This window comes from Telmatherina bonti (assembly GCF_933228915.1).
Source record: "Telmatherina bonti genome assembly, chromosome: 19".
NCBI classification, from domain to species: domain Eukaryota; kingdom Metazoa; phylum Chordata; class Actinopteri; order Atheriniformes; family Telmatherinidae; genus Telmatherina; species Telmatherina bonti.
Genome location: NC_136617.1, coordinates 23,986,941 through 24,059,029, shown reverse-complemented (window position 1 = coordinate 24,059,029; position 72,089 = coordinate 23,986,941). Strand labels below are relative to the sequence as shown.

At 38.4% G+C, this 72,089-nt stretch overlaps 3 protein-coding genes across 3 annotated transcripts; all 3 read right to left on the bottom strand.

Annotated features, from left to right (window-relative positions):
- Positions 1–32,133: 32,133 nt before the first annotated feature.
- On the bottom strand, positions 32,134–33,281 carry snx10a (sorting nexin 10a; the record flags this gene model as incomplete). Its single annotated transcript, XM_079258755.1, has 6 exons — positions 32,134–32,227; positions 32,299–32,493; positions 32,608–32,706; positions 32,790–32,890; positions 32,985–33,071; positions 33,249–33,281. The coding sequence occupies 6 exons, from the start codon at positions 33,279–33,281 to the stop codon at positions 32,134–32,136; spliced, it is 609 nt and encodes a 202-aa protein (XP_079114881.1).
- A 2,366-nt stretch (positions 33,282–35,647) lies between these two features.
- On the bottom strand, positions 35,648–39,319 carry cbx3a (chromobox homolog 3a (HP1 gamma homolog, Drosophila)). The gene is made up of 5 exons (XM_079259329.1): positions 39,241–39,319; positions 38,509–38,660; positions 38,155–38,311; positions 37,796–37,890; positions 35,648–36,259 (listed from the first exon to the last, which is right to left on the bottom strand). The coding sequence occupies exons 2-5, from the start codon at positions 38,652–38,654 to the stop codon at positions 36,133–36,135; spliced, it is 525 nt and encodes a 174-aa protein (XP_079115455.1). The 5' UTR covers positions 38,655–38,660; positions 39,241–39,319; the 3' UTR covers positions 35,648–36,132.
- Positions 39,320–40,335: 1,016 nt separating this feature from the next.
- nfe2l3 (nfe2 like bZIP transcription factor 3) lies at positions 40,336–50,048 on the bottom strand. Its single transcript, XM_079259065.1, has 5 exons — positions 49,268–50,048; positions 47,659–47,739; positions 43,608–43,697; positions 42,906–43,383; positions 40,336–42,783 (listed from the first exon to the last, which is right to left on the bottom strand). The coding sequence occupies exons 1-5, from the start codon at positions 49,781–49,783 to the stop codon at positions 42,020–42,022; spliced, it is 1,929 nt and encodes a 642-aa protein (XP_079115191.1). The 5' UTR covers positions 49,784–50,048; the 3' UTR covers positions 40,336–42,019.
- Positions 50,049–72,089: the final 22,041 nt, after the last annotated feature.

Below are 72,089 nucleotides of genomic sequence, written 5' to 3'. Positions count from 1 at the left end.
CAAGCTGTTTTAGATAAGAAATATTATGATGCTGTGTTCTGAGTAGTTGTATGTGCTCGCTGATAGAATACTTCTATTGTTTTCTAGCTGAAAGTGCTGCGACTGTCGTCGTTTGATGTTAAGTTTTTTTTTTAACCCATATAAGTTCTTCACATAGCCCTACTTTCAACTTCAATTAAAAAAACATACAAATAAAATCCTTTATGATCACTGCTTTAGCTCTCTTTCTCCCAAGACCAGCTCTCAAGCTTTGAACATTTTTGTTTAAACTTCACTGAAAAACTTATATAATTGAATGAAAGGCCAATTTGGTATGCTGATTTTACTATTATTTTATCACTCATTAAAACAGTAACATAGAGTAGATAGACCCTCCAATGTGTTTAGCTATCATCTTCCATAGATATAGGACAATGAAATGATACAGTACCCACGAATCGGCATTTTTCAGCATCAAGTGTGAACAACTGCAAATGAATTATACTTCATGCACAGAGCAGACTCACAGATGAGTGAGAGTGCCTGTGAGGAGGAATGGAGAAATGAGGGGCCCCGTGGCAGGAAGGACACAGAGCCAAGCAAAGAGTTGGGACTTAAACCTGGTGAGAAAAGACCAAATAGGCTGCTACAGGGAGACAGAATTAGAGCAAAACTACAGAAGTGAGGGAAAGGTAGAAGTGTAGGACATCTGGCTGGCAACACTTTCACCTCAGTGATCAAAGCACACATCCTCTGCAGTTTCACTCACCGTTCACACTCGTGGTATGTCTCTGGCCAAGCCGTGTGTCTGTCTGTTGCCCTCTGCACCCATGCTATCTCTCCACACTTCCCTCCTCCATCCTTTCCCCCTGATTTCTCTACACACACTTACTGTATGGGCACACACACACAAGCTGTCTCAGACAGTCTTTGCCTTCCTCTCAGGAGGATGAGCAATACAGCTTAGGGCAAAGAGGTGCTGATAAGGCGACAGGGCTGTGACGTGAGCAGGGGCCGATGACCACAGATAAGACACTTACTTGAGAGTGTATCCACGTGTGTACGTGTGTGTGTGAGGCCTCTAGTCGTCAGGTTGTAAGTGGGAATGATGAGGGTAACCCCGCTATCAGCTCTGTCTGTGTCAGCACCTCCATCTGGTGTTGACTCCCTAACCAATGTGTCTGGATGTGTGTGTGTGTGTGTGTGTGTGTGTATGTATGTGTGTGAGTATGTGTCACTGGAGGGCGATAGTTGTCTGGTGAGCAGGAAGTGCAGTCTGGGTCACACTGGTGACACACGTAGCACAGCTTTTAGTGTCTGTCTTTTTCTCTTGTGCTCTCGCTTTGACATGCGAGACAAAAATCTGCAGATTTGGAACAAAGTGGAGCTTCTATTTAAACTTTTCAAGCTCTAGATATGTCTGCTGACAATACTTCTCAACACTCGTCTTTATATATATATATATATATATATATATATATATATATATATATATATATATATATATATATATATATATACATATATATATTTATTTATTTTTTTCAAATTTAAGAGTCGTCACTTTTTAAACAGATTAAAAAGTTCATATATATAAGATGTAATTTTAGCTGCAAAAAAATGCATGCAAGGTGGTTGCAAATTAATTGTGCACACATACAGGTGAAGATGCAGGTGACCGTAGCAGCAGAGGAGCTTTGAGTGAGCGTTGGAGCACAACCATGAGTCACAGCTTCAGTCCTCTGCTGCCAACTAATGGGCAAAAGTTGGAACTGCAGAAACATGTCCTGTTCTCGTGCTCTTCTCTCCACGAGGTCACTGTTAGTACAGATGATTCTGCAGTTAAAGAAACTTAAGAAGAAACGGCCTATTTCAAGTTTGACACTTATTGTTTTAGAAAAAGCTTTTGTTAATGTGAGTATATATCGAAATGCATATTTTAAATTAAATCAGTAAAGGATTTGTTGAGTTTTAGAGAAAAAAAATTTCCCCGGAAATCTAAAAGAAAAGCAAAAAGAACTCAGTATTCCTCCCTCATTATTCAACACATGATTAATAAGCAGAAAACTAAAGCTAAGCAATTACTCAATGTAAACGTCCTACTCTTTAATACGTTCACCTTCAGACTTTTTTTCTTATTAAAAGAGCTCGAAATGTCTTTTCTTTTGCGTAAGATTATGATGCCCCTTTTTAAGATTTTGCTTCATAAAACAAAACAAACCAACAAAAGATTACAAGGTCATAAAGGCCAGAGTAGCTTTTTTAAATGCATCCAGAAAATCAAAATAAATAACAATTCAAGTAGATTCTGCTAAATGCACTACTAACACCTTTGATAGGCACAGGGGGGTTACTTCATCTTTTAAAATATGTGTAGATGATGCAGCAACATGATTCATATGGGCAAATCTTGATATCAGTCATTGGAGAGACGTCATTATGATTACACAGAGTGCTCTCTACTGGCCATTATCATTCAAGTGCATCTTTTCTTTTCAGTGAAGGACACAACAAAGCCTATTCAGACAGTGTGGAGCAATTTGTGACTCAATACACACACGCAAATGTGTGTGTTTCTGTGTGTTGGGGGGAAGTGTGTGCAAAATGGAGACATATTCTGACATTTTATTTTGGAGACATGGAGAACAGGTGCACTGGATTTGGCAGAGTAGATTTTTTTTTCTTAACTGTGCACACTGTCATCAACAATGGGAATAAGTCAGTGTTGTGTTCATATGTGTGTGCACTTGTGCACTCATCAGAGCAGGGTAGGGCTATTTCATCAAAAGTTGCAGTGGACAGTAAGGAATGCAAATAGGCTCAATAAAATATCTGTTATTCCTAAAATCTAATATTGATGATTCAGTATCTAGCTTCTCAATAAAATGCCGCAGTAAATTGCAGGTGGATTTATATATAACCATATTCCGACCATAAGGTTAAGTGTTCCTAATAGTTATAAATGAGAGGCAGGCCGTTACTTTTGTTTATTGGCATGCTTTCTTTGGGTCCCCTCGTTGATTCCAGTAATATAACATGTCGCTCTCAAAATGAGATTAGACTGTGACATGGGCCCCGCATCATCCCACCGACAAGTCCGCACCATGAACTCTTCACCCGGGCACGACACGGCTGGGAGAAGATGCACACAGGCAGGATATAAGCGAGCAAAAAAGGAAGGAGGGCGTGCAGGCGACTGCGCGCGCCTCCGCTTCTGGAAGAATTCTATATTCAAGCCTGCCATCTACCGACGGAAACACGCAACTACACCCCAAAAAGGTTAGTTTTTCATGCAGATTTTTCTCAGTCAAAAATACTATGCAGGAACATCCCCATGCTGACTTATTAGAACAAACATTTAAAAAGAACGAGGAAAAAACAACTTCATGAGAAGAGAAAAAAAAATATTTGCAGGCCAGTATTGTAGGATAACATACTGTTTCTTGCGCATTTTCATGTATAGTTTGTATTTCTTGTATTTTTAATTTGCCCAGAATGTAAATAAACTGAACAAGAAATCTGTGTGGGTAATTACAGTTAAATGTAGCTAGCCATTTACTGATTTACTGATAGATAGATAGATAGATAGATAGATAGATAGATAGATAGATAGATAGATAGATAGATAGATAGATAGATAGATAGATAGATAGATAACAAGGAGCATGTGTAAAGACTGAGTACTTAAAGGCTGTTTTATTGAACTAATTTTATTGCTCTCAAGTAAGTCTCTTATCTTGAGTTTAACAGGGTGAGAGGCAAAAGGTTTTATGTGAGTGACTGTTTATGTGTGTGTGTGTGTGTGTGTGTGTGTGTGTGTGAGAGAGAGAGAGAGAGAGAGAGAGAGAAAGAGAAAGAGAAAGAGGAAAAAGCAGAAATGGTGGGGGGTGCTTGCTATTATTGTTGGTTGCACATGTAGGCCAAGGCCGCGTTGTGTTGAACTAAGCTGCACTGTAACTATGGGCAAGAATTGAGTTTCTGTCTGCTAGGCCTACTTCAGAATAATTCATGCTTGTATTTCATCTTTTGTTGAAATACAGTTTTAAATTTTTTCCATCCTGCTACAAAGACAGTCAGGATTGAAACACAAACAAACAGTTCAATAAGTTCTCATCCTCTTCAACTCTAAATATGTTATACATGCCTTTTTTCAACTGACTCCAATATCACAGTATTTACTTGCTTTGTTAATAATGTGTGTGAAAATATTTCCCTGGGTGGCCTAAAAGGCATCTTGTGGTGGATCCTTTTTCCAATATGTTTATAATTCAAGTAAACAAACACTTTCTTCTGGTTATTCATTCCATTTGTTTGTATTACTTTGAAGAGCAATCTTTGCATTGCTTCTACTTGCTGTCTATGTGCAGTAAAGATGGTTGTGTGAGCACAGAACGTTGCAGTGTTCGTGTTTTGTGTGGCCATTGGGGACTCCTGTGTGACAATGAGCTATGGTTTGATCGTGTTTGAAGCTCATGTGTAATGTTTTACCTCACATTTTAGAGATTGCCAACTCTTCGTGGTTTGGAAAATTTACATTTTGGCTAAGCAGGTCAATCCTTTGCTGTATTTTCTCCTCTTTTTGCTGCCTTCATGAGGTCAATGCGCACACAGAAAAAACATTTTCCCAGAGCCTAGTGCAGAGCAAGCTTGTAAATCAATACTGAAAAAAAATAATTCATTTTAGCAGTTAGTCCTTTATCATGTCTGTTCCCAGAACTGCAATAATTCTCATAAATAACATTTTTAATGCAAAATAATGGTTGTAGCATGTTGATTATTCCTGTTAGCAGATGCCTTTTACTGTTGGTAAAGCCATTGTGGTACTGTATGATATTTTACATCTACCCCCTAAGCCCTTATGACTGTGATTTATATATAAAAAAATCTTTCGTGGGAAGGGGTGTAAAATTTCTTTTCCAGTTTTTTTATCTGTGGGATTTTCACAATTTTTTAAAACTGAGGTGCAGGAAATGGTCTATTTGTAATGCATGGTTCTACCTTTTATTATAATTCATATTTATTATTTTAATATTTATGCTAATAGATGTAGTAGTTTAATCAAAATTATAGCCAAATTACTACAACTTTTCAAGACAGACACAAGGCAAAAACTGAAGTAAAATGAATCATGAATTCATAGACATAGTTGTGGTAAATACATTAATGAAGTTGTCATTTAACCAGGACAATAGTAAAAAAAATAAAATAAAATAAAAATTTTTTTAAAAAGTTTTCTTTTAGATTCTATTAAAAAGTAAAGGAGCAGGAGTGTAAAGGCATTGTGGTAAACTTTTGCACCATAATTTCACAGATACCATCCTGAAAACAAATACAAAAGCATTGAAATGAATGACGGTTCGTTTCATGTGGGGCTATGCAACAAATAAGCCTCTAGGTGGCAGTAAAAGACTAACAATAGCTGCTGGGTTCAACCATCTGTCAGGCCACCAAGTAGCCATTGCATACATATCTCACTGCCACAGCTTTATGTCCAAGACTTTACCAAGCTGGTCACCTTTAGGAAGGTTCCAGTCTAAATTAACATGCTACTGTTTGGTTTGATGGCTAAGATAAGAAGCTGTTAAATGTGCATCAGTATAGTAATAAGCGTCCATAAGTACTCACTAAAACATACCATTTCTGAGGAGCTTTTCAGGTGTTTACTTGGATTAAAAGTATTTTACCTTACCAGCTTTTAATAAAATTACTTGGACATGCTTGTATCATTTCATGTCCGTCTTGCATTGTGTTTCAAATTGATTCAATCTAATTCTATTACAAGCTGCAAAACCTGCATCTACGATCATGTGCACATAAAACTGTAATTGACAATCTTCTTGGCTGTCGTCATATTAGGGCGGATTAAATGCCACGCGGAGGCGCGTATCGGGCAGACTATAATTAATATGAACTGTTTACAGCGTCGAAGGGGCCACATTGGTTAATGGTGTTGTTTATTGTGTTGCAGGAGCCCTGCGTTTCCGTTGCATCAATCCTCGTGTCAGTGCCTGGGCCCCGGTGTCGCCCAGGAGTGATGGCCGCGCAGTGATTATAACGGAATAAAGGGACGTAATGAAGTGCTTTCCGCCCCGTTATTCTCGTATGCCCGATTGCTGTCAACCACATCCACGCTGCTTTGAATCCACACACACACACACACACACACACACACACACACACACACACCCAATGGTCCCGGTCCCTCCATCCCATCAACACTGTTTTCGCCTTATTATCTATTTATTCTTCATAAACTAATGTTCACATAAAGTTTAGTAACTTAGATATTGACTGAGCCACTCTGTTTCTGCTCTGGTGTTTACACTAACTCCCTCCCTGTGGTTTCTGTTAATATGAAGATGTTGGTGTGTTTTCTGTTTTTCAGTATTTTATTTGCTCACATGGCGGTACAGCCTTTGTGATATGTGTACACAGGAGAGTAAAGGGGAGACTAATGGAACAGGTTGGTGGTGATTAATTGTAGAAATAGAGAGTTGATTGTTGTAATTAAACAAAACAAGGTAAAGCAAACGACTGGGCCCGCAGGCTGAGAGCACATGCATTTACCCACTGCCAAGCACGCCATTTATTTACTCTTATAAAGATGCTAAGGGACTGGCTGAGGCTTTCTGGCTTACTTGTATAAGGGTGTGTATTTGTGTATGAGCATTTTTGCCATAGAGAAGGAGAATTTTATTCATTTTGTAGCTATGTGGATGTCATAATGTTCTGTTTTGGTCTCTATATGCCAACACAAATTGTTTGTGTGCTGCTTGACTGATATTTGCATCTGTGATGTGTTTTTAAAGACATCTATCTCACATCAAACTGCTGATCATCTTTTCAGCTTTGGTGGATAAACATTACAATCAAGCCATGCAGCGTTTGAGAGTGAATGTGCAGAGGTGCATAACAGAGACACTGATGGGGTGAAATGAATGAAGACATATACATTCATATATCTACATACTCACACACACACACACACACACACTATTTTAAATGGTTTAATATTGCCATGCAAGTGGACATTCACCCACATACACTCACATGCTGTTATTTTTTAAGTCAGTCAACCATCACTTAAATCTGGTCTCTTCATTTTGCCGAGCTCTTTGGAGAGAAAGCTGTGAGGACTGGCGTGCGCATATGAAATTGCTTACATTATATGCTGCAATGTTTTTCCAATGGGCTGGAACATATTAAGCTGAAAATGAATAGCAGGTCTTCTCGACACCATGTTGCGTGGTGGCTAAGCCTTCACTTCCTCTTCTCTGAGTGCTCCATCATGACGACAGCTGTCACTTTTATAGCCTCTGTATGTCTGCCTGTGTGCATATACTGTGTTTGTACCATATGTTTGAATATGTCTGCATTTATGTGAGTGTGCATGCCTGCAATTGCACAACCATGTGCAGTGGCCCCCATAACAGGTCATGTAATGAGACAAAGGATCACATCTGCCTGACTCCGGTTGGAAGAGAAGTCATGCACATCTATTTGTTCTAGCGCTGGTTATACAAATCAGGAGGATGTTCAGATGATGGTCATACAACTAAATATCATTCATATGAAATCCTTTTTATACCACAGAAGGTATAGTGTGAGTCCAAGTAAACGTGTGCATGCATTGGTGTTAATATATTTGTGTTCGGTCTGTGTACATATAAACATATTTATGTCCTTGTATGCTTGCATGCATGCCCGTATGTGTGTGTGTGTGTGTGTGTGTGTGTGTGTGTGTGTGTGTGTGTGTGTGTGTGTGTGTGTGTGTGTGTGTGTGTGTGTGCGTGAGTGTGTGTGTTTGTCACACAGTGGCTCATTGGTATGCTGAGTGTCTCTGGTTCCCCTGTGGTGCTGGGTGGGATAGGAAGCATCTGTCACCTCTGCAGAGATCCAGCATGCTGCCGCTTTAACCCTCGATGTGCTGCATCACCTGAGGGCTTCGATCAGAGAGAAAGCGTGAGAGGGAGACAGAGAGAGAAAGCATTGTAGAGAGAGGCACATTTCTATTGGCGGAGCCACCCAGGGGGGTGGGTTTCTTGTCAGGATTTTTCCTTGATTGATACATTCAAGGGAGGAGCAAATGGAGACAGGGATGGCCTATCCCAACAGAAGGTGGAGCCTAATTGCTGCAGCAACCTAACACCATGACAAGCTATTGAACAACCAAGAAAATTGCTGACATATAGCTCTCTCTCTTCTACTCTTTCTTTTATTTTTCTCTGTCTCTCTTTTGTGGAGATGTGCAGGTGGTCTCAATGTTAAGAGAACTCAGAAAAGAACAGGTGGCATTAATGAAACTTTTACAAACACCTGTGCTCCAGTGCTTGAAGTAGTGAGTTTAAGTGTGCATGTTTTTTGAAAGATATTTTACATGGCAAACATTTGACATCAGCACTGGTTGAAATCCATTAAGGTGAAACTATTGTGGATTTTTAAATTTCTTTTTTATTATGCATCACATTTCTTATTACAAATCATGAAACGGAGACTTTAAAATATTAATGATTTCAAAGTGTATTAGGTTTTGTGCACCTTTTAGACACTGGCAGGACTAGCTAATGACTTGTGATTTGCCACTCTGATTGCCAAATCAGTTGGAAATAAAGCAACTATCAAATCATAATACACTGATTTTTTTTATTTTGACACATTTTCTTTCATGGAACTGAAAAAATGCAAAAACATTGCTTGTTTTTGCATGTCATTTTGAAATAAACTTCTTCTCTCCACTTCAATAACTGTAATGGAAAGTACAATAAAACTAATTGTTTTAGGTGATGAATAAACACCAGCAGTCTTTGTACGATTTGTGTTATATTCTACCTCAGACTGATTTAGTGTTTGAACAGAGATTAGATTTTAATGTAAAATGGACTGAAAATGTGCTAAATAGTACACTTTGCATTACCAATGATGTTCTTGGATTATGAGAAAATGTTTATACCCAAGTTCTTTGTGGGGTGAAATAATACTTTTATGCCTAACTGAGACCCTTGTCTAAGCAGGGGCAACACAACAAATACCTGCAAAGATTCCTTCTCTATAAACTGCTGAGATGTGTCCAAGAACATTTTTTTTCCCAGTGTATTCACATTAATTCCAATAATTAAAATTTAAATCATTTGGCTACATCATTATAAATATAGATTCAATTAAGTTAAATGACATTAAATTAGGGCTGCGTGGTGGCATGGTAGTTAGCACTGTGGCCTCCCACAGTGACAAGAAGGTTGCTGGTTCAATCCTCGGCTGGGACGGGGTTTGGACATTTGCCTTTCTGTGTGGAGTTTGCATGTTCTCCCTGTGTATGCATGGGTTCTCTCCAGGTACTCCAGCTTCCTCCCACCATCCAAAGACATGCATGTTAGGTTAATTGGTTACTCTAAAATTGCCCCTAGGAGTGAGTGTTAGCTATGAGTGGTTGTTTGTCTCTGTGTGGACGCGATGGACTGGCAAGCTGTCCAGGGTGTACCCTGCCTTTCGCCCAAAGACAACTGGGATAGGCTCCAGCTTCCTTGCAACCTTTAATTGGACTAAGCGGTTAGGATAATGAATGGCATTAAATTAATGGAGGTATTTTCACTTCTTTGGAGGGGGAAGTAATTGATATCAGGTCTTTTCTAATTGTAAAAGCCAAGTAATATGTTTTGACCTTATTGTGCAGCTTATTTTATTCTAGCCTTTAGTTGTCATAACAACCTAATGTTGGCATTTACAGTATTTTTTTTTATTTAAGTTTATGTAACAATTTAGCTTACTAACATTTAATTTTGAGAACTTTTGAGTTTAAACAAAATTTTCAAAGAACATTTTTGTATCTGTAATGCTCCCAAAGTGTCTCTTTGAATTGTTTATCCTCAAAATGACCACAGTTAAATAAAAACATCATAGATGTGAAACAGAAATGTTTTCTGTTAACTAAAAAGTTAACAAGGTCATTTGGATAATTTTATGAGTCAGCAAGTTCTTTTGACTTTGGGTGCTATTGCTGTTTCATATTATGTCAAAAATTGCCCATAACTGACTTCCTGCAATAATGTTACTTATATTGTTATAAAACAATTAAACCGAAAAAAAAAAAAAAAAAGAATTTAATTGCATTCAATGCAATTGCATTTGTATGTGTGAGCATATAAGGGTGAATCTGTCCTCTGGGTGTCATTGAGCCCGAGTATAAATCAGATGGGTGTGTGAGTGTCGAGCCGCAGTAAATTAGCCAGGTTTTAATTGTGTCTATAATAGATGGCTATAATTAGTCAAGGCTCTTCCTCAGCCTCCACTTGCCTGACATAATCATCTTCCAGCCAAACTATGCATCCCTCTATATCGTCAACCCTTCATTCTTTATCCTCTTGTAGCCTGGGGAGACAAGAGGGATCTTCTCCTCCTCCAAGGATCCCCTTCTCTGCCAGTTTCTCAGACAAACCTCTCAGAGAAAGGTCCCTTCTCATCAATTTCAAGAGATTCTTATAATAAAAATGGGGACTCAAGCAATTCATGATCATTATGCATATCTTATGTGCTGCTTTATATATTTTTTCTTAAAGTAATTGTTACATCATCAAAGATAACAGAAATGGCTGCTCTATGGGCTTTTGAAAACTGTACACATACAGATATGAAATAGTAAATGTAGAGCAGAACTGTTCAATTCAGTCCCACGAGAGCTGCTGTACCACAGGTTTTCATTGTTTCTGTGCTTCAACAAACCTGACTTAAATGGATGCAACAACCTATGAAGTTCTGCACAATGAATGATTAAATGGAGTCAGGTGTGTTGGAGCAGGGGAACATCAAAAACCTGCAGGACTGCAGCCCTTGAAGGACCGAATTTAAAAGTCTTGCTGTTGAGGTTGGTTTTGATGGTATTCCTTAAAGGTACATCATGTGACTAACTTTGTTTTGTTTTGGGTTTTTTTTCATTAGCTAAACTCAAGTATTGCTTTCATAAATACATATTTTACTGAAGCCTGATCACAACTGCATCCAAATAAAAATGTTATGGTAGCTTGAGAATGAGTTATTTATGAATACATGGGTGGCTGCACATCCGACAGAAGATTGCCACATGGCATTGCCATATTTGATGGGTTGTAGCCAAGAAAAGAAAAAGAAATAGTAACCAGAAGAAAATGAGAGTCTTCACTGGTGTGGCGTTTACCAGATGGAGACAATTCATATGTCAGAGCAACTTAAAAATTGATGCTGAGATTGTAGCTTCCTGCTGGACATGTAAGTTAATTCAATCTAACAGTGAAGTTTATTTGCTAATAGCAGGGCAGGGAGTCCAGCAACTACTTTTACTTAGCCTATAACTGGAGCCCTAAAGAAAAGTAATTCAATCATTCATTCATCTAAATATATAGGATATTGACTATTTAAATAATTTAGTTATATATACATATATATATATATATATATATATATATATATATATATATATATATATATATATATATATATATATATATATATATATATATACATATATATATATATATATATATATATATATATATATATATATATACATATATATATATATATATATATATATATATATATATAAATAAATATATATATATATATATATATATATATATATATATATATATATATATATATATATATATATATATATATAACTAAATTATTTAAATAGTCAATATCCTATATATTTAGATGAATGAATATATATATATAAATACATACATATATATATATATATATATATATATATATATATATATATATATATATATATATATATATATATATATATATATACATACATATATATATATATATATACAAAACAGTTACAGGCTGACCAGTGCAGTTTGGAGTCCAGTTGCCAGTCTGCACTAGTCAGCTTCCCAAGAGACAAGGAATAAACACTTGGTGAAAACAACAAACAGTCAACCAGCATGTGCTGACGTCTTGATAGTTTCTGGTCGCTGCCCTACCCTTTCTATGTGTGGCCTACTACCAGACCAAATGAGGGCAATCGCTCAATGCACAAGAGGCAAACCTGACAAGCTGTTACTGCTACATAAGAAGGAAATTTTGGATCTTTATAACAAATCCTCTGCTGGTGTAAAAGAAATTTCTTTAACATGTCTATGAAAATTACTTGCAACTGAAAGATTGCCAGAAGTGGAGTTAAACTTGGACATGCAAGTACGTACAGGACTATGGCAGAAAATGCCTCAATTTGATAATATGTACTGCACCTTATCACCGACTGGGGTGAGTGACGAGAGGCACTGAACCAATGGGATCTGACATCGCTGATGGCCTTTACCTGATAAGGCAGGACAAAACTGAAAAATGTTGCTGCAGGGGGATCCATGCACTGATTAGGCTCGTGTTCGATTCCTGCGAGTGCCGATTCATCAGTGTCCACAAGCACCCGTTTACTGGGTTCTCGGGTGTCAGTGTGGTCACATTGCTGCCGGGACCTCGCAAATCTCTGTCACACAGTATCAGCATCTGAAAGCACGGGAGCTCACCTCTGCATCATTCCAAACCCAAACACACACACACACACATGGACACACTGGAAACCTGCCCCTAATCACAGCAACAAACATGATAAAAAAATGTACACTAACTGCTGAAGCTGACCAAACACACATTTGCGCACTCTTGTCCATTCTGAGATATGACACCCCCCCCCCCATCTATGGAGTGCCTTGGTCACCAATCAGGACCACTTTGTCAAGGCACAGGTAACCGTGACGATTCTAATCCCTCGGCAATCAGCCGGTCATTCATCACCGCCGAGGGAAGGAGAACAAGAGGAGAGGTAGAGAGAGACCAGGAGGAAAGGGGGGGGGTGAGAGAAAGGAGGGGGTGTCACAGACAGGGGCAACGGTGCAGACAAATGGCCCCAAAAATTCAGTATTAATCAGCAACTGATTTGCTGCCCCTTTAAAGCCAATACCACTTAAAGACTGGAGCAATGGAATAAAGGAGGGGGCAAGGATGGAGGGATGGTAAAAAGATGAGTGTAAACTAGAAAACTGAGACAACACAAGAAGAAAAGATGAAAAACAAATAAATGCATCAGGGGATGAAAGATTGAAAAAGAGCATAAAAGAAAGAGGAAAGCTCCTTATTGGAGTCTACTGTTGCATTAGGTGTTTGGTTTGTGACAGAGCAACCTAAAATGCTGTGTAAGGTGCTCTCGATACACACACACAAACACACACACATTCAGGTACACCCCCCCCCCCCCCCCCCCCCCCCTGTTGATTTGTCACTGGAGTTGATCAATAGCTGTGATGGAAACAGAATCAGCTCAGATGGATTAAACGTCCCAGTGGCTCTGACGTTATTTTCCCATTAAGAGAAGGCTAATCATTACACACACACACACACACACACACACACACACACACACACACACTAACTCACGCACCCACACACATACACACAAACAAAAATAGACTTGTATGGTCTCACTCAGTGAAGTATATACATATGCATACATCTCAAGTACACAATGTGGTTTCATATGTGGTCTCAGAATACTTGTAGCACATACATGACTTTACAAGCATAATGGCAACATTGATAACACACACATCACTGTGCCACACATTTCCTATTAGGGAAGCTGCACCTAAACTGCTAACAGAGTGACTGTATTGATCTCAGTGTGCTTCTCACAACAGCATACAGTTTAGTCTGAGGGAAAATGCCCTATTTATCAGTATAACTGACAAGGCAGCAATGTTTTACATGTTGTCTGCTTTTTTCTGTTGGTTTTAAAGTTGAATTGATCTGAAATGTTGCCTGTTCACGTCTAATACCTCATGTATGCTGATGAGGAAACACAACAAAATCTACTTGGTCAAATGATGCTGTTACACAGTGCAGATTTGAGCCTTTTTGGGGGTGGGTATGATGTTTCTATTAAAGGGTCAGTTCACCGACATAAAAATAAAAATCTGTTGAACGAAAATGAAGACAAATATTTTGCATTTTAACTCTCCAGTGAAAGAAAAAAGTAGTGAACTCTATTAACTCAAAATCAGATTTTCCTCACTAACTATGCTAGTTTATTTGCTTTTTTCAAGAAAGAAGCCAATTAAATTTCCCAGATGACATTTCTTATTTGGTATCAACACAATGCTAGTAAGAAAAATTGTCATGACGATCTTCTACTGATACTCACATGTTAAAGCTGGGTTATTGGGAGCACACCACTGTAGTATGTAATGAATGGTTTTCATACCTCCCATCATTAAACATGCAGCGATACCTCACACCCATGGATGCATCAACAATTTAATGGCATACCTCCATGAAAGCTCCCCAGCCATTAATGTCTATTTGTAAACTAAATGGAAGTATAACTTGTATACAAAACATAATGCAACATGGTTATCTTCTGTGAGGAGTGCACTTGTTTGACAATTTCTGTACATTTTGCTGGTCAGAAATCTACTAAAAGCAAGCAAATTCCACTGTTGCAACTTCACCCTCTTGATTAATTTTACTTTAGTTGTATTTCAGAAGTGACTATCCCAACAAAATGAACATCTGACTAACTTAGTAGCTATCTGTCTTGACAGGTTGAAATGAGGGGAAAGCAAGAGAATAAAGAAAGAAAAAAGAAAGAAAGAAAGAAAGAAAGAAAGAAGAGGAAAAACAACATTAATATACAGCAGACAGTGCTGCAGATCACAAACAGATACAAAGGAAGAAGTGTAAACAAAAAAAAAGAAGACTAAATCAGTAGCATGCAAAAATGTATGTTAAGAAGAAAAGATAAAAACAATAAAGTGCATCTTCATGTAGACTTGCTTAGTATGATAAAGGGTGTGCTCTATATTTAGTGTCACTGTGTATATTTTACCCAAGGGGTTTCAGTGCTACCCTCCTGTAATTAAATGGCCTTGAATAATCAAACTATGACATTGAAGCTGCATGCTAGTGTCATTCAATGTTACTGCTTCATCGTCACAGTGACAGTAACCTTTTTACCATGTGGAAATTAGTTATTTGGCTTAACACCTATGAAAATTACAATAACTAATGTGATCTGATGTGAATACATGGCTGAAACTATAAAAGATAGCTCCTCTATTATATAATTAGACAAACTGCTGCATCGAAAACAGCACATTCAATATCACTTTTGTTATCTGAGAAACAAGTGCAAGTTCAAGACAACTAACATCATATACTTGCATACGACCAAGCAATTAAAACCTAAGATATACAGCTGACAAGCTTATTTTCAGAATTCAACAAGTTGTAGGGCTTAAAAAAATTAATTCTACCACACAAATATTGAACTACTGAATCAATATAATTTACACTTCTATATGATCCAAATTAAACTATTTTCATAGCAATTATGCATTAAACACATAAAAACAGCTAAACAGATAAGTGGTTGCATTTATCCTTATTACTCACTTTTCTGTCTTTGCCATTGTCCTACTGAAACGTCTTGCTCAAAACAGATTTGGCAAAAAAAAATATTGACCAAGCATGTTTAAGGAGCACACCAATGCACTCATCTGTGTTTTCATTTCCTGGTTGGATTTTTATAGTGTATTGTTAGTGGGCTGAATCAGATCATATCTTACAATAAAACTGTCACTAGACATCTGGAACATGTGCTTGTTATGTGCTCCAGAGCATCACTGAGCATGTTTACCTTTAATGTGACTGAAGCACCTCACTAGACCCAAGTGACCCTGTTTGCTTTTTTTGTGTGTTAATATGGTTGTGTGTAACTGTGCATTTTATAGCTGAAATCCAAATGAAGCTGCATTCACATATCCATCAGAAATCTTTAATGAAAAACATCTGGGAATGCTTGAGAACTTGCCGTTTCATCCCTTTTGTAACATCTAGAACATCATCTGACAAACTTAAAGATTAAGTATGTCCAGCAATATTTATAGCTGCAAGGCTCTAAATTAACTACCACACAAAGTGGCTAATGGGGCAAATAATCCAAACAATTTTACTTCATTCATAACCTACTAATGTGGCTAGTGAGTTCTGGAGCATTTTCTTTAAGTCCACAGCTCCATACTGTCAGACATACTTGAGTAAATTACAAGATAGCGTACACTTAAAATGTGACCATTAAATAACCATTGCTCAACTCAACTGTACTGACTTTAGTAAAGTGACTATCAAATAGAAACGCCTTAAGTTAGATCCAATACAATATCTTGACTGTAATTTGTCTTCTAATTTGTCCATAAATCTTTCAAATTGCACTAGAAGTATATGATTTTTGAGTTTTGTTGCTTTGGTAATTGGTGAGCTGTGCAGTTTTTAGAAAATCCACTTCCAACAAAAATAATTATAGTTGTTGGTTGTATCTTTAATCATGAATTAACTCCCAAAAGTAAATATTTTGCACTATTGCATATCTCATGTCAGAAAATTACTTTTTCCTTCACAAATATTCCTTTATGAATGTATTTATAGTAAATAAACACATAAATGGTGACATTATGGTGCATTAGTGTGCTTGAAAGAGGTCATTTATGACAACACTTGGGATTATCTAAATTTGGATTTAGAAATTAGCTTAGAGTTATATTCACTAAATACACACCAAGTTCCTAACCAAAGTAAAATCATCAGTCATTACAGAGGAAACTAGAACTTGTTCTATAAGAGACATATGCATGTGTGTTTGTACACACCAACGTAGAAAGGCTGTGCGTCTGGTAAGAACACAATTTGTTGTATACACACAACAGGACAGGTAGTTATTTGCTGCTGTAATAAGATTGAAATACTTAAGTTTTAACCTTTTATTAAGCATTCACAGCATAATCTCAGGGCACTTTACATACAATTAATTTGTCAGTCTCTTTTCATACAAGAAAACTGATAATAAATTACTGTATAGTTAAGGAAAAAACACTAAATTTGGACTTTGATTTAATCCAATCCTGTGCATGGAAGGGGCCGCAAGCAACAAGGGGAAAAAAAATGCTCCCTTGTAACATGAAGGAAAAACCTCCAGCAGAACGTGGCTCAGAGAGGGTGACCAGCTGCCTCGACCAGTTTGGGAGGGAAACCTGAGAAAGAGAGGGACAACAAAAATTACAACTATTAGCCTGGGAGACATGCTGAGAGAGGAGAATTATGTTAATGTTGCCAATACGATCATGAGTTTATACATGAAAGATAAGAAGCAGAGATGAAAAGGAAGTCCTCAGTGCAGTATGTGATGTCCCTCAGTAGTCTATGGCTGCATAACTAAAGGTTTGTCCAGACCACCCCTAACCATAAGATTTTTCCAAACTGAAAGTTTTAATCTTCTATACAAAAGTGGTCAGTACTAACTGTTAAATCTCATTTCTTTGCTGAAGACCTATATGACTGGTAGCTGGGATGTAGCCTGATCCTTGCTTAGTTGTGTGGGTACCTTGGTGTGGTTCTATGATTTCGTGGATTAGCATGCATGTATGTCAAGTTAAGTCCACAAATATGTTTCTTTGCACAAATGAAGAATTAAAAGTGTTGTGTAGGATCCAGTTAGATAGTTGCATTAACTGTCAACAAAAATCCATTCACCTTGCCTTCTGCCTCCATGTGCGTAACAAAGACTATGACTGGTTCTTAGGTAATGAAAGCACAACTTTAATTTCAAAACAATTGTAAACTAATAAGTACATTGATATGAGTGTTACTGTATTCATTTTTTTTTATTTATGGTTGTTGGAACACTTTAAAATGGGTAAGTTACTTGATGACAGTGGAGGTTTATGACACTAAGGAAAATATATGAAGTGATTTTTTTAAATGGGACTTTACATTAAGAAAAATGCAGATTTTACATTATCCTTGAACACATTCCCATAACAATTAACCACTAGCCCTGCCAACAGAGGGTTGTTTAGCAGCGAGTAAAGCGTGAGACAGTAAATATTGTACGTGACCAAGGACGCTGAGGTGAGATAATACATTATACGACGTGTGATGCAGGAAACAACATGAGTGCAGAGAGAAAGAGAAGGAGAGTGATAGCTCTGCAGGGAGAAGTGTGCGACCATCTGCTGTTGGCTACCTGCTGTTCCCCCTCTTTCTACACTCACCTTCCTTTTCTTCTTTCCCTCTGTTTCCCCTGCAGTCTATGATAGTACTCAGTTAGAATCAGCAACCTGGTGTACACTGGGAACACCACACATACACAAACATGCTCGAACAAGCGATCAATACGATTTCCCTTTTCATTTAATTGTTGTGACCTCATATTTCACATAATTTTTAATCTTTGTATCGTTACAGTTACTCTATTACCTCAAAACAAACTTGCTTCTTCTTGTGTCTCTCACAAAACATGCAGACATGGCATGCACACAGATGCAACAGACACACAAAACATATACACACCCACTGTGAGAGGGCCTCTCTAATGGATTCTGAAGATTCCAATTTCCCCTCTGCCACCAAAGACAGAAAACCCTCTGAGCTCAATTACCCCTGTCTCACACTCACCAGACAAGACCACAAGCACATGCACATACACACACACATGAACACACACTTGTGCACATCCTTAGTTGTAATCATAGACACACACACATATCCTTGCACACCTTAAACCGCTGTGACATATTGAGAATCACACAATCAGAGTCACGCAGTCAGACTGAGAGGAGTATTAGTCTAAGGTAGATTTTATGTGATAGAAGATAACAGGGTGAGGGAGAGGGAAGAAGAATTGAGGTGTTGTTGTGAGTGTGGGGGGAAGAGGTCAGGATACAAAAAAAAAGGGAAGATGCGAAGATAGAAGTAGGCAAGATGAGAGGATAGGATCAAATGAAACATATAAAGAAATGAGAGCAAACAAGGATGAAAGTCCAAAGAAAGATGTAAAGGAGAAAAAAGGACAGAGGTGCTGGCTTTCTAGGCTCTTACGAAATCCACTCTTCCAGAAAACTTATTAAATTCTACAATTAGCTGAACGTCTCAGGCTATAAATAGGATCACTTTTCCCATTCTGTAATGTCAGTCAGCGAGCCAGGCTTCGACTGTGGGGGAAACAAAACAATTTAAATTATAGCGAGGCTCTCTCTTTGTCTGGGCACCCTTTTAACGGGATAATTACTAGTCTATTCATTCGTGCTCGGCCAGGGCGATATATCACCTCACTGCGCAGCGGCCCGCTTTCTGTGATAAACGTCCTTTACTGAAGGAGAGGGAAGGAGGGAGAGGCTGAGGGTTAACGTGTGCCTATTGATATCAGTTTACTATTTGCTGCTGGCTTCTACCAAAAGCCTCATACGCTCTGTTGAATAGCCTCCTGCCAGAATCTGGAGAACGCAAAGAGGCACTGTAACTTGGTTTGCACCAACACCTTCCCGTGGGCCCCAGACCACGAGGAAATGAACGAGGAGGCGAAATGAAAGGGAAAGAGAGGGAGCGAGAGGCATCTATTATTCAGCACGCCCCCGACCCCTGCATACGCGCGCCATTAAAAATAGGAAATCCATAGCGGAGACAAATGGCTTCTAAATGAAGCACTACAGGAGGAGAGCGGAGATAGGGACCCCTGTCACATGCGCTTTAATTGTCTCCCGGGGCGATAAGGGGATTTATCAAATTCATCGTGCCAGTAAGGGCTGTTAGGCTATGACGACAGTTGAAGAAACAGCACAGCATGTGTTTGTTCGTTCAAAGATACGCGCCATAAGATGTGAGCAGTAGACAATTAGACTGATCATAAATTGCACCAAACTATTCTAATAAGCAGTGACTGTTGCTGTTAAATAAAAACCAATAGCCTGGTTTGTAAATTAAAAGAATTTTTTTTAAAAACTAAGGCAAGCAGCATTAAAGTGTTTCGTGTTTGTTTGTAACAGCTCCATCTAATTTCAGAAATTCACTGACGGTAAGGTAACTTATTAATATTAATTATAAACCAAAAGAATATATATATATATATATATATATATATATATATATATATATATATATATATATATATATATATATATATATCCTATGTATATATATATCCATATAGATTTTTTCGCCCAAAGACTGCTGGGATAGGCTCCAGCTTCCCCCCGACCCTTACTCTTCGGACTAAGCAGTTAGGAAAATTGCAATGTATAGACTACAATAATAGTTGTCTTTAGTGCCATTGTCATACATTGTCTTTAGCTGGTCTGCTTTTAATGATGCACGAAGTAACATCAACATAAGATTTTTCACTGTAGTTTGTATGAGGTCATGATATCAGTCACAGTATAAGACCTCTTATAGAGTCAGTAATGTTCTATATAGTAATGATCCTATTATGGTGTTACGAGACATTGCTGGTCACATGGATGTTGACACTTACCAGGACAGCAACAACCTCCTTTAGCACCACAGCTGTGGTTCATACAAGACTACAAAGAATCAAAGAAAAGATGTTTGCTCAGTCACTAAATCGACAGATACAAATCTGATTCAATTTGACAACAATTGTGGGACGCAAAGACCCTACTCTATAATACACAGGAGATCTAATGTCCCAGTTCCTCGACTGACCAGCACATTATTATATTTTATTTGTCCACACCCTGGCTGGTCAGAGGTTTTTTGACAGCACGATGACCTAAATGACATTGGAGAGGTGATCATAACATTAGGATTATACAAATATGTTTTGTCTCAACCAAGGAAAAAACTGATATATTAAGAAACTTGATACAGCTTACTTAAGTTTTGACCACTTAACCAATGCTAAAGTAGAACAAATAATGTTCTCCTGTGTACCTATAAATGTTTTTTGTGTTCCTTTAGGGCAGTGGTGACCAACTTTGGTTCTCAAAAGCCAGTCCTGCAAGCATTGGGAGTTTCCCTGCTGCAACACTACTGACTCAAATCAATGAGTAATTAGCAGCTTAATGTCAAGTTCTGCCCTAGTCTGATAATTACCATAAGTCTGATGTGTGTCAGGTGTGTTGCAGCAGGGCAACTCTCAACGCTTGCATGTCTGTGGCTCTTGAGGACTGGAGCTGACCACTCCTACTTTTGTTGTTGGACTCAGAAAGCAGGAAGTTGGAATTAAACAAAGTCAAACCATAACAGCTAATTCTTAGTGAGACACTACTATTATATATCACTGTACTGTATATATCACTGAAAATTGTCCATTATTGTAGAATTTTATGTAGAATTCACTCCTATTTGTAGATATAAAATGTAATACTGCATCAGTACAACAGGACCAATAAATGTTTGTTTTTTTTTACTTGTGTGCCTAACAGTCCCTATAGTCTACTGACTGAAAACTAAATCTGTGAATTAAAATTGACTGAGTTATCGGATTCATTTTAGTCATGATCTTTTGCATTGTTTTGCATGGCCTCAAGTTGCCTGTCATTTTAATATTGAGTTGAGTTGAATTTATTTCAAACATATAAAAGGCAAATCATAGTCATACAGTATTTAAGAGACAAAAATAGTTATGCATAGAGGAAGCAAACATAACCCACAGCTACATATTCTTGATACTTTTTTTTTCATTTTAATGTTATTTCAAGATTATTAGTTAAGTCAAGTTAACAAAGTTTGTTTTTGTGTAATAAGTTAGTTTATCACATAATCTTCTAACATATATCCACATTTGCCATAACTACAAAGTTTTTTGTTTTGATAAAACTAAACTTTTAACTTAACCTTGAGTTAACCTTGAGTTAAAATGACTGAGAGTTAAAGAAGACTTACAGTTTTCTTGGAGTTTTTTTCACATGTGAGGAGCCATCCATCCATCCATTTTCATCTGCTTATCCTGGGTCAGGTCACGGAGGCATGCAGCTTGAGCAGGGAAGCCCAGACTTTCCTCTCCCCATCCACATTTACCAGTTCTGCAGGGGAGAGCCCAAGGCATTCCCAGGCCAGCTGAGAGATTTAATCCCTCCAGCGTGTCCCAGGTCTCCTCCCAAAGGGATGTGCCTGGAACACCTCACCAGGGAGGCAAGCATCCTGACCAGATGCCCGAGTCACCTCAACTGGCTCCTCTCGATTTGGAGGAGTACAACTCTACTCTGAGCCCTTCCCAGATGACTGAGATTCTCGCCCTATCTCTAAAGGAGAGCCTAGTCACCCTACGGCGGAAATTCATTTCAGCCACCTGTATACGCGATCTCTACGACACACTGCTCTCATGACCATAGATGAAGGTAGGAACATAGATAAACTGGTAAATCGGGAGCTTTGCCTTTTGGCTCAGCTCCTTCTTCACCACAACAGACCGGTGTAGAGTCCGCATTGCTGCCGATGCCACACCACCAGCAGATGCCTGTTGATCTCATGCTCTATACTTCCCTCACTCATGAACAAGACCCAGAGATATTTAAACTCCTCCACTTGGGGCAGGACTTCACTCCTGACCTGGAGAGGACAATCCATCCTTTTTCGGCTGAGGACCATGGTCTCAGATCCCAGCCGCTTCACACTCAGCTGTGAATCATTCAATTGAGAGCTGGAGATCACAGCCAGATGAAGCCAACAGGACCAGGCCCTCTGCAGAAAGCAAGAGACCCAATCCTGAGGTCATCAAACTGGATCCCCTCAATACCTCGGCTGCACTTAGAAATTCTGTCCATATAGGTTATGAACAGAATCGATGATAAAGGGCAGCCTTGCCGGAGTCCAACCCTCACCGGAACCTACATCGACTTAGTGTCGCAATGTGGACCAAGCTCTGACATCTGTTGTACAGGGACTGGATAGCTAGTGCAAAGGGGTCCGATACCCCATACTCCTGGAGTACCCCCTACAGGAGTCCTTGGGAGACACTGTTGAATGCCTTCTGCAAGTCAACAAAACATATGTAGACTAGTTGGGCAAACTCCCATGCCCCCTCCAGGACCCCAAAGAAGGTACAGAGCTGGTCCACTGTTCCACTACCGGGACGAAAACTGCACTGCTTCTCCTCAATCCAAGATTCAACTGTCGGATGGATCATCCTCTCTAGGACCTCTGAATAGACTTTACCAGGTAGGCTGAGGAGTGTGATCTCCCTGTAGTTGGAGCACACCCTCCGGTCCCCCTTCGTGAAAAGGGGGTCCACCACCCCAGTCTGCCAGTCCCGAGGCACTGCCCCCGATGTCCATGCGATGCTGCAGAGACGTGTCTGCCAGGACAGCCCCACAGCATCTAGAACCTTTCAGAAACTCCTGCCGGATCTCATCTAACCCCAGGGCCTTGCCACCAAGGAGCTTTTTAACTACCTCAGCGACCTCAGCTCCAGAGATCGGAGAGTTCACCCCTGAGTCCCTCAGGTCTGCTTCCTCATCAGAAGGCGTGTTGGTAGGATTGAGGAGATCTTAAAAGTATTCCTTCCACTGACCCACAACGCTCTGAGTTGAGGTAAGTAGTTCCCCATCTCCACTGTACACCGTGTTGATGGAGCACTTCTTCCCACTTCTGAGATGTGAGGAGCATAAAACTTAAAACTGGCTTTCCATGTTTAGTCCTGACTCTGGGAAGAGAAAGTAGATTTGACCTTGATGACCAGAGAGATCTGGTTGGTTCATTACAAACCAGAAGAGATCCTGGATTTACTTTGGCCATAAATCATCACTGTGCACTGGATGTTTCAGATCATCATTATATCTATAAAAGTACTACATACTTAAAAACACGCATATATAAAAACAAAAAATAGGTCAAATGTTGACAGACAGGAAGCCAGTCTCAAGATGTGAGGACTGGAGTTATGATCAATTTTTCTTGATCTTAGTGAGAACTTAATTTTCTCAATTAGACACAGTTTTCTGGTCTAATTGCAGCTGTCTGATAGATTTTTTAGGGAGATCTGTAAAAAAACAATACAGTAGTCTAGTCTACTAACGATAAATCATGGACAAGTTTTTCCACATATTGCTGAGACATCAGTCCTTTCATCCCTTTATAAGTTCTAAAGTGATAAAAGGTCGGCTTCACAACTGTCTTAACGTAACTGCCAAATTTCAGGTCTGAGTCGAGGACTGCTCCAAGATTTCTGGCTTTGTTGTTGGTTTTTAAATAGCTGTTTAAAGCTGAGAGCTCACCTAATGTTTCTTCCTTGGCTTCAAAAACTATAATTTCAGTTTTGTCTTCATTTGACTGAAGGAAGTTCTGGCACATTGGCTCTTTAATTTGACCAAGACATTTGTTCAGTTTGGATTAGAATACAGTCTCCTGGTGAGATGGTTGTGTGCCATCAATATAACTATAGTAACATGTTTTGTTGTTTTTCATAATTTCAGTGAGTGAGAACAGTGGTCCCAGAATGGAGCATTTGGGAATTCCACAGATAATTTTCGTTAGCTCAGATTTATAGTTACCCATTGACAGAAAGTAGTTCCTGTCTTTTCAATAGGACTCAAATCAATTAACAGCAGTGTCAGAGAGTCCCACCCAGTTTTCAGTAGGTCTTGTAAGATACTATGGTCAACCGTGTCAAATGCAGTACTGTATTGCATCTTCATGGCTTGTATTACCTTGCTCACAATAAACTGACTCAAATGAAGCCTCAACCTTCAAACGATTTCAAGATTTGCAGAAGCCTTTTCATGACCCATAAAACAGAGCAGTGGATCCCAGACTAAGATATGTTGACCTAGAGGACATGTTGCAGGTCTACAGACTCACTTGGTTGATTTTTATACCTTGTTTTATTGACATAATGACAAATTGATCAGCTATCACAGCGAAAAAACTATTTTGAAATTATAAAACTGATCCATTTAAACAATAAAATAACCCTGATGATGTTCATTGAATGATTTTAAGACACTGAAAAATGAACATTTTTGCACAATAGCATCTATCAGCGTTTGTCATTTAATTCTCAACGCTAAATTAGCAAAATATCATGCAAATTTGCAAATACATCTTTTGTGAAAAACATTAGCTAAAGCATTTCTGCAGCAGCACATTTTACTCAACTAAGTCCACTTAAAATTATTTAAGTTCAGATTTCAAGATAACTGTATATTCAACTTCAAGTGTCACAGACTTTACTGTTGAAGGTTTATTTCTTGTTCTCTGAAGTTGTTTGTACATTGGGTTCTAAACAAGATGGTGGGCATGCAATGCAAAACTGCTCATGTGCACTCCTAATCGGAGCACAATTTATAAACTGTGTGCATGACTCTTATCCATGTTTCCATATTACTGAGGCAATATGGTTCTGTTGTTTGTCTGTTTTTTTTTCCAATTCTCGAACTCTATGTATTCTCAAGAAGCAAAAAAAATGATTTTTTTTTTTAATTTCAAAAAAGTGCTAACACAAACCTTAAGCAAATCTGTTTAAAACACAATCCCGTTTTTTCTTGCTTGTTTGTTTTTTTTTACCCCAAGCTTGTCTATAATTTTATTTACTTTTTGATAAAGGGGTAAAGTGACATGTCCTGCTGCTCTATTTTAAAAGGAACCCCGGTTACTTGAGATTCTAATTTGCGTCATGCTGTTTCTAGTTTCATTTTGGAGAAAGACCCACATGCACTCATGTTTTCTTTTACAAAATTAAAAATGCCTGCGGCAAACATGCTTTTGTTGTTGAGAGACATTATAAATGATGCTGTTACAATTGATGACAAAAGTGATTAGCATTTAATTAGAAAAATTAGCACTTTTTATTATTGTTATAATTAACCTCTACTGTTGTTACAAGTGACCTTTGTTGAGGAAATGATAAAGAATCTGCTTTAGATGACAGTACATTTCTCCACTTGGATGATACATCGTGTTTTGATTAAGAAATCTCAATTGCTCAAGATGAAAGTGTAAGACAAAGATTTTGACTACTGTTTTTATTTTGATTCGCTTATTTTGGAGGCAATTGTTTGTCTAAAATGCCTAAAACGTAAAGAGAGACAGTAAATGAGTAACAGAGAAAAATCTTTTGATGAAGCAAAAATACAGATAAATGAATAAAAGTTTTTTTCCTCCCCTGGGAGAATATGTGTGTGTGTGTGTGTGTGTGTGTGTGTGTGTGTGTGTGTGTGTGTGTCTGTGTGTGTGTGTGTGTGTGTGTGTGTGTGTGTGTGGATGGGAGGGTGTGTGCGTGCATGTGTGTGAGTATTTGTGCAGTCTTTTGTGATGGATGAACGACAGTCAGCATGGCAGCTCATCTCCTTTCAGGCAGCTGGGTGACAGAGAGAGATGTTACAGCGCAGAGACAGTACAACCACCACACTGGCAGGCAGGTGTCTCACACACACACACACACACACACACACACACACACATTTCCAAAGCATGTGCCTGCATGCAACATCAACATCTTTTTTTTTCTTTTTCTTTTCGGCTTTCCACCTGTCCTCTATTTCACAACTCTGCTATTCTTGTCCACCACCTCTACTTCTCTCTATCCATCTCTTGACCACCCCACCCCCAAATCCTTCCCAATCAATGGGAACATTATGAATATTTCACACACCTCAGACAGGCAAATTATTAGGAGGTGTTTCCTGACAGGGAAGGGGAAGGGGGAGATGGGGGAGGGATGGGTGGATGGGTGAATGGATGGATGGATGGATGGATGGATGGATGGAATGAAATAGGGGTGGGGAGTTTAGGCTGTCAGGACACCAGTGTGGTGAAAAGATTGGGGCTTCTCTTCCCGAGTACGACAAGGCCAATAACTCATTAGAGGAAGAAAGATGTAGAGGTGAGGATGTGATAGGAAAGAGAGAGATGAGAAGAGAGCTTCCCTCTTCTTTCCTTTGTCTCGACTCTTTGCCCTCCTCTTGTTACTGTCTCTTCTTTTTCTTCTGCCTTTATCCTCCTCATCTCAAAATTTTTAAAAACAACCACCCAACAGAAAGAGGCACACACATACACACCCCTATCCTCTCTTTCCCTCGGCAACTCCCACTAACCCTCTCCTTCTCCACCCCCTCACCCCTCTCCTCCCCCACTCCTCCCTCCTTCCATCTGTCTTTCTTGCTGCAGTGCCCATGCTGCCAGGCAGTATAAATCACATCTCCGGGCTTGGCTGCAATGGGCCTGAAAATAAAAAGGCATAAAAGTGTCGGGATGAGCTACGGGCCAGGGGGGGAGAATTCCTTTATGATGGGTCTAAATCCTCCTCCCACCCTGCTACCTCCCTAGTGCACACACACACACACACAGATTGCTTAAAGACACATGCACAGCACAGACTTTAACTCTGAAATTATCCCCTCAAAACAGCAGTAGTTTGGATCTCGTTCTCTTTCTTGGAGACAACTGTACAACCTTCCAAACACACATACGCTCTGCCACATATCATATTAAGGTCTTTGTTGGCTGTGATCAGAATTGAGACATCTCCTCGCCTTGTTTGGTCCTTAAAGGGGCAGTCTGGCTAAAACTTGCAACCCTGTCTCTGTCTACTGTTCTGGCTTTAATTTTTCTACAAATGATTGCAGTGTCCCTGGAGACAAACTGCCTTTTTATTTACACCAACAGAGCAGGAAACAATACAGGAGGTTAGGAATATCATGTAAAACCTTGTACTGCTTCATCACATTTCAATCCATTGTGTATGGATAGGATGAATGTCTTTAACCCTTGAAGTTTAATTCGCGACAGCAATGATGCATTTAATGCAATGTGAAACATCTTTCTTAAAATAATTGTGCATTCTATAACTAAAAGCATTCTTGACTGTCTGAGATTAATTTTACAAAGGTATTTTTCACCCTTGGTTGTAGCACAAAGGAGAGTCACTTCCCTGTGCATAATGGTAATTGTAGACAATTTATGATCACTCTATTCTCCATCTATGTATCGTTCTGTGTAAATAAACCAATAAAAAATGATTGAGGTGGCCTATAACATATTGAAATGAACCATAGTGGCAGAGATGCATTGTTAAGGTTGTCTAAATGATTATGGGAATGAAGATGGAGGTGAGCGAAAGCACCATGAATGGGAAACTCCATCACCTGCTGAAATTAACCTATAGCTCCGAGTTCTCCTTTAATCTATGTCCCGATGTGCACTTTGTCCATTCTATTAGATCATGCTGTGTGTGGCATGAACACACAATGCATACACATACATACAGCAATGATGATAATGGGAAGCACCTCCCCAGGTGAAACCTATTCAGTCACAGTGGGAACCATCTCAGACCTAATTATGCTTGCTTTGGCGTTTTAACTGTATTGATCAAAACACTGAAACAAACGAGAAATGCTTATCAAGCTGGAAAAGAAGAGCCCTCAGGAGTTGGAGCGTGTGTGTACCTTTGTGCATTCGTGTGTGTGTGTGGGAGTGGGTATGCTCCATAAGAGTGGGTGAGAGTGATGGCATCGGTCGGAAAGGTGGTGAGATATTGGTGGCTGTAAAAAAATGCAATTCTGTGCTTTTGAGTTATTAATTACAGCCTCCCCTCCTTCAGCCCTTCTTTAGCAGCTATTAGAAATACTGCCACACAAATTACTCCACATATATGCTCACTTACCCAGGCCTCAGGACATACAAAACCCACATACACACTTGTAGGTTCATGCACACACTCCTTCACACAAATTAGCTCATCCATACCAAAGCTAAGCTTACAATACCCTGCTCTGATGAGCAAGCTCCCGTCGACCTTGGAACTCTCTGGAAAGACAATGCAAGGGGAGCCATGCTGGGAGAGGGGCGAGGTAGGGGTGGTGGGAGTAGATAAGATGGAAGGAGAGAGACAATAGATGAGAGGAGGGAGGGATGGGAGAAAAAGAGAGAGAGAAAGCACAAGTAGAGCTGTTCAGTACAGGGCAGGAGGGCAGTGCTCCCTCCCTCCTTTCCATCTTAGCTCATCTTGAATGCAAATGTGGTTTCTATACGGTTCCTTTGTGCCGCCTCTAACTGCTCCAGAGAGAAGCAATTACAACTGCTCCATTCAGTCAGAGAGAGAAAGACACGCATGGATAGAGAAGGGTAATTAATAAAGTGATGGTGTGCGGGGGGGATAAGGAGGAGTAGAAGAGGCGGTCACGTACCTGTGGAGGATCTTCAAGTCGGAGTTGAGTGGGGTATTGATTTTAAAGGAAGCTTTGTTATTGACACAAGCAACAACAGTGAAACTGACCAGGCTCATAATAATGACATGGATGGTCAAAGGTGAGAAGTCATTAGTATTACATTAAGTGTTTTATATGGTGTGTAATACAATAAAAAGCATATTGTATGTAAATATAACACATCTAGGAGTCCTATTCTCTCAATCACAGCATCGTAAAGATGAACATTGAGAATTTATTCAATCTAAATATCTCCATCCAGAAATGACATCACCCTCCACTGCTCTCTGTATTTCTGTGAACAGACATTTACACTGCCAGTGCTATATTCTGTTGCAGTCACAGTGACCAGGCAGCGCCGCAAGGTATGGCGGGAGCTTTTATGGCAGTCATTTGGGCTGCTAATATGTCATCTCCATTAGCCAACTTTTAACACTCTCAAATAGATGGCCCTGTGACATTTAGCTGTGCAGGAGTCATATTTTAGCTGTTAAATGGCCAGTGATGTGCGGAGAGCGTACAAAATGTGTGTATGTGTATGTTTTAGGCATGCAGTGGTGGGGTCGGGGGAAGAGATGCATTGACTTTTAATGATGCCCTGAGCAATACCACTTCAGAGGGAATAATCACAATACAATGCGAGTCATCCCCTTTGACCCCAAATACACACTGGCAAAGCACACACAAGCACAACCAGAATATGTCAAGAGGAGGCTGCAAGGTCAAGACCCAGGCTTACTTCCTCAACAGTTAGACAGCTAAGGCACGGCAAGCCAGGATCTGCAGCGTCAGCTGAAAAAAAAACCCACCCAACTACAAAAGAGAACAGGTAATTAACTTAGCAGCCTATAGAGATAATGAGGGGTAAGAAAAAGAGGGGAAACAGAGGAAAGAGTGAAACAGAAGAGTGAGAGATTAACAAAATGGGCGGGTAAATATGTGCAGGGGCAGGATGAGAGCTACCCAGGCTAATTGCTCATATGGATTTTACCATTGTTGGCTTTTGTACGGTCAAGGAGGTGAAGTCATTCCCTGAGGTGGCGTCAGGTGAAAGTCTAAATGAGCTAATAATTTAGACTCATAAACTTAAACCAATATTGACGGTCACCATGTACATTGAAAAGCATTAGAAAGATTCCAACCATAAAACAGCTGTAAATATGATGTACCCTCTTGTCATTTCACTCATCACACACAGCAGCACCTTTTCCCCCCTACACGTGAAAGTACCACCCACTATGCTACATTAAAAAGCTGAGAATATGTTCAGTGTCATTTTATCCATAGCCTAGAGGCGCTTGGTCACCTGTCCAAAGGCACTGAAGTTGACTAATGTGATAGAAAATTAACAATTAAAAATATCACACGAGCCCAGAGCCATCGCAACGTGGACTGTTCACAACTCAGTGGACACCCTAATTGCTTTGAAATACAATTGGGTTTGGGCTTTGTTTGGTGTTTTGGAGGTATGAAGCGCATCAATGCACACTGGAAATTGAGTTATAAATTACCAAGCTGAAATAGACATGTACCGTGAATACTCAATATCCAAATTCTGGGTGTTTTCTCCTTCAAAAAGGCAGATGTGTGCATGTATACATATACACACACACTTATAAAAACCAGATGCAATTTCTTGCAGCTGCATTTCATTTTGTCAAGAAAATTGACCTCCTTTGAACCAAACAGTGTATGCGTGTGTCATGCTGCATGCTTGTCATGGGGTATGTTGATAAGGTCAACCTTAACAGCAAACAGAGATGGGAAGCTCCAAACAAAAACCAGTGGGACTCAAGAAAATGACGATGAGCAGAGGAGAAAATGTTCATTCATGCACATCTTTCTCATGTGTGTTTATGTCAGTGTTTTCACACATGCCACTGTGTGTGCGTACATGTCTGCTGTATGAAAACAGCTCAGTGGCTGGTGTGTGAAGTCTCTGACAGCTTCATTATGGCTTGTGCGCACAGGGAGATGGCGCAATCCGTGGAGAGGAAATGGGAGGACAGACAGTGGACAGGCCATGTTTGATGCTGCGCTCAGCCACATGTCATTACAACAGTTGGAGGAAAAGCAGTGAAAGGGGGATAAGAAGCTGCTGTCTTCTCTAATGAGTCTTTGCTTCTTTCATCAACTTTCAATTTACAAGGGTGTCCAGAGCTACTGCATAAGTTACCACAGTTAAAGTGGTCTTCATCCTTGCAGATTCCTAAGAGCAAATTGTTTAAATGAATTTGTCTACACATTTTCTGTGAAAGCCAATAGAGGTATAGATCAAGCCACTTGATGCTTTTATAAAAAAAAAAAAAAAAATTTAAAAAAAAAAAAACCTGAAACCTAAATAGAGAATACTCTAATCTCATGTAACCTCTCCATGTGCATTTTTAGTTCCTTTTCGGGGCACATTTAGATTAATGTGACATACATGGATAACATAATTCACTGTCACAAAATAAGCTGTGCTGGATGTGCCGAATTTCAAGCAACACAGTGCTTAACTGGAATTTATGAACTGAAAGTGATGTTTGCAACCACTGAAAGGGTTTTAGCTTTGTGTACTAAAGTCCACTTTGGTATGTAGTGTGCTGTGTCTAAACTCCCTCTACTGGAGTGTCATAGCACTACATGATTGTTGCACTAGTTACAAAGGCCTTTTGAAATGATTAAATGACTTCGACAAAAAATTCCTCAAAAAAAGAATTTATTTATCCTTTAACAAGACATAAAAAAAAAAAAAAAAACATTGTCGAATGTATATATACACATATATATATAAAAATACAATTCAAAAAAATGCCTTCCTAGCCTCAGTGCAGCTTTAATCCAAGGATAAAATACATAGGAATCTTTAAGAATTAATTAAACAGATTTTACAAAGTTCACATTATATACATTTTACCAGTTTCTTTTTTAAAAAAAGAAAAACATGAACATTTTTTTTTTTTATGTACATATTTAAATGACTAAGGTTTTAATATAAGAGTACACTGAAGCATGGTATTAAAACAAAGTCCAAGTGAAATAGTGACAAACAAGATTTTTGCTCTTTGGAAATCACAACTAACAAGAGCTAAGTGGACCATCAAACTGGTACACATAGTGATTTACATATAGAGTATCACGTCTACACAATAATGCTCATTGAGGGGGCCCCAAAGTGCTAAACAACAGTTTATGAGCAATGGATCTCAGATGAATGGAGGAAGGGGACAGGACTCTCTCTCATTTGTGTGTCAATGCTTCGTCCCAGGCCTGACGACGAAGAGCTGTCACAAGAGTACAAGGGTCAATTTAACATTAAAATGTCCGTATGTAAAATGTTCGCCTGATATCCCACCTTTCACAGTCTGAGTCACAAGAAGCCTTGTCTTCTAAACTACTGATGCAACCACAACTGGAACGCTGAATGGCCTCAGCAACTGTGTACCGAGTCTTCCCAGTAACACACTTCTCAATTTTTGCAGTGCTGAGGTTAGACTGAAGAAATAGATGGAGCCGGCTATCCGACAACAGAAAGGAACTCTGAAGAACACTGAAAAAGACAACATAAGAATTAAATGAAATTTGAAATATTTCATACAGATTTTGAGATACCCTAAAGTGGCAATGGGTTAATTCAAGCTCCCCTAACTGCAAAACAACTTACTTTTCTAAGAATTCCTGCAAGCCCTTCATCCTCTGGTTGACTTGCACTCTGTTCTTGAGGCTAAAAAAGGGATTCCAGGGTGGCAACTTCGGCAAATCTCTGTGCAAGCACATTCATTTTATTGATTACAAAACAGAATAATCAAATTCAGATTAATTTAGAACATCTGGATTTACACATACATGTTCAAAGCGTTTTGTTCCAGACCATGCCGCAGCCAAACAAACTCACTGTAGCGTCGTCTCACACAGGAAGTCTTCCTTCGGAAACACATGCTATTGGTCTGCAAGAAACATTAAAACTTGCAACCTCTCCAAAACTTTTTTTCTCTTAAAAAGAAAGGCAAAGGGGATCGGAGGGGGGGGGGGGGGACTTACATGTAAACAAATCTCATAATCAATGTGGGTGCGCCAGGGGTCATCTCTGTAGAGCTTTGGATCTCTAACACAAATACTAATGAAGTCCTGTAGGATTCAAAGAAGAAATTAGCTGCTCAAGCTCAAACTATACTGAAAAAATAAACATTAAAACACCACAACATGGCTTTCCCATTTGTCTAATAAGGATCCTAAACATGAAACTGTTTCTACAAAGTGAATGACAGGAAACTGAAGAGTTGCAAAGAGTATGTTGGTACTCACTGTTTTTGAAGGATTATCTAGGATACCATCCATCATAGGTGTCAACACTGCCAAAAGACAGAATAAATTTGTTAAAGATCATTTGTTATTAATATAGCATTTCGTAGGTCCTTGTAAAAAGCATTAAGAAGCACAACAGTCTTAGTTTGCCAATATAAGAGGAAATAAAGTGCCAACATTTTGAACTGGTAAGCAGCAGAACAAGGGGCAAATGAGGATTAAACTTGCGAAATGAAACCTTCCTTCTACATCAAAATCCAGTCTTAAGACTTTGTTTACAACTAACAAACAGTCCAGTCACCAATCTATAAAAGCAGCCACATGCAGGGTGCTTACATTAATTTCTAGACCACTAATTGCACTAATAAGCAAGCGTTATGAAACTTGATATTCTACAACTGTCCCCGTCACATGGTAAGCACATCTCTGGGTTTCAGGAACATGCTGGATCATGTGTCCCTTGACACTAATGAGACATGTGTTGAGTTAAGCACAGCTGATCAATAAAGTGCAAACAATGTCAACAGTCCAAGTCTGAGACGGTGATCTCACTCAGAGACATCACATGAAATCATATGCCATCACAAACTAATCCATCGGATCTACTTTGTGATGAGGGGGATGGCCTGCTAGTCAGGACAATCAGTCCTGCACAAAAAAAAAGTCACCCATTTCTTTACCCCAGAAGGAAAAAGAAGAAAACAGGTAAAGGAAATCAATCACTTCAATAAAATTATTTCTGAATAAGAGTCAAAACATTAAAGTAAACTCGGCAATGCAAGTTTTGTCAAATCTACCAGGAGTTATACAACAGCTTACCATCTAAATGTTACTTTGCCCTGAAGGGAGACGGGGTGAGAAGATTATCACCACTTGCAAAACTTGTTAAACGTCCTCGTTACCCGGATTCATACCAAGTTGTTTCCGATTTTTGTTTAAGTAAAAAGGTCAAAAGATACCCTTTAAATAAACAATAAAAGTCCAAGCAGTAAGTAAAAATCGGATTGTTTAGGTCCTACCTTTTTTCCCCTCGCTTTCGGAAAATAAATCCGGTGTTAGTGAACAAACAGCACCAGCTCTGCGATGTGGCTTGAAGCCCAACTTTGCCTGCACTAAAGTTACGTCAATACAAACTTGTAACTGTTCGGTGAGACCTCCTTTTTTGTCTCACGCAGGTCACATCGCGATAAAATATCTACACAACGACGAAAGGTTGCTTAAATAAAAGGTCCTTCCCGTAAGTTGGGGGGAGCGGTGTGTTCTGTGTTGCCTCGGGGCGCACCTGCACCTTATATCAAATCTTACCAGCTGGTGGGAGGAGGCGGATTAATTACATACCAACTAAAAGCTTTTAGTTCTTACTTCGCTTCTATAGTATCAGGCTTTGCATGAATAACGATTATGGAAGTATTGTTTTAAAAATAACATATTAAAAAATGTGTTTCCCCCATATAATCTCGTATTGTAGTAATTTTCCCCCTTTAATCACTTTAAGCACTGATTAGAGGAAATAAATTTTAAAAAAAAAAGTAATTTTTTGTTTATAAAACAAAAATGTATAAAAATGTGTTTATTGTATATAAAAATACTGTTACATCCCTATCAGTGTGTGTGTGTGTGTGTATATATATATATATATATATATACATACACACACACACACATACTATATGCTAACTAGGCCTAAAAATAAATTAAAAATACTGTTACATCCCATAAGTCTTCCACCTTAAACATCTTCCATGAGCTGATTTCTTTCTTTTCCCCAAAAAATTATTTTAGACAGATCTTATGTAATTCAGTGTTCTTGCAAACCTTCAGACTGATGGTGGAAGCAGATTAGCATACAAATGTGATGCTGTCCTGTACTGATTGGGCATTTGATTTAATCAGCAGCAAAGGATGATTGATTCTTTTTCTTTTGACAAATATTCTTTTATCCCTCCAGAAAAGATATGCTTGACTTTAACATTGCAAATTGGCACTACGAGCTTTGATAAAGCCGTTATCAAGGTAATTGTTTGGTTTACGTGATCTGAATTTAAATTGTGTAAAATAAGCCTTAAAAGAAGTTTACTACTCAAACATGAAAGAAAAAAAAAGGTTTTTGCAAGATTGCAAAAAAAAAAATAAATAAATTTAAAGTGGCTCCATTGCCATGTCAGGAGACTTCCAGCTGCCAAAAATATTTAAGTCCTAAGTCCACATCTTCAACCCTAATGGCAGTAAATTTTTCTTTACTAGTGCCGAAATGCTGAGGAAAACAGGCAACCATATCATTTAAAGTAATTTAACCTCAGCAATGCCAGATTACCTTTAATATGCTTCCCTTTAATGTAAAAAAAGATTGAATACATACACATTTAGTTAACTTTTAGCTAAACACGTTTTATTTCAGTCTTCAATGCTTAAAAAGAAAAAAAAAAAAAGCTGTATTATGAGGCCACATAAAACATTTAATAGAACATGAAATAATATTTACACATGGTAAACAAAATGTACTTTTGAAAGAGAACACTGGTGTAGAAAAATCAACCCTCACATCTTAAAAGAGATTTAGAACAAGATAGAAAATGTTGAGACAGAATTCAATTAACCAAGTTAAAAAGTTTTGGACGAAGATGGTTCCATTAAAGACATCAATCACAATAACAGCAGACTTCTGTCTTCAGACATAATCTTCACTCGCCAGTCTGCTCATCTTTTATGTATAATGACAAAAAAGAAAACGCTCTCTTCCAAGGATTTACGATGCAAGCGCTGAAACATTTTCAAACATAAGTGAAGGTAACTGAAACTATAAAAATGCAGGCCAGAGGATAAAGTCCAGTCCTGAGGAAAGAGTGGAAGCCGTGGAAGATGCAGCAGGCACCAGAGGAGAAAATTACTGAGCTTCATCCTCTGGGCAGGAATGCCACGTCAGTCTCTCCTCATAGAACGATATGACCACCTGAGGGCAACGAGTGTTGGCCTCTCGGGCCGGGACCAAATCTGCTTCATCAGAATCTTTCCTGAAAGCAACAAAAAAAGGATTTGGAAATAAAACACATCGTTATTATAGGAAATATGTGGTGGACAAAAATTTTGGCTTGAGCCTCAATTTATGAGCCATTTTCCATTTATGTCAAAAGATCTGCAGGTAGAAAAAGTCTGTAGCATAATTTTTTTTTTTTTTTTTTTTTTTTAAACAGTTTAAAAGGTTTTCAGACATTGTGCATATTGACAATGATATCAGTAAATATCTAACATCCAGTGCAGCCCTAGAATCCGTCTATTGATGAATAAAGTTATGAGTGGGTCCACACCATTTACTGCTCCGAGGACCAAGCAGCTAGTTTTCCCTACATTTTAAATGGGCAATCAGCCACATGATCTGCTCAGATCCAGTAGGCTTGTTTGGAGAGAAAGCCCCTTTAAACCACATGGGAGGGAGGGAGGGGGAGGTGGCAAAAAGAATCAGAGCAGATTTGCAAATGAACTTTAAAATAGTTCCAACATAATTCATTGCCTAATGTTGATGTGTCTTTCATTCCAGGTCATCTCTGTATATCCTGTTGCAGGATAGGGAGATGTCCTGTATGTCCTGTGCTCACTCTGCTCCCTCTTCTTCCAAGTGTCTCCAGCATTGCCTCAGAAACAATGTGCTCAACAGCCTAGGCCATGGCTCCATCCATGTAAAACTGGTGCTACGTCTCAAAAGCTGCATTTGTGAACAATAGAATCGCCGATAATTTAATAACTTAATTGGCAAAACAATATGGCATGTTACAAAATCATAAGCGGAAATTTACTAATCCTGATCCAAAGCACACTAAGTGTTTGCAGTGTTAAATTGTCAGCATTGCATAAACCTTTCACTCATAAAGCACTTATAAACTAGTAATGCACTGAAACTGCTCTAATTCGAAAAGGTTAGAGAAGGATTTTAGGCCTTTAGGCCTAAAGCTGGACCATGGCCATTTCAGAACTTTAGGATATCCTTGGGACAGTTTGAGGATCTGCTTTAGCAGTGAGCTGTTTGCTTTAAGAAGTAGAGAACAAATAATAAAGAGGCTCTGCCATGATAATACAAAGTTTGAATGAAATGGCAGCAAAAGTTCACAACAGGTGATTATCAGTCAGCATGTCTTCTCTGATGGATTTTTCTCACTGATGTGAACATTTACATAGATTTGATATTGACTCAATAAAAAAAAAAATTACCATGCAAAATATTCAGACAAAATATTTGAAGGGGTGTGTAAATGCCTTAGTGTGTCTCTCAACATCTTCCCCTACAAGGGGGTCCAAGAAGATGCCATGGTAAATTTTTATTCACTCTGTAACAAAGATTTTCCAGCATGCCAATAAATGATGATATTTTACCCTATTTTCTTATGTGTGGGGTTCTCTGATTACACGCTGATAATTAAAGATGCATTTTTGTCTCATAAATGGAATGTAGAAACATTACCGAATTTAGGCTAAGAACAGAGGAATTAGTTTAATCTGTTATTTACAGTTCAACTTTGTAATCTGCCTAACAATAGTAAAAAAACTCAACTCACCATTTCATCAAGAACATCAACTCCCCGCTGCTGTCTGTTGCACCAATAATTCGTTCTGGTTCGAGGTTCCTTGCAAAGCCTCGTGGTTTCTCAGCCTAAATGATCATAACACAACATGACTGCATCAATGAACTCAGGTAATTATTCATGGAATTTCTAAGGACATCTGATTCCTAATCATTCACATGATAAGAGTGTTCTTTCACACATTTCCATTAAGTTATTGATCTTTATGCACACACTGCAATAAGCTTATCAGACAAAAAGCACAGGCTTGCAAGACATTGTTGCTGATACATTTAAAAGTATCCCCTCAACAGGAAATGATGGCCGGGCAATGGAACTATTGATCGACTTACCACTTCTTTCTTCTTGGATTCAGACTCTGGTTCATCTGTGGATGCCTTCCTCTTAATTGGAGCAGGCTTCTCCTTTACATTTTTCTGCGACTCCAGAAATGCTGAAATCAGCTCAGGACAGTCCAGGTTTTCTTCTGGTTCCCAAGTGTTGTCAGCACTGAACAATGAAGAGTGAAGTCAACATCTGCGTCTCTAAACCCCACATTAACATGGATGACCAATAATAAACATAAGAGCGTAACAGTGTATAGGAAGGTTAATGCAACCACTTCAGACAGAAGCATATCACAATCCCATACCAGGGGAGACCTTCTAGCTCAGGAGAAGGAGAGGCGTGTATCCAAAGCAACTCACTCTGTAAATCCTTTCCACTTCAGGAAGAATTCTACTTTCCCATTCACAATTCGCTGGTCAATGACCTTTTCCACAACAAATTCCTCCGGCTCCTCTTGTGCGACCTGGGGGTCCCTCTTTGTCTTAGAATTCTGTTTCTTGCCCATTTTTTTCTTATACAAACAAGAGAGAGAGAGTGAGACCTACTTTACACTTCTTACATGCATCAAGTTTGTTTACCCACAAATTTATAACTAGGCCCCAACTCCACGGAGATGCAGGGGGCTACAAATACTAATTATTACCAATATTATAATTAATCTAAATAAACAAATCCAACTGACTTAAACATACCAATCTAACACTTTATAAAAGGTTTTTATCGACAAACGGTGTTAGTTTAGACAAGCTAAGTCGTCAAAACCTTGTGGGGGTTAGCGTGCTACTTATAGCCGGTATCATGCAACTGCAGCAAAACCTTTTAAATGGATGTCAAACGAGACAAAATAAGAAGTAGCCTGCATACATTTTGGAAAATGCCAGTCTGCTTTTGGCTATTTGATAATGTATAAGTCAAACATTACTGTACGGCTTTAACAATAGAGAAGCTAATGCTGCTGGAGTTGCAACTCATGCGTTGTCCTAAAATCTAACATGCAAAGTTAATGTTTTTAGGTATTCTGTAAAACGAATAGCTGATAAGATATCATAGAAGCATGCAATATTTAAAACTTGGAAAACCCGCATACATACCCTAAAAAGCACAGCAAACGAGCGAATAATTTGGCTGAACCACGCGGTCTGTAGCCTCCTTTGCAGGTCGAGTCTACGGAGCAGGCGCCAAAGTCCCTACGAACGGATTCTACGGGAAGCCGGAAGGAAACCAGTTTTCTTTTCCGCCTGTTTTTTTTTCTTTTTCCCTCCAAAATAGGTAGCACGTTTTTAAACGTCTTTACTACCAACAGAATCATTTAAAAAGAGGCGGAAAACAATAACAAAGACACAAAAGAAGACGTATAAAAATGTTCAGAATTACATAAATGAGCAATATAAAATTACTGCGAAGAGCCTAATGAACACAGCGCACAAAAAGAAAAAAAGGGGGGCGACACACACACACACACGTACACTTTGTTTTAACCATAGACACAGTACCCAGTCATAGCTTCTTCACAAATCTGTATTATCCATCTATGCAGCTCCTGCAAGGGTACTTCCATCCATCCTTGAAGGGTTAAGGTAAAAGCAACCAAGCTTAAGCACACCTTTTTTTTTTTTTTTTTTTTTTTTTTAAATCTACCGAAAAGCTAAAGCTACATATTTTCAGAATGACGAATTATATTTTTTCATCATATTGATAAAAATTCTATGAAAATTACTGAAAATGTGAAAACAAAATATTCAAAAGTTGCAAAATGAAGAATGAGACATCTTTTATTTCTTTTTTTTTTAATTAAAGAGATCAAAGTCTGCAGGAGCAACTCCTCACACAAAAACAGTCATGCAACCAAAATGTCTTCAGCAAGCAAGAACGACATTAATAAAATTGAAAGTCATACACGAGTAAACTCTCAGCCAATCCAGGACGAGGCAGACAAACTTTGAGCCTCATAACTACTTTACATACTTTCCAATCATTTCACTCATTCACTTAACCATGTAAAGCAGTATACCCATGAATAACATGGCATTGTCTCATACTTAGTACTCTGATAATCTCAAATGTGTGTATGTTTATGCTCTAATAGAATTGGATATATATATATATATATATATATATATATATATATATATATCCAATCATATTAGAGCATTTTTCAGCAACTGACTAGCTCATCATTCAGGGTCACAAAAAAAATGCAAGTGCACTTACGTTTCCATAAATATTTTCATTTAGCCAAAATCTAATAAACAATTTGGACATGAGGTAGAACATAATATTGACAAAAGTAGTATAAAGTACTTTAAGGGGTGAAGTCAATTAAAAAAAACAAAAAACAAAAACCTTATTATTCATTCACACTTCCAACTACTTTTTTTTCTGATCATGTCATTCACTTGGCTAATAAGATAAAGCAGTATAGTCATAACATCATATTACACATATCTCAAATACATTTTAAAAATCCAGTCAAACCAAGAGTTATGATTGTATTTCTTTTTCTTTTTTTTTTCTCAACAGTCTAGAAATTGTGTACTTAAGATCACATTACTAAGGATTAATAGGAAATCAACACACATTTCCTCCTCTGAGGAAAAAAACTAACCCTTTAAGGTCCTGGTCCACCATTTGGTAGAGGTAAATCTGCAGTGACTTTGAGAAGTTTCTTAAAAAAAAAAAATAAAATAAAATAAAGCTGCCTGAGCCAATGGGTTTGGGTATGTAAAACCCAAACCAAGTGTTTGTTATAAAATTACGGTTTCAAATTTCAACCATTTCACTGTTGTTACATCATTATTAAATTCTTTTTTCTTTTTTCTTTTTTAAACATCTCAACCATTTGCTAAAAGAAACATTTATTCTGTTAATTCCTGTCCAAAACAAACAGAAAAACACAAACATTTTTTCTCTGGCCTTTTGTTAGTGTGAAAGTTAAAGGGTTAATGTTGCCTGAAATGAATTAAAACAGAGGTGAATGGTTGTAAATAATCCTGCCAAGAAATGAATTATTTTGACTGAAGGGATTACATGAAAATATCCCCTAACCCATAAGATTTTAAGGTAGACTCAATTTTTTTTTTTTTACATGCATTTATGGATCTATAAATACCCAAATGAAACAAAATCAATTTCCAAATGCAAATGAAAGTATTGTCCTTGTAATTATATGTACTTTGTATGTCATCACGACAAATAAAGAAAAATTACATCAAACCTTAAATTTTAATTTCAATACTTGATGGGTACATGCTTGCCAGAATCAAACAATTTTGTAAACAAAAGCTGTATTTAAATTTTTTTTCACTTAAATGTAAAATTACCATTTTGAAAAAAAAAAAAAAAAAGAAACTGTCCTCGACAGTCTTATGATGCATAAGATCTTTAAGAACCAAAGAAACTGTAATAAATACTATCTTTAACCTTCTCCTTGTACTGTATAGATATAAAGAAAGGCAACGTTACAAGCAAACACACAATTCCCTCCTTTTAGATTACTATCCAGTAACCGTCACACTTAAACTTGAAAGTAATAGTCTTATCATATCTTGACAGGCACAAAGAGACACTGCTGACAGCAGCTAAGCTGTTCCCTTAAAGCACCCAATTTGCCTTGACTATCATAAATAAGCAAAGAATGTCCAGTGTGTAAGCTACAATTTTCTTATTATTTACAGAAATTCTTCTTTACTTATTTCTGCTTTAAGTGTCTTTCATTTTGCTGCGCTTGCCTTCCAGACAGTGGTGAATTCACACGTTTACAAAAGAAGAAAATCCAAAACCAGAGTCAGCCAAGTAAGTTCATATCCAAAAAAAAAAAAAAACCAAAAAAAAAAAAACCTAAAAGCCAAAGTCTCAGTTGGAAATAAAGCATCATTGCTTTTTCTCCTTCTTCCTCTTGTCTGTTTTGTTGCCAGCTGCTGTGGAGACAGCAGGCCGTCTAATTGGTTGAACTACAACCCTTCCGTTAGCCCCGCACTGCAGGGTGAATCTGTCTGGGTTCAGGGGCTGCCCCGAGTCATCCCTAAGCCGAGCCAGGACATCTCTAGTCAGCTGCTTTATCTGTTGGCCCACGGCACCCATTGTCTTGGCTGTAAGCTGTTTGTCTCTCAGCAGTCTGTCTCTCTGAGCCCGCAACCTTTCCACCTCTTCCTGAAGTCCTGTGATGGCATCTAATTTGCGCTTGCGGCAGTTCTGCGCTGCCAATTTATTCTTCCCGCGCCTGCGGATGTCCCTCAGGAGAGTCACCTGTTCTGGGGAGAAGTCGTGACTATCAAGAATTTCCATGAATTCTTCCACAGGCATGTTGACAATCTGCAGGACAGAGAACGGGATGCACATGGCGCGGGCACGCAGCTCATCACGACTAAGCTCTCGTTCTTCCAGCTGTGACCCGTCGTCATCACTGAGAGGCTCCTCTTTTTTGTGGGGGAGCATTAATGATGCCTTGTTGAGGAGAGCAGGAGAGGAGTAGCTATGGTCATGCCACACGCTCTCACTCAGATCAACAGGTGACCATGTAGTACTGTGTTCCATCATGCCTTTTGAGGGGAGTGAATCCACCTCACTGCTGTAGCCCGTGGCTCCACATTCATATTCGCAGCATGAGCTGGATGATGAAGACATCTCAGATGAGCCTGAAGGAGGGAGGGAGGGGGGGCAAGAGAGAGCCAAAGAACATTTAGTTAGTAAATTTAAAATTTATTGTTTGTACAATACAAGACATTTCATCCAAATATTTGTGGTGATTTGGACTTACCTGGAGACAATGGACCGCCAGAGCTAGTTTCCAAAGAAAGACCAGAATCAGAGTCCAAGTCCTCAAGGATTTGTGGATCAATAGACCCCAAACTGTTCATTAGCTGGTTTTCTATCATGTCCAAGCCTTCCAAACCCAGCTGATTGATCTGGTCAAACACTGCTTCATCCAGACTGCCGCCCAGTGTACTCTGTGATGTCATATTTACAGTTAAATTACATACTGAGGCAAAAGGGAGTGCAGCGAGACCCAGTGCCATCCCGGGTGAAGCATTTGAGTGTGAGGAGCCCATGGAGTCCACTCGCAAAGGGGTTCTTTGGTGTTGGGAAGCAGTCCTGGACTCTGCTCTTCCAGATGCCACACCAAACACTCCAGTACTTGTTACCATAGCGTCATGCAAACTGACATCCTGGCTGATGGCTGTTGTGATGTCTGTGTCAAGGCCAGACACATGCTCAGCAACAAGTGAATCCAATTCCTACACAAGAGACATACAGGGAATCTTAACTGTCATATAGTCTACATCAAGATTTATTCATCTTTGTTCATGATATGAAGATCAACAAAGTCAACTGACACTATTACACTAAATATACCAAACTTGTGTTCTTAAGTTTATGCAACTGATCTGTTATGTAACAGATATGAAAATGTGTTTTTTCACATGGTGCTTAATGTAATTAACAAATACTCAATACTTACATCAAGGTCTGTTATAGAGAGAAAATTGTTCCAGTCAATATCACTGGTAGGGAGAGAGGGAGTGGAACCAGTGATGCCTTCAAGGAGATTCTGGAAAAAGCAGTGGGAAAATGTTTCATTAATAAAATAAATAATAATAGTAGTAATAATAACAAAACAGACACAAGGCATCAGCTTTACCCTGAACAAGACAATAATGTTTTGAAAACTTAGGAGTCCAGCAGCTGTGGTTAGTAAGTAGGTAATGTTTCCCACTCTAAATAATGAGTCTGTAGGTGATCTGCAATCAACTTAGCATTTGGCCCATTTCTAAAGAACCATGTTGTAAAAAGTACAGAATACTTGTCAAAGACTTGCTAAGCAAAATAAAAAAAAAAAAACCAAAAAAAAAAAAAAAAAAAAAAAAACCAGAATCTGGATTGTGCCGCTCCCTGCATTCCAACATTAATGCTGCTCTGGTTGTGCAAGTTACCCATGTTGGACACTGAGGGTCCCTCATATGGCACACATTCCTAACTCTACACTGACAACATGGTGTTTTTCATTGACCACACTTTAGAAATCGAAATCGAGAAAACAGGCCTCGTTACTTAGCCTTGTTTATATGAATTGTATCTCCCTGTTTTAGTTTTCATTTGCATCTGCAAATGTTACAAACATGTAAAATGTAAAATGTTCACTGACAACAGTTTTCAGGAGTGTTTATTATACCATTCAGTGGTTTCCGCGACATAATCATGCCTGTTTTTATGAATGCAGTGCAGGCTTGAGGACTAAAGATCATGATTGTTCAGTACTGGTGTAGACCCTTGTAAACAAAATCCATTAAGCTTTTAGCAAATTTTCTCAGGAAAATGTTACTGTTAAACTTTCCCAAACAATCTTCTTATAAATGGTATTTCTCTTCCCATTTTTCACTGTAAAAGACTAAGCTCTACGTTTCACAGAACTGACTCTCTTTTGCTAACTGGAGTCACTAAAGACAATACTTGCAATTCCACCACTGTAGCACATTTCAGAAGAGCCCCGATAGTGCTTCCCTCTTCCCAAAATACACAGTCTATTTTTCGACAGAAGCACACCTCAGAGTAAAAAATGCAAGCAGGATAAATAGAAATGGCAAAGAAAATTGATCAACTTCCTAAATGAAACTTTCTTAGATTATCCTCAGTCATATGTCAGAATACTACATTAAGATAATCAGTGGCATTGGGCTGAAAGTGAGATTAAACAACAGAAAAACAAGATATGATATGGAACAACAATTCTTGAGGACAACATGGCAAATTCAGATAATTATTAGTTAAAATAATAATGATTTACTTTTTCCAACTAAATGAGTCGTATATAACTGGTAGATCAAAATATTTCCTGGTGAGGTAAAAAGCTGTCAGACGATTAAAAGGTGGATCTGTGGCTTGAGTGGTTCTGGGCGAGACTCTCAGGGATGATGTTTGCATGCCCTGTCCTGTTCCTGATCTGCTGTGAAATGACCTACAAATTAATACAGTGTGCCAAGTTTGTTGTCGCTTTGCAAGCACCAACATGAACAACATAGCTAACTTGTTATTTAACTGAAAAGATACCAACCCAGCTACTACACAGATATGAAAAGCATCCAGGAAGAAACAAACAGGAAAAAAAACCCCCACTAAATTCTGCTTTGAACATAACTACAACCACAGTTGAAATAGATTTGGAACATTGTGTAAAACAAATAAAAACAGAATAAAATCATTTGCAAATTATTTTTACCTATATTCAGTTAAATATCATACAGACACAATAAAAAAACAAAAATAAAAAAGTTTATCAATTTGAACAATAAATATCTTGTTTCACAAACAACAAAAAAAGCTGGAACAGGGTGGAGAAAAAACTGGAAACGTTATAGTAATGCTCAAAAACACTTGTATGGAACAACCCCAATTGAATTGGCTAACTAGAAAGATGTGAATGTCTTGATTGGGTAAAAAATAATACCTGAAAGGCTCAGCCATTCACAAGCGAGGTTCACCACTGTGTGAGCAACTATATGAGTAAATGTTACGCTGATGACACTCAGCTTTTCCTCTCCTTTCCTCCGGATCACACAACCATCTCAATGAGAATATCAGCTTGTCTTGCTGATATCTCTGCATGGATGAAGGCTCACCACCTTCAGCTCAATCTGTCCAAGACAGAGATCATTGTCTGTACAACCAATCCTTCCTTACCGCCGCAATTAAGTGTGAAGCGTGACTCTATCACACTTGTTCCTGTCTGCTGCCCGGAATCTCAGTGTCATTGTGGATGACCAGTTGACCTTAAAGGTCCATGTTGCCTTGGTTGCCCGTACTTGCCAATGTCTTCTCTACAACATCAAGAGAATCAGACTGTACCTGACAGAACACACGACTCAGCTTTTGGTTCAGGCTCTGGTCATCTCACGCATCAATTACTGCAATTCCTTACTGGCAGGTCTGCCTACATGATCTGTTAAACCTCCGCATATGATGCAGAAAACCACAAGCTCATGTCACTCTGCTGCTAATCACACTTCACTGGCTTCCGGTCACAGCACACATGAAATTTAAAGCTTTGCTTCTGGCTCACAAAACAAAAAAATTAAAACAAACAAAAACAATAGCCTGTTAGATTTTATGTAAGGGCCTACATCCAACTGGACAGTCCGCTAGCACATTTCTATGATGTCTTCTACTGTTTGATTTTGTGCTTCTGTTGTTCTCACTCATAGTTAACTTTGGATAAAAGCGTCTGCTAAATGACTGTAAGATAGACTAGACGACAATACAATGCAATACAATAAATAAGATAAGAATAAGCTTAGAAAAAAATGTTTGTGTTTTTCTGTTTAAGTTTAATAAGCTTAAGAATAATGTTTCTTAACATACAACTGTAACAAATGTAGGGATTTTACCATCTACAGTCCATAATATCAACAGATTCACAGAATCTAAAGAAATCTTAGCAAATCAACTGCAAGACCAAAAAGCAATATTTAATATGTGACCTTCAATCCCTCAGGCAGCACTGCATTGAAAAACCGGCAAAGTTCCCAGCTTTTCTGGGCCCATGTTTATGTGAAATGGACTAATGCAAAGTGGAAAAGTGTATTGTGGTCTGATTAGTCTACATTTCAAATTGTTTTTAAAAAAAATTGTGGACTTTTTGTCCTCCAGACCAAAGAGGAAAAGTACAATCTGCATTGTTATCAGTACAAAGTTTAAAAGCCAGCCTCTGTGAAGGTATGGTGGTGTGTTAGTGCCCATGGCATGGGTACCATGCACATGTGAAGGCACCACTAATGCTAAGAGGTACAGGTTTTGGAGCAACACATGCTGCATGCAGGTTATATATATATATATATATATATATTTTTTTTTTTTTTTTTCGAGATGTCCCTGCCTCATTTCAGCAGAACACCAAGCTACCTTCTGCATTTTCTACATGACTTTGTAGTCGAAGAAAGAGGGTAATAGACTGACCAGCCTGCAGTCTCAACCTGTGTGACCCTTGAACATGTGTGGAGCATTATGAAGCACAAGATATGACAGCAAAGACCTTGAACTTCTGAGCAAATATAGTTGTACATCAAGCAAGAATAGGGAAGAATTTCACCTACAAACCACCAACAATTAGAGTCCTCAGTCCCCAAACGCATATTGAGTATTAGTAAAAGTATAGCTGATGTAACAGTGGAAAAACTTGCCCCTGTCCCAGCTTTTTGTGAGAAGTTGCAGGTATCTCATTTGAAATTAGTGAATATTTTTTTAAAAAATGTAATTTGATCAGTTTGAACATTAAATATTTGTAGACAAGTATAGGTTAAAAAGGATTTGCAAATAATTATATTCTGTCTTTTATGTTTTACAAATAATCCCAACATCACTGGAATTGGTGTTGTAAATTGTTTTTTGTTGGAGTCGTTATCAGTATACTTGAAACGGACAGGATTAACAAACTATTCTGTGATCAAAACTGAGGTTGACATAATATTTTTTGGCATATCACTTGGCCCTACTACACAGCAGGTACTGAAGATTGATACCTCTTGTTCAAGTGTAGAACTGTGAGCCAGCTGAGTCAGTGGAACAGGTTCCTCCTCTTGCTTTACTTTTACTTCATCCTCCTGTTGTAAAATTGTAGGATATGACATCCAGGATTCAGTATAAAAGCAGTGGGAAAGAAAAAAAGAAGGAAAAACAACTTGTTAGCATTCAAAATACCATTTGTGGCTTATTCATCTCAAGCCAGTAATCGCAAATAAATAAGTACTCATTTTTGACAAAAGGCCTTGCATATTTCAATCAATAGTCTTAACAGCGGGGCCAGAGATGGCCTTCTTTGCCTCCAGTAATGTCAATCACTTGCCATCACAGATGGATGCCTGATGACTATAGTCAGAGGAAAAAAAATAGTAATTTTTCATGTCAAATGATGGACAGACTGGTTTCAATGGGTGAATGCTGCTCAGGTTTTTCCAATAAAGCTGGAGGCAGAAATACAACTATTCTTTACAAACCTAATTCTGTCAGAGCTTTGCCTGAGCTTGTCGACTTCTATTTGAGCAGCTTTGCCATCCTTAACTAGCCTTGTGGACGTAGAAAATTACTGACTGTAACTTTTAACAGTCAGTCATAGTTTTGGCTGGTGAACTTCCATGAAAACAACATTTTGAGGTTTGGTCAAACTGTTTAACAAACATATGAGCTGAAAAGTTATAACAGTATGTATGTAAACAAGAGCCATACAAAATACATTTTCAAGTATGGGCCATAAACGGGGTGTGGATCCAAGCCTCATTTCTCCACCTCTCAAAGCCCTCAGCTTGTGGTAGAAACTGAAGAAAGCCGATTTTGTTACACAATTGGAGACGTCAACTGTCCCCAGGACATAACTCCCACCGAGCAGCTGTCTCTACACTGAGCTTGAAATACAGGATCTCTTCGAGAAGAACTGAACATAATTATGTGACTATGGTCTTCAATTATAAAGTACCTTTAACATGACAAATGTTGCTTAAAAGTTAACACTTGACACAAAGCCATTTTACAAGTTCACAGGAACTAAGCATCCTGGTCTCCTTGTTAAAGCTATGGTTGCTATTCAGGGAGAGCTTGTGACAAGTTATGTGAAGGTTAACAGGTGCAGCAGACAGTTAGCTGAAATACTTGTGATTCCAGACTGTCCTGCAAACTGATTTTAAGGGTAATTAAGATGATTGGTTAGGTGATGGTGTGCTAGTTGAGTTACCAAATGTCATACATGAAGTAATATGTCCCTTTATAAAACTGTGAAAGCTTTACCACACGTCAATTATGTTTTCGTTTTGTGAAATATTAGGGGCAGGCTGTTACAAAAATGAGCATTAAAGGACATTTCGGCTTTTGGCAACAGCTTGTCACATCATGTTTCCTGGTTCACAGGGAAACAAAACTATTTAATAAGTTACTAGTTGATGAGATATTGCTATATCTTTATATCATCTGCTAATTATGTAAGTTAGCTAGTAATAGCATTAGCTAACTCCAGCTGAAGTTTTAACCACTCACAAACACGCTTTGTTAGTCAATTAAACTGATTAGTTAACTTTTATCAACCCTCCTGTAGATTGTAGGAAGCAGCATCTGATTTCATGACTTTTTCTTCCCACTTGCCTCTTGAGGAAACACGCAGGCTCCAGCGCCACAAGGCCCTTGTCCGGGTTCAGGGTTTGCCTGGTACACTTCTTGGCCACTGCCAGGCAGGTGATCACTGGCATTTCTGGCTTCATCTCCAGGGGTTTCTAACCCTGTACTGGTGTCAGTGTTGTTGCTGGTTGAAGGCTCTCGCTCAGCCTTGTCAGTGGCAGACACTTGGTGTACAAGCCATGCGTTCAACTGCGTGTGAAATCTCGGGGAACCAAGGGACCTCACCTCGTCTAACAACCGGCGACTTGCAAAGAAGTAGTCCAGCTCGGGACATTTTGGATGCACGCTGTATCCTTCAAGAGTATCTCTTAAACTATGGAAAGGTGTTTGAATATAAGCTGAACTAGGACCCAAGTTAATCTCGGCCAAAGGCGTATAGTAGCCGCCTAAGTAGCTGTCGATATCTACCCGAACTCCAATCAAACTGATCAAGATGGTTAACTGAATCAGGCTTTCTGTAAAGTATTTTTTCACGATCTGCATTTTCTAAATACTTCCAAATTAGTGGTGATTATGAAATCCTGACCCGACAGTTCCTCTTTCCCAAGTGGACAAAGGGGAAAAAGCTAACAAAAGAGCACGCCTTCCGGCGAAAATTGTCTATCTAAGCTAGCTCTTAGCGTTTAGCTACCAGCTTTAATAACCAGCTAATGGCAGTGACCCGCCTCGGGACCTGAACATAGCAAACACGCTGTTTTTCAATACCGTATAACAGAAAAGTTACTCGTCGACGACTTCGCTTTCACGATCTTCAAGGCATTGAGAATTAAACAGACAGTGGAACAAGTGAATAGCTGAGTGCTGTCAGCAGACAGTGCGGCAACTCTTTTCAGATTTGCATAACTCATGCAGATTGGACCAAAGCGTTCACCACAACAGAATGTGATTGGCAGATTTACCTGTACGTCACAGTTCTGACTAATCAGAGTGAGGGAAAGTTGCTCTCTTCAGCCGGAGCTCCGCCTGCCTCCACCCAAATATTAACTACCTGATATTTTCTTGGAGGAAAGCACAAGTCATACTTATATCAGTGTCTACGATCATAAAATATGTGTAAGAGTAAGTTCTCATCTTGAAAAGTTGATTGACAAAAAAAGGAAATTCTAAGAAGTCATCACCCTGATGTTTGTGCTACTGACCTGTTTTTGTTCCCTGTGTAGCCTACTGGTGGATTAGTGAATTACAGTTTGAACTTGCGCACCTCTTTACCTCTGGAGTCCAACCAAGTCGGTTTGTGATAAGGGTGAAACTGAAAACAAGCATATAAAACAAATAACTTAATTTAATTCTTGATCTTTGTTTTGGCTAATTTAGAGGATTTATTTATCTTTTTTAATTTTCTGCTGGCAAGGTATTGCCATACCTGTAGTAATAATATAGCCTTGAGAGTCTAAACCTCATAATTAGTTATTGTTCATCTGTTTCTTTTTCCTGAAAAAAAGACATATACAGTAATGTTCTAGATATTAAATAGTAAAAATAAAATAATTTTCTCTGATCTGGACCAATAGGCTGATGATTGATGGTCAGAAAACGACATGTTCAAAGAAATACACAAAAATTGGAATATAATCTTGAATCCATATAAAATATTGATGTAATTAAGTGATCGAAACTGTTTTTTTTTTATATATATCTGGCCACTACTTCTTTCAAGAGAGGTTATGTAAAGGTTTTTCCATGGCCTTGGATGCTTTATTGATAGAATTATCAGTTAAAACAGGACCTAAATCTAAATTCATTAAATCTAAGCACTTAATACAATGATTTGTCATGTTGCTGGACATGTATGCATTCCTTCTACCCACATAATTGTGAAATGTCTCTCCTTACAGCTATTCAGAGGTTTTTCTCTACATATGATTGGCACTGATACAAACAAGTAACAATTTGCACTTATGGTTTGGGGCAAAAGTATTCTAACTAAGATATTTAAACATTTCTAGTCCACTAGGACTTTTTAGTATGACAACGCCCCTGTCCATAGGGCACATGAGGTGGCTCGATAAGAAGGAAAATACTGTAATTTACAAGCTGTGGTCTTCCCAATCACCAGATTTCAAACCAACTGAATGTGTACAAGAAAATTTGGATGATGTTCTTTCATATTTTCAGAAAAAAAGGATGCTATAAGAGAAACCCTTCAAGTAAGGTTAACAGTTTGCAGGCTTACTAACAAAGTACATTCAAGTTGTGATGCATGCAGGTTGTGGCCAATCTCTTTGTGTCGTTTTTTTCCCCCTATAACTTTTCTTTCAGCTGTCTCTGTAAGAACATTGTAGTAGCTTTTTAACCTTCGGAGAATCTAAGACACACTATAAACTGCCGTATTTTATCATTTTTAACCTTGCAATCCCATGTCACATTGACTGTCATGCACAAAACAATGGATTTATATAAAATGTTACAAATCATTGTTTTGCTTTCACTTTAAGACAGTATGAAAAGAGTATGTTTAAACAGCTGATAGGTACGGACACTCAGGGTCAATGTCTGGCTAAATAACACTGATTTGCAGACACTGTTATCCAAGGCCTAAGTAAACAGCTTTTTAGTTGTTATCAGTGAAAAATTTAGTTATTTTTGAAAAACAGAAGGTAAACAAGTGATTCAACCTTTTGAATATATTTATTAAGCAAAAAAAAAAAAAAAAAAAAAAGAAATTCTTATAACATATTATACATATTAAAATATTATAATAATATAAATGCGATATTACATGGCACATGAGGTTTTGATCCTTTCATCCCCCAAGCACCTATCTGTTTTTCTTTTATTCATGACTTTTTCTTCCATTTCAATAACACATTTTTCTTAATTACAGATTTATGTGCTTATTTTACACATTACTTCATCTGTTGAAAGTTTCTGGAAATCAGTGCAAACCTAATTGGATGATATTTGATTAAACATACATTTAAAAAACCTGCAACCTAAATAGTTGCTTTCTTAATAAGTGAAATGTATTAAAAGGTTGATTGAAATATGTTGTGAATCAGTTAAAATTTTAGTAGTAGGCCATTAAAAGCACTTTAATCATTATGTAATTAAATGAGCTTACCTTAACATACTTTTTGTCTGATTTAAAGCCGAACTGCATATACAAGACAAAATGAAAGTACTTTACAGTTTCCTCTTTACTTTAAAATATCATTTATTCAGTCTCCATCATCCATAAAGTGATATGTGACAAAGCTAAACTCACACACAAACTGGTTTCTTTTTATTTGTGGTTAATGACTATTTACTCTTCATTGTGACTTATGAAGCAATAAAACTGTTATAATGCGTGCTACATATTTTACATAAAACATTTAAACACTAGCACATACACGTATCATATAATGTATACACAAATCCGTATCACTAGATGTAAAACTATAAACACATTGTAACATATAAAAACATAAGGCCTAAATAAAATGTTTTTGAAAGGATAAGAAGCCAAAAATTCAGGCCTTTCACTAAAACTTTGTCTTAAGATGATGGCACTTTAGAAAAGATGTTATCATCTTATGATTATGAGAAAAAAGCAAACATTAGCAACTTTACTGACTGTAACTTCTGTTACTTTATTGAGCGTAGAAGTCTGTTGAAAATGCAACAGTAACATTTTCCTTCAGTCTCTCCGGTTGGCTTGTGCCTCAGTAACATGGTTCTGTTGCGACTCCTGGTGTCGTATTTGGGTAATTAAACAACTTTGTTATTTGTGACAAGCTGCAATTTAATATACCGATTGCATAAATTTGACCAATTTTGAGATAAATATAGGCTACATATTTCTTTTAACAAGCGGGCAATATTATATTTTATGTCATACAGTTCAAATATAATTTGCATAATTTATCTCAGTTGGTAATAATGATAACGTCTTTCCAGTAAGCTCCATTAAATAAAAAATATTTTAATTTGATGTTATTTTTTAAATTGATGTGTCCCCAAATTCTGCATAAAAAATGATAGAAGAAAACAGAAGCATTGAATGCATTTTTGCTGGACAAAAATACTAAACATTACAACTCTTAATTAGCCTAGTTTACATATTTTAGTCTTTGTGACGCAGCTGTAAAGAAGTTTACCATACAAGGAAGCTTAAATCCGAAATGTTTGGAAGTCGGTAAAATTGTATTCTAAACTACAGAAGGATTAATAGCTCAACACAACAATGCTGCTCAGGCTGGCTGTCAGCTCGACTGTCTCAGCAACAGTCAGACAACAGACACAAGCAGACAAGCAAACACGGATCTGCGATTATCTGACAAAAGGCAACACTCTTACAGTTTCTTTGCCATAATGTAACATTTAACAGCCTGTGCAGGAACTGAGATGGCTTTCATCATAGCTACAAACTGTGGACTCGATGCAGTCCAGCACTGGGTAGAAATGCTGCATAGCACCCTTGTTTACACACTGCAATAACATCATCCGATACTATAATTAAAAAGAAACAATGGCAATATCTAGACAATAGTTTGTGACATTTGCGGTTTGCCTCACGACACCGTTACAAAGCGACTTGTCCCGACAAATCCTAAACACAAAAACCTCCGAATGTTAACCCCTAAAAAATCTTAAAATAATCGCCTCCAATTGATCTGACACCAGCACGCAGCCATTTGATTAATCCACAAGTATTTTCATAACGATGTGAAACACATTTAAATCAACTTTGTGAAGTTCTGACACATTTATTGCCAGATAGCTCTTAAATCATCCCCCCCACACATACTCCTCTTAGAAAGAAACCGATTGGTTGAGTTACCCGTGACGTTGGCATGATCGTGCACATGCGCAGTTTTGTTCAGCCGGCCCCCAAAGAATGAAGAGAAAACAGAGGCAGCTTAATGTGCAGAGGACTATTTTACTGGGTCGTAGCGGAGTAATAAAATAACGGAGTTTAAAGACATATCCACCATCCACCTACTATGAGCATGAGTCATATTAAGTTAAAATTTTAAATTATACTGAACGTCACGACTGTCTGCATCACTGGTGGTAGATATATATATATATATATATATATATATATATATATATATATATATATATATATATATATATATATATATATATATATATGTGTGTGTGTGTGTGTGTGTGTGTGTGTGTGTGTGTGTGTGTGTGTGCACTTTATATAAATTTCCACTGTCACTAAATTGGCTTCATGGTCAAAGTAAGCAAATTGCATAATGTTAAAAAATAAATAAACAAATGAAAAGTATAACAGCTTAACATATCAGACATATTTGGATGAAGATAAAGGCAATAAAATGTTGGTGTTAGGAAAAACTCAAGATTCTCGCCTATTTTTCTCCCTATTAATTAGTGTCAAAATCAACTACAATATTCACTTTCTGGTTTTGTTATTATTAAGTGTTTAAATCTACGAGTCAATTACTTAAATGTGTGTGAAATTTATATTTAAAAAAATGAACTGGAGGAAGTTAGGCTTTGTAATTAGGGTGGGCAATAATAATTATAATCAAACAAATACAAATATATATATATATATATATATATATATATATATATATATATATATATATATATATATATATATATATATATATATATATAAATATATATATACATAACTAAATTATTTAAATAGTCAATATCCTATATATTTAGATGATTGAATGGTCATCATGAATTACCTTTCTTTAGGACATCAGTTATAGGTTAAATATCCTACATGAATAGCTCATTTAGATGAATACGCTTCATAACGTTGTCTGAGTGTGTGTGTGTGTGTGTGTGTGTGTGTGTGTGTGTGTGTGTGTGTGTGTGTGTGTGTGTGTGTGTGTGTGTGTGTGTGTGTGTCGTCTCGCTGCAGCGGAGCTCCTTCCTCCAGGGAGCAAAACAACGTACTGGTGGCTCTCGACCGAAGAACTCCTTCCCTGTTTGATTGGCATATCTTTTAACCCAATCAAATGAACAAGTCAATATCCCGGGTTTCTATTGGTTCACTTTTGTAGCGCTAACTAGCCAATCACAGAGCGCAAATTATCATCATCAGCAGCGGCAGCAGCAGCAGCTTGTGACGGTAACACTGGCAGAGTCTGTGGCGCCCCGCAGCGGGGGCATATGGAAGAAATTTAATTTCAGGGCCGTTCTCTCCAAACTCAGTCGTATTGATAAAAAATGCGTCGTTGTGTCCAAGTCTTTTTTTGTTTCCATTTTCAGTACAGGTTCTGTTTTAATGATGATGGGCAAAGCAGACCCTTCTAAGTTATACGTCCCTCTGGTCTGCAGGAGAATACAACTGTGTTCCATTTAGTTTTCCCAAATTAGCTGTAATACATCTCCTGCTGACAGTATTATTAGACTGCAGTTTCTCATTGGCACTTTAAGCTACGCAAGTCCCTATAATTCCCAATACTGCCAGTTTTAGTCTGTTATATGTAATAATATTTTTAAAGCTACCGCCTGATTATAGCAGAGCAAAGTAAGAAAAACATAACTCTTGGCCACGAGAGGGCGCTGCTGTCTTGGATTTGATTTATAGAAGGCCAAGCCAGGATTTTGTACTTTTCTCACTTTGGAACCTGAGATCACATTTTAAAGATTTCCTTCTAAATTACAGACACTTTCGTCTCAGAATTTTGTAGACTGATAATGTAATTCAGACATTGTTTTATATATATATATATATATATATATATATATATATATATATATATATATATATATATATATATATATATATATATATATATATATATATATATATATATACACAGATATATAGATATATATATATATCTGTGTGTTCTCCTCTCTCTTTCTCTTTCACAAGAGTACAGGGGCCAGCAAAGGGGTGAGGCGCTGACAGTTTTTTTCATGCCTTTTCAGCATGAAACACAGTTGTGGATTTCATGTCAGAGACTCAGATGACTGCTTTGATAAAGTTTGTCTGGCTCGCTGAGATTGGCATCCTTCTCCCTGGAAAAGAAAACAGAAAGGGCCTACATAAACAGAGGAAAATGGCCCTGGACCAGCTCAAAAAAAAAAAAAAACTTTCTATGAAGTGACCTGGAAACTGTGGAGCACTTTCAGCTCAGATATGACTTTTAAAAAAGTGCTTTGTACTGTTCCTGTTAATATGCACTTTAAACGTATAGGGGCCAAAGCTTGGATTCCTCTGTGCAAATAAAAATGTGCACGCAAACAAAAAGGGTGCATTTTCAGGTCTGTCATGGATTTCTGCCTTTTTCTCTGCTTGAGGGAAACATTCTTGCGTCAGGTTTGTTCCTTTAGCTACATTGTATCTCCCTCACTAATGGATTCCTCGTCTCCTGTCTCCTTCTCCTCTTTCTTCCCCTGCTTTTTCTCCCATATCATATCCACCCTGAGGGGCTGATTAAAAGGCTTTCTCATAGGGGTGAGGGGAGAATAGAGGAGAGGTGCACTAGTGGAGAAGAGTGGTCCTTATTACCCCATATGTCTGAACAGAGGCGGGTGGAGTGAAGGTCCTCTTCCAGTTAATCAATAGAGATACCGTCCCTCTGCAGTCTCTGTCTCCCTCTTTCCCTCCACCCTATGACTCTCCCATTAGAGATAATGTGTCTGATATTGATACTGTAAGGTCTTGGATCTATGACAGAAATACAGCTGTGTTCTGCTTTGTGAAGCCAGTTCCATGTCAAAGCCCTGTGGTCAACAAAGCAAGCGGAGCCAATGAATTGCTGTTTAACCTGCCTGACTATGTAATACATCCCTAGATTGTGGGTCTTTCATTGTGAGATTTATGACCAAATCAGTAAAATTCTCCTCCATCTACACTATTTTCTGCAGCTTACTGATCAATTAAAAAAGATTTATTTTGGTAAAAAAAAAAATGCTGCAGCATATATTCTAGTGTTGTAGAGAGCTCCAATATCTCTCCTGAAAATGTCTGTAAAAACTTTACTTTTACTTTAATAGCACTTTCTTTAAGCAACGTATCCACGTTATTTAAGTATTTCCAAGAAACTGATGACTCAAAACACTTTCATCTCATGAGACAACAAAAAACAGTTCAAAGTATAACAACAAAATATCCAAAAATTAAAAAAGGTCTGAGTAAAAGTGGCCCACAATAAAGCTAAGATGTCTCTAAAGACTGTAGCTCATATTTTATAAAACTGAATTACTTTATCCTGTGTTAATGCACCAACAGGGTTCAACTTTAGCATGCAGATAAGTTTATTTATTTATTCTTTTGAATTAGACCGTAAATAAATGGATTTGATTAGTTAAAATATTGACAATGCAGGAAAATGTATTCACAGCCAAGCGGAGAGACCTTCATAATGCTGATTTTGTTGAGCCAAGCTACACACCACAAAATGATACAAGCTAGAAGTTGCTGCCAGTTTCTCTTAACCAAATAGTAGTGTAGTTATATTACTCCCAGTTACCCTCTGAAAAGAAAGCATAAAAAAGTGTTTAATTTAAACTGTATATCTTACAATAAACAGCTAAAAAGTGGAAACAAATATTTTAAAATCTTTTAACTGGTTGAAACAACTACAAAATTTGGACTTCCAGTGGCAATGCAGTGTTGATAAACTTCAGGTTGAGAAGAGAACAGTGCAAGGGGCTTTTTGTTTTACTAACAGCCACATAGACATTACTGTAGGAATGATGGAGGATTTGTGGATGATCGCAACTCATGAAAAATGGTATATTTATTCAAAACTGAATAGAAGCAATTACCTTGCTAGACTAGTCTGACTTGAACATGCCATTGTTTACTAGAATAGTGGGGTTATCCCTGTCTCCCCTAGTTGCCTGAGGGTCGTGTGGGAGTTGTACCGTGTGGCTGCAGGGCTCGCAGGGGCCGGAAACTTCTGAGAGATGCCTGGGTTAGCAGTGGGGAGAATGACCTCTGACCTTTATGACTCAGTAACCCCAGGGGTCACAGAGCCGGGGGCTTGGGCAACGGGGAAAGCCTGTAATTGATGTGGAAAGTAAGAGAAGCCTGCGGGGGCTGGGAGCAGAGGGTGGGAGGGACTGAGGGGAAACCTGAAGCCCCAGAGATAGATGGGAGTTGGAGTGCTGATGAGGGTTCTGGTCTGTGTACACAGGTCTATGGTGCTTGTCTGGATCCTGTTGGGGGAGTAAAGTGGCTGCAATGACGGTAGATCAGAGCTCCAACTGTCCGACCACAAGCTAATCTTATTAGTCCAACTGTCTGCTTAACTAAACAGGAATGAAGGGCAAACTTCTGTATAATTTAAGAATAATATTCTGTCAAGTGAATGTAGAAACTTTAACTGATTTATCTGTATGTGGAATGACAAAATTGGCACTATAGCAGTTGGCACAGATGTATTTTCATCTTCAGCCCTGAACAATTTGGACCATTTCAGCAAGAATTTAAACTTGTTGAAAAGACCAAATAGCCCAAGGGGTTTCCACTTGCCGCATTCTGCTGTAATCATCTAACAAGCAGCTGTAGTCTCTTAAGTCTTCTTTCCTAAACTTTGAATTGTGAGCCAAACAAGTATTACTGTTATGATAAGGCTGATTTATCCATATACAGCCATCAAGCTGAATCCTTCTCCCCTTTTGAGGTAGTTGTCACATAATTGAAGTCTTTGCTAGTTTTTGGCAGAAAGTCACAGTTGCTCTTTCTTCAGCTGAAGGTCAGAGGGCAAACTGAACTGCTGGGGCCTGGAGAGGTGGGGTAGATGAGGGATGCAATGGCTGACAGATGTTTACAGAGACCTGACTACATTTCTGTGACCACAGGAAGGTAACACAACTTTGTGTTCATGTATGTGCTCAACCTAACAGCCAACACTGATCAGCCCTATTTACCATTTTAATGGAGCACAAGTGTCTCATACCAAGGACTCAGGCTTTTGTGAGCACCCTCTACGCTCCCCATCCCACAAATCTGTACCCTCCCTAGTGTGGACCAGGTCCCTGACTGCCTCCCTTTCACAGGATTCCTCGGGGCTCCAAAGTCTAGCAGGCTGCTCTCGAGTTACTGGCACAGCAATGCAAAACGTGTCAAAGCTGTTATTTTAGAGAGCCGGGTGCAGAGAGGGAAACTGTGTATGATGTTTGTGAGGGAGGGGGAGATTCAGAGTTTCCTGTCCACATCATAGCACTCTTGAGGATTTCAGCCATGTCATGGTGTCAAACATAAACCTGTCCTCCTGTTGCTCTTAACACACAGAGTCAAAGAAAATAGTTTGGGAGATGCTGGTGGTAAAGACGATCATATCCTTAAATCACCAGGTATTCAGGTGGAGGGTGTGTAGCTGGATTTGTCAATCTATTAATGGTGATAACCCCTGATTTGCTAGCTTGACTACAAGACATTCATGATGTAGAAACAGCTTGGCTTACAGACCAGGTTGCTCACTCCAAGTCCAGGAGTTCCTTAAGGCACTGAGACAATGTTCAATCTCTGTATTTCAGGTGGAAAAACAGCTAATGAACAAGCAAACAATACCTCACTGGAAATAATAACCCCAACACTCACATTAGATTGGCCTGACATAGCATTCAAACCCCATTTAATTTCTTCTCCCAGTGATGGTAAAGCAGCACCTCACCGGTTGTGTTGTAAAATGAAATGGAGTGGAAAGAATGCTTTTCATGTCTACAGAGAGATGTGAAACCGATGACGAATTCACAGCAAAAATTATAATATGAACCTGATGATGATTGAAATGCTTAAAGAAGGATGTTTCACAAGTCCTGGTAAGAGTATCTGTCCTCTTACAAACCAATCTGAAAGGGAAATATGGGTAATACATAAAGACAAAATTTCAAATGTATTCATCTGTGGTTGTTACATGATAGGCTCCAAAAGCACACCCTTTTTCTCTTGTTTAAAGCAACTGATCCCCATAACTAATATCCATGATGGGGCATGCCCCGTGTCTCTTTGGCCTTCATGAGTGACACCATTGTTGAAGGGAGAGTCAGGGTGTGTATGAGGTCAGGACATGGTGCTGGTTTCATGAAACTGTGACTGGGAGAACGTAATGCTGATGAGGACTTTATCCAGTCTGCTGTGTTTACGATGGCAGAAAAGAGACCATGGCGCCCTTTCTTTCCAGACCTCTCCACCCACAGTTTTCTCCTCACTTTTTTCATCTTCCCCAACAGTTTCTTGTCCATCTATGATATTTCTAACATACTGCACAAGGACAGTCTGCAGACAAATCTAATTTCTTTATTCATAACACATTAAAAATAAACATATATAATCAATGAGTTACAGTGCAGGTGCAGATTTAATTTGATAATATTAACATAAAAATTTTAGGACGGATTAAGACGTTAAGAGTTCTTCACAATGCAGACCCCTTTTCTTCACATGATGAAATGTCACTGCAAAATTATCTAAGTTCTTAATTGACAGATATTTGTTATTCTTTTCTCAATTCAGTTTCAATAACAGGCAAACATCTGGGATTATTTCACAGTGAGACTTTGAAAGTCGTCCCAACACCTACAACATGCTGAGATTTCAAGGTGACCATTATAGATTGCTTATGAACTACAAAATCAAAATAAATCCAGTCCAGGGTTAGCAGGAATGATGTGATAAAAAAAACAAACAATAATAACAACAACAAAAAGTAAACAAGCAAACAAAAAAATAATACAATCAAATAATTTACTTAATTTTCATTTTACGAAATAACTGTATTAGATGACCACGTATTCATTGTAAATAAAAATGAAAAGAAGAAAATGAAGTCAGAAAAACATTTTTTGGTTAGTCATTATCAACTTGTGCCTAAATGCTGATTGATGGAAAAAGGCTTAGAATCAGTCCTAATGCGGAGCGTCCAACATAATCTGTAGAAATGCCTTGAGCCAACATGATGACATGGAAACGCATGGCTTCCACAAGCACTGGGCCATTTTTTTTGTCTTTACTGATGATCAAACAGAAATCAGGAGCAGCCAGATGAATTCTGAAGTGAATAGGGAAATACTGTCTGCTACACTCAGCCCCAACTCTGCAGAGAAGTTGCATTTGGGTGCATAGAGTTTCAGTTTTGAGAGGCATTGAACCAAAATATTCAGTAAAATCAATCCAGGAGTAAAATTAGCTGAATTTCACATTTCACTTGCTGAAGACCAAGCTAAGTCAAAAACACTCACAAATAAGTAAAAGCAAAAGTCAGCTGCAAACAGATAACAACAACTTTAATTTTCATGTCTCAGGCTTTAGATCTGAGGCAGTCACTGTCTGTAAAGCTGTTTGATAAATTACAAAAAACTAACAGTTATAGGTAAGTCTTTTTATCCTTTTACATTTGAAACCCTTCAAAAGGGGGACTTTCAATTTCAAAAAGCTGTAATTGAATGTGATTTGTTTTGGCAAAGAGCCAAGTTAACAAAAAGATGTGTCACTCTCACAATATTACTTTATGTGTTTACACAGAACAGCCTTCATTCACCAATGCATTAATAACATTTACAGAATCTAAAATGCACTACATAGAGTGTATTTCAGGACCTCTTTGTTTGTGAATAGTAATGGAAGAGCTCCTAAAAGGAGATGGAGAGTGAATAAATGGAGGATTTTCAGCTTGTTAAACGGGGCATTAGAGGGCTTGTGACTGGGAGTTGTAAGCTATAAAACTGAACACTTCGGCTGCATTCATGTTTTAGTGCATTGGCTCATGGGCTGACAGCTATGCTGTTAGGCCATCGTTTTGGGCCATGCCTTGGGGCATGCTTAACGCTACTCATTTGGCACAGGGGCATTTTCAAGGCTCACCAGCAGCAAATTTAGGGGGGGAAACAGCCATTATATAGATACAATGGCTCCCCTGCACCAATAATAGTTGAAAAGAAAAGAAAAGAAAAAAAAACAATGTATGGACGAGGCATGTTAGACATATATTTTATCTTACTGTTTAATTCTGCCATAGAGACTTTGTGTCTCAGCTTGCCGTGTGTTTTTTTTTTTTTTCATCTGTAAGCTGCCACAGGTTTAAATCTTTTAAACCAGATGTAAAGCACATTGGGTTAGGCCTAGATACGATTCGCCATTAAAGTTTCATAGAAACAAACAGACATGTGTTTGAAATCTGCACATCAGAGTTTTGTATGTATGCACAGGCATACAAGTTTAGCTTTCATGCATGAACACACAGATTTATTATTGTTCTCTAAGCCTGGATGTGTTTTTTGCAGAGCTTAAATGATCTAGGCAGCCATAATGATGTCCGCATGCTGACATATTTTCATATTTTCAGTGAAATATTCCTCTTGCTGCTTTCTACACTCGCAGCACCAAGCCATCTGGAATAACATCTCTTTAAGCTGCAGACCTCAGAGGAGAAACAGATTAGAAAAAATAAAGATAAGAAAAAAAAAAAAAAAAAAAAGAACAGAGAAAGCTGTGCTAAAGGGACATGAGTGCACACCAGTCATCAGCTTGATCAAATTCAGATGAAAGAATATTACTGAATCCCGAAAGGGGAACTTTTAGGTTGGTCGGACACATTCCCCAAACTTCATCATGTTTAAAGTGTAATTGTAAGTTTGTCTGCAATATATAAGAATATTGTTGCTCTGACATGATTTCAGTTCCTGTTTGATACTTTCTGCAATAATTACTTTTGGCTGTGTCAAACAAATATCTTGGTAAATCTAAAAACCGTTTGAAACCTTTATGTCTATAATGCTTGGTCTATAACTTCTGGGAAACTGGAAAAAAAAACAAAAAAAACACGGACACTTAAAAATATAATGTTTAAAGTTGTTAAAGTTGGTAACCATCACATGCTGTGAGGTTACAAACATGTTTGTTTTTTTTATCAAAAGAATTAAGATTGCATTTAAAGAGTCCCATCTAAAGATTTTACCATACTGTTTTCAGGACAACTAGACTCCCGAAGTGGAAGAAGAAGCTAAATGTTTGTGAAAAGGGTAAAACACAATGCCTTCCAGGCTTCCCACTCAGTTCCCAATAACAGGTGCATATCAATGACAAGAAGTCCTTTGGTGAGCAGCAGGGCAGTGATATTTAAGTTATGTGTAACTGTAAGCAACCATTTGGAACCCTTTGAGCATCCATGCATGGCACTCCAAGAATCTGTGGATTGTCATGGTGTGTGAGCTGCCTCCTGGTTGCTTGTGCCAACGGACAAAGCTGTCAGCAGGAAACACATCACAGATAATGGTCAGGTCATTCAGCAGAACATGCTGTTCTATACAAAGAATGTCTGCATGCCTGTGTAAACTGAAGATCAGTGGGGAGACATGAAGATAATAAGTCATATCTCCAAGGTAAACAGGGAAAACTATGATCTTCAATTACAAATAAAGTCAAGTCATTTAGCCAAACATAAAAATCCCTGATTAAAAAAAAAACTTTTAGTTTAATTATATTTAAAAACTAACATAATCATAAATAAATAAATAAACAAATAATAAAGGATGGTGTGTGAGTTCACTCAATCTCAGTAATGTCAAAGAATCCAATGTTTTAATCCTTCACATCAGTGCGCCTCCTTTTATTTTCTTCCACAACCTCTGAAAATGTTGCCTTTTGACCCCAATATAAAAAACAGGCACAAAGCAGAGAGTAATCTGGCCTCAGAGGGTATAAGTGCAGGAAAAAAAGGGATTTCCTCTATAAGATGATACAGTCATCTGTCATAATAGCTGTCACAGTGATATGGTTCAAGAGTTCCCCTTTCCCATTCGCTGTGCCTGTGCATAGAGCATGTAAGCCTCCCTTTGTGTACACAATTCTCATATCATGACTGAAATGGGAAATACTCCTAACCTTTCAAAAGTATAAGATTATTTTTTCCATAATGTAAAAAACAAAAATCAGTTTAAATAAATGAAAAGTTTTACCTATTGTCATACCCAAAAATTACACAAGATAATTCTGAAGACACATTAAATGAATTCCTGTTGATGAGCTTTTCAACTCCAGAGGTGGATTTGCTCTGCTTATAATCGTTTTCTACATTGCTGCATTCAGTGTTTTAGCTTCAACTTATGGACTGATGAAGCAATGTTCTCATTCAGGATCTTCTAATAGAAGGCACATTTTCTAATTCCCTCAGTCATATCAAGTTACCCAAAGGCAGCAGCCTAAATCTTTGCTTCTTTTTATGACATTCTGGATGTATAGTTACTGTAAGGGCACCCGTACCCATATATAGTTTGATTTCATCTCTTAAGTAGTCTTCAAAAGTGGTTTTTGGGCTAAATACAAATTAATTATAAAAAGATATCTATTTTTGCGTCTTAGTTTTTTCCTTTTTTTTTTTTAAATTGACATGGTTTTCACAAAGTACCTGTGAGTAGTTGGCATCTAACCTGTGTGAGAGTGCTCTTGGTTTGGAGAAACATGGAGGAATTAAAGTCAGGCTTACTCAGGAGAAACCCCCCCATCTAAAACAAGGCAAGGCAAGTTTATTTATATTGCACCTTTCATGTACAACACAATAACTAAAAACTAAAAAATTAAAAGCAGTTCAAGGAAGAAATTTTATTTTTTATTTATGTATTTATTTTACCAGGCATTACTTTTGTGAAATTTGTTACATTTATTAATGTTGTCAATAAATTTTTGTAACTATAATCTTTCTTATAACTCTTCTCTCAGAATAAATGTTTATCTAAACCTAAAGCGCTCTAACTACTTACTTTTCCGCAAATAGGTCCACAGGTAATAGAAGACACAGCATGTTTTATAGTGATTCTCAAGCCTTATCGACAACATTTTGCCTTTTCACCACAAGCCACATTCAACACACAGCACGACTTGTTCTTCACACTAATTGAGTTGTCAAACATCAAACCAAGGATCACATTAATTCTTTATACATTCTATAGGATAAGACAATACTTAACTGTCATGAATAAGTAAAGAAAGAACTATGTGATAAAGTTAATCTCATAAATTAAATTCCATAAATACTTTATTCATATTATGCATATTTTAGTGATATTTTTTAAACATTAACTGCGGTTCGGTTGTAAGTTCATAGTTAACCTCATTAGAATCAGCAATCCATCAATTTAGACTGAAACAATTCTGTCTAATGAACAAATACTTTTATTAATCCCACCAGTAATTTTGTAAAGGAATATTTCTAATTGTCCTAACTCAGAAACAGATCATATTGTTCTTAATTTCAGTTGTGAAATATTTTCAGGTTAGTGGTGTACCAATAGGATATCAGTCCTGTCCTGCGTATAAGATTAATGAACTTTTCAAGTCACAAATATATTAAATGCTTCTTTTTGAAGCACACACTGTACACAAAACAACCCTCCACAAGGAAACATTACACTTTTGCTTTAATTTCTGTTTTGATTCCTGCTGCATACAAGAGGTAAAAAGCTAAATCTAATGTTTGACTTGATTGTATGTGTGGGTGTTCTAAAAAAAAAACAAAAAAAACAAAAAACCTCTGCATTGTACTGTGTAAACCAATAGAGATGGACACAGTAAATCATACTCACAAGAGCCAGAAGTGTTTTTCAGCTGACAGTCACTTCATCATCATTCACAGGGCGGGCCTTTGTCGCTTTTGTTTTAGTGACCATGTTAAATTAGCTCTAAACAGATGGGTGCTGTCTTGTTGCCAAGCTGTTTCTGTGTGAGCTATGTGTGTGCGCCAAGGTAAACCAGACAGAGTTTATTCATGTACTTATCTTCATCTGTGTTGTTTATATGTGGCGTAATTACAGCCAAGATGTATGTGCAACACTGCCTTTCCTTGTTGTTTGCCTGTCTGTCTATGATGTGTGCAGATAAGTATGAGTGTGTGTGTGTTCAGATGAAGTATGGATGTTTCCTTGCAAATAACAAGGACTTTTGAGAAGCAAAGTAGAGGGGTGGACAGCCAGTGGATAAGCAAAGGTCATGATGTACAGGCCACCGAGAGTGATTCTGTGTTTCTCGGTTATGATTTTAGACAGAAGAAAGTGTAAGTGTTGTGCTGTTTCCATAGTCTGACTTTCCACATTTAACTTGCATCTGTGTATGTTCTTTGTCAAACGCACAGTTTGTGTATGCATGCATCAAACCTGTTCTTGGATGATGTCACATGCAGCTGCTGCGTGGCTGACAGACAGTTTCCGCACCACAACATGGGGCCCTATGGTCAGCCTGTCAGGCAGATTGGCAGGTGAATGACACCAATGAGAGCCAGCCGTCCCTCCCCCTAGGAGCTAGGCACTGAGTGACAGCCAGTAAACAGCCAGAAAGAGCGTCTCTGAACCTGAAAGTAATCTATTTAACTCACTCTCTTTGGCTTTTTCTGAACAGTGCTTCCCTCTTTCTCTTTTCCCTCGGCCTCCCATTCCTCTTTGGCTCCTTCTCATCTTCTCACCCTCTTTTCAAGTCACCCTTTTTCTTTCTGTCTCTGTGGGTATTTTTCGTTTTTACTAAAGGCCTCTGTGTTTTTTAACTGTCTCCCTTACTCCCCCTCCTTTTCACCCTTTCACTCTATCTGTCATTGCTCTGTGCTGCTTTCTATCATTGTGTCACTGACTCTTAAGAAGCAGCTTGACTGCGTCTCAGTTCTGCCTCTCAGTCAGAATTTCGACAAAAAAGTGTTTTAAACTGAGTATAAAAAGGCAGGAGGTTGTGGGAGAAGGTTGTGTGTCACTGTGTGTATGTACACACAGACGGCTATGAGGGACGGGTGGTATTCCTCTTGTCAGGCAGTTAAATTTTGGCATAAATCGTTCATCTGGCTGTTCTTTAATATGAAGCCAATATGATACACCCAAAATGAGTGATTTCGTGACAAAAAAAAAAAGTTTACTGCTCATCACGTTTTGATTACATTACATGGGTGGAACACTGATGTTCATTTGGCCACAAGAAATCCTTCTCTGTGTATATCTCCACCCTTACCCTCTGGATCTTCACCCTCAACTCCATGCCCCTTCTCTCCCAGCAGATCTACAGAGAGCCCACCCAAGTGCCTTTCAGCATGGCATTCTGCCCTAGGCCCACACTCCCATCTGACCCATGAGCACAGGACCCATTGGCCTGGTCCCCTTTGCACCCGCTGACCCATCACCTTTTGACCCACTGTCCCACGCTCCCTCCTGCTTTGTCATTTGCCACCTCAGCAGAGCACCACCACCCTTACTGGCGTTCAGCCTTGTGAGTGTACCATAAATGTTTATAAAATATGTTATGAAAATGTTCATTTTAAATAGTTGGATGTTAAACTGATATTTTGGGAATGTGTGATCTGGTAGTACTGGAGTTTCAAGCTGGATGTCAAAAGGCTTAGGAAACTCCTTCTTGCTTCTCTCCCTTCTGCCTATCTTCTTCAGGTCTTCCTCCCAATCTCTTTATTACAATATGGTTCTGTCTCATTTGTCCATCACATCCATTCAATCTGTCTTCATCTAGGTGGCATCTGACTCATTTAGTCAGTCAATCTCTTTGCTTCGTAAGTGCTGATGTTGTCTCCAAGTAAATTTCTCAACGTCTGTTTCGGTCTTCTTCTTTGTTGTTTTTCTCTGTGTGCCTTCGTATTACCTTGTGTGAAACTCTTAAGGGTCTTTGTTGTGAGTTCAAATCACCTCCATGGTGACCAGCGCTGACTGACAGCTCTTAAAGAGGTCTCTTCATTGCAGAGGCCAGTAGAGGCAAGAAGGAATGCATGTGTGTGTAAGTGTGTAAAATGGACAGGGCCCATGAGTTTGTGCGTGCGTTTTACATCTGCATGTACAAATTTACATGTGTGAATGGTTTCTGCTCACCAGTGTCTGTCCTCTTTTGGGTTCATTTTTCTTGTCTTGTCTGATGTTTATCTCAGTGACTTACACAAATAAACCAGGGAAGAGTCAATCTAAGCTTCGCAATCAGTGCTGAGTCGTCTACAGTTCTGCAACTACTGTTTGTTTATCCTCCATGTTTCCTTTGAACCCCCCACCCCAAACACACTCAGATATTCAGTATGGGAACTTATATAACCAAAATGAAAAAGGAACCATTGGGAAGGGTTGAATATGTGACGGAGAAAATTAGATTAATGTTACAAAAATGAGGTGAAAAAACAGCCAAAACACTCCAAACTTCACTGATGGATAACAATGAGGTTCATCCAAAGTTATATCACCATGCAGCTTTTGTGTATAAAGGTTATTTCTGTCCTGCTCAGCTTCATTCCAAAGAGAAAACCCTGTAGGCAACTATCTGATGGAGTCAAACAGGGGGAAGCTTTTATGTGAGCATTTTGTTGCAATTATTTCAGTCCTCAAAATACTCAAAATGGCACGACTATGCTCTGCACCTCATGCACTTTATCTTGGCAGGGCTTTTTCGGCAAAGGGTCTCATTACTCTCTGTCAGCCATTAAAGGCGAATATCTGATTTTAATCAAAACGATAACATCAACTGCTCGGTGGAATGGAAAACAGAATTGTCAAAATGAAAGGCTTAGCTTAAACTACCTCAGTGATAACCACAGGCAGGACAAGAAATGGTCAAAGGTTGACCTTTTGATGGACAGGAGTCCTGCAGTTTGACAGACAAACATCTTGGACCTGTGGAGCCTGAAGAATGACAGTTTGAGCTTTAACTTTCCACATTTTTTGGCAATGTTCTGAAGATGGAAATACTTGAAATACGTAAACTTTGTATTAGCCCAAGTTAAACATCAACACTCTTGCAGTCCAAAACTCAAAGCTATACAATAACAGAACCCACAGACATTCCACTGCATCCAGAGAGAGGGCTTATATTATTGCAAAAACACTTCACCATACAAGGAAACCCCAGAAAATACCAATGCATGGCACTGGTATTTTTAACATTTCTTTGGAAATTATCTGGAATAAGGGATAAATGTAGCTCTTTGCCTTCACTTAGCTAAAGTTTGCAAACCACATTACCAAAATACCCAAGTGTCGAAAGAGAAGATTGTTCTGTGGTAGGAGGCTGACAATCAAAGTGGCCATGAGTCTTAGAAAAGCAGCAGGGAAAACCATCTTGAACTCACGGAGGTTACGACTCACAGCAGACTGGTGGTCAGTCATTGCAGTGTTTCATTTTGCAGCGACAGCCTCCAGAATTTTGAAGTAATGGAGGAAAGGATGCAGATGGTCGAAGCAAAAGAGTTCTGTGTTATTTATACTCTTAGACTTGTTATCATGATATCCTTTTGAAGTCAGCAGGCATCCTCTGAAAAGATCCAGCACCATGATTTAGACAGAGATGGAGTGAGAGGCCAATGACAGTTTTTTTTTTTTTAAGTGACACCCTACTGCCCTATCTTGCCCCATCTTGCTGGGCTATCAATCTCTGAGGCATTCTAATTATCCATAATTGATCATAATTGGATTCAATTGGCTTTGATTGGCTGTAATTGAGCCGATGGACTAATCTGATTGAAGATCAGAGGGCTGGAAGTCTTGTGTTGTTTGAGAGTGAGTATTCCCCTGCCACTCTGCTGACCCAAGATGTTCACTTCAAACGTATTTGTTTGCAACACAGCTGATTGCTACCAGTCATTGCCATCTGATTTGGGAATCAAGCTATGAAACATGCTTGTGTTGTACAATTTCCCTCCCAAAGCAGGAAGTTTCAAGCAATTCAATTCTTTACTCTACTGTAGATAAACTCTTTCTCTATGTGGCTACATCACATATACATTCTTGTAGTAAGAACAGTCTCACATGCACACATGAGATGGCCTCAAAGAGAAACTGTGAGGGTGTGAGATGGCAGGACTGATCGTAAGTAAACAGTAATGTAATACAGCACTAATTTGAATCACATTTTCTTGCCCAGAGCTGTCGAATTCCTAATTGTGCGTGAAGCTGTCCAGAAGTCATGCTAAATTATAATATACTGGACAGAAAGGGAAAAGTGACTCTGCAGCAGTTTGATTTGTTCTGACGAGGGACTTTGAGAGGAGGAGAGCAGAGGGAGGAGATGTTGTTTGTGTTGGAGAGAAAAATCCCTCCCGCTCTCCTTTTTTGCTCTTGCTCTCACTGTCTTTTGTTCCCGGTCTTGCTCTGCCCAGTGGCTTGACAGGCAGATGGAAGCGATTATACCGTAATAATAAACCATGGGAGGAAACCATGGGAGAGAAGGCGAGATGACAGAGAAGGAGAAGGAGGAGAAAGGCAGAGACTGCAGTGCACTCACGGGCCAGCACATGTGTCGATCGAGCACGCAGATCAGCGCCTCTGCTCATTTCCATCACCTTGACAGCTCAGACCTACATCAAACTACCAGGAAAGAAATCAAGAATATGTCTTCTACACCCATATTATGCAGTTTCTTTCACCCCAGATGTGAGATCTTTCTTTGATTAGACCTGATTCAGCTCACAGATGGTTCGTACTTTGAGGTTTAATCTTGAAAGATGACATGTGTTCTCTTTAAAAACAACAAAATCATCTCTCATCCCTCCACTGTGTCACGTCTCAACACTGTATGTTTTGCTTTTAGTTTTTGAGCAGAAGTTGGGCTCAGACAGTAGCCTGTCTGCCCTCAGTCACAGTATGTTTAACATCTGCCCTGCAGGCTTGTACCTCTTACAACCTTTCAGCACCTGTTGCATCTCCATGATTTTCTTACACATAAAAAACAGCAAATATCGGTGCCAGCTCTAGAGACGTATCATTTCAGTGTCGTATCTCCATCACACAATGACCAGTGCTCATTTAATACAACATGACAGTCATCACAGGGAGCCCAGTGCGCTGGTTAAATGTCAAACTGGAGCTGCAGGATAGATTTGGTAAAAACATGAAGCACCTGCATGAAAAAAAAACGGTGAATAATGCTGGCATCAAAAGGCAAAAAAGTCGGTTGAAAATAGGGAGAAGTGGTTGGAGCTGGGGGAAAGAAGGTTGAGTGGGTTAATGTGAAGAGTGTGCTTATGCATGAATGTCAGCATGTGTGTGAATGCATCACAGGCAGCTGGTGTGCGGATGAGGGAGAGCGCCATCATCCAGAGGCAACCCCCCCTCTCCTGTAGCCCTCCCCCTTGCCTGTAACCTCTCACCCCTCACCCTAACAGCAGCATAATACGTCTGTTGAGGGACTGGGGTGGGCAAGGTTACTTTCTGCTCACATCAGCATCCTCCCTGTCCTCCAAATTGCCTTTGGAAGTAATGTGCCATGAGTGAGTGGTTGGTATTCTCCACTTCATCTGTTTTCCATAGCTGCAGCATTTCTATAGCCAAATGACAACTGCAACATTTACATGAAATGTGGAATTCTGTAACTGAGAGCTTCTGGGTTTGATTAGTAACCAAAACGTGTTTTTTAGATGTGAGATGGCTGTTTACAATGTCAATGGAAAAGTTGATGCGTGCAAACATGGCTTTCATTTAGATTATGTAATCATGAGGAATAAAAGAAAAAGGGTACTGACACTGTGCACACACAGATATAAAACAAACACAGTGCAAAGATTTCGTTACTGATCAAGATAAAGACACTGAGAAACTGTTGACAAACTTGAAAACTCTGGAAAGATTCAGTTCACCAAGAAACAGCTTTGGATCATGAAAAGGTTTTTAAACTTTAACATTAAAATAAACTAATACACTCATCAAGTTATTCTCAAACTTTTTCAAGTCAAAGACCCACAAATCTAACTCCAATCACAACATATTTATTATCATTTAACCTCTTAGTTGATAGGAACTTTTACATTTAAATATTTTTAACTTAATATAACTTTACATCTTAAATGATACATAGGCAGTCATTTTCTCCTGTTTATTCTCTCTTTTTTTTCTTTTGGTTATTTTTTTCTCTCTCTCGGGGGGCAAAGAATATAGACAGTCTTCCATTTCAATGGAAAAC

Bases quoted from the DNA above. Each gene is read 5' to 3' on its own strand.
- cbx3a (XM_079259329.1), bottom strand. From the start codon at position 38,654: ATGGGCAAGAAACAGAATTCTAAGACAAAGAGGGACCCCCAGGTCGCA. The intron at 38,312-38,508 runs GTGAGTTGCTTT...TTCATTGTTCAG, and splicing joins AAGTGGAAAGGATTTACAGA to TGCTGACAACACTTGGGAAC. The intron at 36,260-37,795 runs GTGAGTTGAGTT...TGTTGCTTTCAG, and splicing joins TTGATGTTCTTGATGAAATG to GAAAGATTCTGATGAAGCAG.
- nfe2l3 (XM_079259065.1), bottom strand. From the start codon at position 49,783: ATGCAGATCGTGAAAAAATACTTTACAGAAAGCCTGATTCAGTTAACC. The intron at 43,698-47,658 runs GTATCAATCTTC...TGCTTTTTCCAG, and splicing joins GTTCTACACTTGAACAAGAG to AATCTCCTTGAAGGCATCAC. The intron at 42,784-42,905 runs GTAAGTCCAAAT...TCCCTCCTTCAG, and splicing joins TGGCGGTCCATTGTCTCCAG to GCTCATCTGAGATGTCTTCA.